Source organism: Panicum hallii, chromosome 8, assembly GCF_002211085.1.
Source record: "Panicum hallii strain FIL2 chromosome 8, PHallii_v3.1, whole genome shotgun sequence".
Lineage (NCBI taxonomy): Eukaryota > Viridiplantae > Streptophyta > Magnoliopsida > Poales > Poaceae > Panicum > Panicum hallii.
In genome coordinates, this window is record NC_038049.1 from 3,151,501 (window position 1) to 3,221,228 (window position 69,728).

A 69,728-nucleotide genomic window follows, 5' to 3' on the forward strand; every position below is an offset into this window, starting at 1 on the left:
GTTGGTCTACTTATCTTTTTTTGTGTGTGTCTCTCCATGTACATGTAGAATCTTATATTCAAACTTCGCGAGCGGGAGACAGCATGGTACCTTGTGTTACAAAATATTTAAAATCTTTTATAGTTATTTTCACAGGTTAGGCACATTTAGTATAGAATATAAATTCTAGAAATAGAAAATCAGCATGAAAAGTATTCTTACGTATTTTTCTAATTAGAATCACTTTATAAAATTTGAATTTAAAACTCGACATGTATATATAGAAGTAAAAAAAATCGGAGCTACTAGCGCCTGGACGTCTGATGAGAAGTTTTCCATCGGACGCTCCGTCGCAATATTAGAAATTAACTATTGCAACGTTCAAAATTATTACTTGCAACATCAAAAAATATACATGAAAATGCTTCTATCATCCGATTCTTGGATAGAAAATTTCCGCTACAACATGACACTATGTTTCATGCAACATGCAATGAGAATAATAATATGTAGAAATAGAGTTTTGTTACATCAACACTTACCTATCGCAACATTTAAAAATTGTAATTGCAATATTTTTGAACTACAGTTGCAACATCTAAAAGATTTATTTATTTTTAAAAAAAGTAGAATAACTAGAATTAGTCGATTAGATTAAAAAGGCGTAACATGACAAGTCAACTATTGAAACACCTATAATAAAATTATGCAACATCACCTTACATCTCAAACACACTGAAAATAACCACCGAAACATCATAGATCGATCTATAAAACAATCTTAAAACAATTATTGAAACATCAATAATCAACTAAAACTCCCACTACACCACCAGTAATCAACTTAAACTCCCTCTACAACATCATCGTATGTTTATTGCAATAAAAAATTATATAAAAAAGTTCACCGTAACATCCTTTGTTGAGGTTGGAGGAACTTTCCCACTGCAACATCAGCTTATAACTGTAAAATTATATGCAAAAGATTCACGCGGCAGCATCAGCGCGCTCGATAGGCGCGTCCGATTTTTTACTGGTGTCGGACCTAGCGTTACCGAAAAAAAAAAATCCTCGATTCATTCCCAGCGAGATCCGAGGAGCGAAAGCGGTTTCAGCCTCAGCCCGTCTCCCCTGTTCGATCACGATTCGCAGCCGCCCTGCGCCCGTCTCCGCCGTCCGCCGGCCGCGCCGCCTCTCGCCGGCCCGCGCCCCCTCCTCTACGTCGCTCGCGCGCCCTCTCCTCTCCGTCGCAGGATACGGCGCCGCTCGTCTCCCAGGCCCGCGCCGCTCCTCTGCGGCGTCCGCGCGTCTCCTCGCGCTCGCGCAGCTGGCCTTGCGCCGCCCGTCTCCCCGGCTGGTAAGAGGGCTACCAAACACGGCCTCCTCAGTGTGGATTATGAACACCGCATCAAGCGTGGCCTAGTATTCGAACCGCATCCAAGCATGGGGATGGGGTTGCTTCTAGATCGCCTTTTATTTCTTAGGGTTTGGTGATATTTTTGTGGAGAAATTAAGCCCCACGACTTTAATTCTAGCGCCATTTTAATTTTCATTAGATGTCTTATGATCAGAACAAGAAGGGATCTGTGTTGAGTCAAGAGGTAAGATCAATGTTTGTTTTTGGGCTTCTACAGCCGTACAGGCTTTGCTATACCTTTTTCTGACAGGATGATTAAGTAGCTATTGTCTAGAGAGGGAATTGGAGCATGTCTTATAGCAACAGTGTTAAATTACACTGGAATATTCTATGTGATAGTGCCTGTGAATATGCTGACCCTTTTCCTGAGCATCCAGCATTGTTATTTAAAATCTACATAACAAAATTGAGATGTAATTGAACTGAAAGAAAGATGCATTTTTGTAGCGTAAGCTGTGAATTTCTTCTTTTGTGTTTCCTCCTGTGATCATTACTTGAAAACTAGTGGTTGTGCTTCTTCATTATTGGATTGAATTCTAAATTTTTCAACAATGTTATGATTTGTTTATAAACAGAAGTGCGGGTATGACTGCTTATTTGAAAGATGAAAATGAAACAGAGAATGCTCTCATGATATTTGGCAAACAAGCTACTTATCCACATACAACTTGATGTGTAAGTTCTAACCGCATTCTAGGAGTTGCAAACAGAATTAACAAATTTAAAAAATTAGTTCTTTGCCCATTTCAATGCGAGGAAAGAATTCCTGAACTTTAAGCTCATAATATGTGCAAGTAATGCAAACAGAAACTTTTAAACATGCTATCAGCCAGGGGAGGACCTCCTGCAGTTCAGCTGAGATGAATTGCATATGGTATCACCCAATTTTACGCATATAGTCCTACTTTTAAGCAAGTAGAACAAATTACCATGTTAATGTCCTGCTGTCCATATTTAATAACAAAATACAACTAAGGGCTTTCTTTGTTTGAGTAGCCAAGCCAATTTGTGCTTAGGGCTTCATGTGCGTGCCAATTTGTGTGTAAGTCGTGCTCATAAACAATTTTTGTAAATCAGTATAGGCAACTGAGCAATTACCAGTACAGACAATTTGCTTAACTATTTGTAGAGAATGATGTTGGGCATCTTCAATAGGGAGCATAGTAAACTGTAGAAATGTGTACCAAAATAGTGTGTCTTTGATTAATTAAAGTTTGATTTCCTTTCTTCAAAATACTGATATCCTAACTCTAGTCATTCAACTTTTATTGGATGTCCTTCCTTATGTTATTTGAGAATTTATGCTATTTACCGGAAATTACATTATCATACTATGCGAGTTTCTAATATGGGATTTTCTAACATGTGAGTTTTTTTTCGTGATGTACCAGAATTTATGCTTGTATTTTCTAGTAGCTATGTTTCCTGCAACTTCATAATGAAATGCTATACCTGTTGTGTTTGATGTTTGCAGTTGTATCAATATGGTAGTGCTATTGCAATCTCAGATCATATTTATGCTTAACATCACTTTGTATAGATATGTAGCAACAGCAGCATATCCAGATGTGCAATGCCTAAATTCGGGATAATGCACACTATGACAAGTCACAGTGTTACTAAGCTAGTGCTGCTCTGTTTCAGTTGTTTTTTTTCTTATTTGTTCCTCTTGCCTTCATTTGGATGTATTGCTAAGAAAGGCTTAGCACTGGAGTGGCTGCTCATCTCCCTCCCTTGATGCGGTAGTAGCCGTCTAGTCTATTTTCCCATATTGGATTGTTTTCGTGCAACAACATTTGTGCTGTCCAGATCATGAACCCATCATAAAACATATTTGACATTTGCTTTGAATTATCATTTGCTATCATCTGCCAAACTGATAGCCCTGACAAGGTTGTCAATTTCTTTTTTTTTTCCAGAGAAATGGAACTGGGTGATAAGGCAGTTGGTTTTCTGCTAACGCTAACGAGCTTATCCATCTTCACCTACTATACATTCTGGGTTATTATCTTGGTTAGTAACTTCTAAGTTTTTGTCAGTTTCAGTTGAAGTAGAACTGTTATGACTTTATTTCTGAATGATTGTTTTGTTTCTCTTATTCCCACCTAGCCGTTCGTTGACAGCGACCACTTTGTGCACAAGTACTTCCTGCCTCAAGAGTATGCGATTTTGATACCAGTGATTGCCGGCGTGGTTCTCCTTTCGTTCTTGAGCATCTTTGTGGGTCTCGTGATGCTCAAGTCAAAGAAAAAGAAGAAGACCACTTGATTGGGTCTGGCATGTACATTTTAGTACTCTTCACTTACTATGATGATTAAATCCATGAGTTCAGAGTCTATGTAATTGCTAGAAGCTCGGTAAACAGTTCCATCGTATTGAAGGCACTCACTTTGTAACTCAGATATCTATTGTCATTTTTGATTCTCAGGTCAAGTTAATTAAGAAATATATGTTTCTATGTTGTCCTTTTGACCTGTCGGGTTGTCATTAGAGCCCAGGTTCACGCTCTTCCGATTGGAGAGCATGTTGCTGTCGATTGACAAGCAGATCATGGCCAAAAGAGAAGAAAAGAGAGCACCAGCTGCTAGGATAAAAAGGGTAGGGATTGAAGGACGTAGGAACTCTTGATCTATTTCTTGCTTAATCAACGAGATACAATCCCATCCTTTTTATGCTAATGGAAGACGGCAGCTAAGCAGATAAGCAGTAGGCCGACTCTAGGGAGGCCTGGTTCTGCTGCTCCCTTGCATGGGCGCTCATGGGCTGAGAAAATTAGCTCTAAGAGGTTAGTTTTTTGGTTGGTTTCGTCAGAATGTTTCACACACACAGAAAAAGTAGTAATAAGATCAAAACACTAATGTTCCAGCAGTGTAGTCGTGCACATTTGGCCGTGATTTTCATCTGCCGGTCGTGTTTCTGGTTCGACTTTTCTTTTTTTTTTTTTTGGCCAAGTTCTGGTTGGACATGATGACCGCCTGGCTGGTCACTACGTGCCCGGCGTCCGACGTCCAACATCAACGCCAGTTCATTTAATAACGCGTGTTGCACCTACGGATGGAATAGAAGGCCGTTTGTGTCCAGACCGTGGTCCAGCATGTACTGCAACCCGATCATGCATCCCACCCGATTAATTCCATCGTTGCACGTCAATTTCAATAATTAATGCACGCTGAAACTTCCGTACCGTAAAGATGTTAGCCAGCTACTTACTCCGTTCCACCGTTCTAAATTATAGATTGTTTTTACATTTTAGATGTGTATAGTAAAAATTATGTATCTAGAAATGCTAAAACGATCATCGGAGGGAGTAGCTCCTAAAGTCATGGCTAGCTCGTAGCACAAGTCGTCGCGTTCCTAGCCACGCCCGGCCTGTTGGGTGAGTGATCAGATCCATCGACCTTTTTTAATTTGTCTTGTGTTAATTACTACCTGCACATGTACAATTATGAAGCTTGCTGAACTCTGATTGTGGATGAGCAGGCAAATTGTTTAGGTTAGTTTATGATGAACGACAAGTGATGTATAGAGACGATATTTTGCAAAGGCCGGATTTGTGTGCTGCTAATTTTCAAAGTGTTTCCATGTAATTTATTTCGTGATAGTTATAGCCTGCTGATTACCCTTAGCAAGAATTTTGGCGACAACTAACGGGCAGCTTTGGCAACTTCTCTGTAACTTAGTGTACGTGTTCTCATTTGCTCAGATTTTTTATATAGGTGCCGCTCTGATTGATGTCTTTATTTATTCTCTTATTTTTCAATGTACAAACTGTATATTTTTTTAGCAGTTGACCCAAACGAATATTATATTTTTGGAATAAATCCGGTTTACATCCTCGAACTATCGCAAAAATTCCTTTTTCAACCATCAATTGCAAAACCAAATAACAAGGCCCATCCAACTGTCAAAACTAGACAAGTATGGTCCTTTGAGTGGTTTCGAAGGTGGTTTTATATATTTTAAAAAAATAAAATAAAATCTAATTAGATTAAAAAAAATCAAAACTAATTCACTTTAAATCATAAAAATATGAAACTAGTACCAAAATTTTTTGTAAAAATGTAACCTATCTATTATTGCTCTATTTGAATCAATTGTTCAAAAATAATAGGCATAGACGCGTGTAGTTGACGCACGTCTCTTAATAACACATTACAGACATGTATTAATAATGCATTAGAGACACATCTTCTAAAGATATGGGCGAACACCGGATGCAGCACGAACAAAGTTTCCAGCCAGACGGCCAGAGGCGGCTAACATCTGAGCATGACGAGTTGACGACGACGACGACCCCCAAATGCCACTCACCAGCCTGGTTTGCAGCCGCTCAGCCTGCTACTGTTCCAGGGAGGAAGAAGAGCTTCGAAGCTTGCGACATGAAGCCAGTCAGGTTGAAGGAACTGCCTATCGGGTCGCGCCGCCGTTGGCGCGGCGCTGCCTCCGATGCTTGCCACAAGGAGCCCTCGCCTCGCTCTGCTGCGCCGGTGCCGGTGGAGCACTGCGCATCCGCGCCACGGCCCGCGGTGTCCGGCTCTGTCTCCGACGAGAGACAACTAACAAGGCAGAGTGCACCTGCAAACTCCTTCCACGATTCAGTCAATTTCAGCTGCCAAATTCGGATCGGACGGTTGGCATGCACCCAGCTGAAATACCGTCCACACGGACGGTATCTGAAACAACGTCCACGCCCGGGACCCCGAGGAACGCCGCTGAGTTCCGGCCGTCTCTCCCTTCCCTCGGTCTCCTCTCAGCCGCCATGCATCTGCATCCGTGTGCTGGCCGGCGGCGGCTCGGAGCACAATCTTGCTCAATCTCGTACGACACGAGGCGATGTCTTGCTCTGTGCTCCAGCTGGAGGAGAACGAAAGGCTGCAGCAAGGAAGCAGGGCACTGCAGAATACCGTCCACCCCCGGGGCCGCCATCCACCCCCTGCGGTCGCGACGAATGCTGCCTCCGCCTCACGCCGACGAGCTCCCCTGAGCGCCGACGAGCTCCGGTGCCGTTCTGAAACTGCCCAGTGCCGACGAGCTCTGTCCCTTCCCTCGCCTTCCTCCCAGCCGCCCAAGCTGGCACCACGCACGCCATTCTGCCTCTGCTTTCCACGATCGGCTGCGACTCTTCTGAAACTGCAGCTCCTGTCCTCAATGCAAATGCAAATGGAACTGCAACTCTTCTGCACAACCGATGGAGGAGGAACGGTTGCTTGCAGGGAGGAAGGGCATGATGGCAGAAAAAATGCCCAGTGCAAGCACAACTCTTCTTTTTTTTTTGAAGGAACTTGCAGGAGCACTGCTTTGTCATTTAAGAAGGAAGAAGCAGAAACAAAGTCTGAAGAAGCAGAAACAAAGTCTTACATAAGGGACATTACATAAATAAAGAAATCCTCGGGGTCATAAATAAAAGGACGACACATAGAAAACTAAAGGAGCACTGGCCCCCCACAAGCCAACTTCCTGGTGTTCGATCACTTCGGCCTTGATCTCCTGCATCACCTCTGCTGGTGTCTTTGAAACCTGATCAAACACTCTGCGGTTCCGCTCCTTCCAAATGTTCCAAGCACAGTACATCAACAATGCAGCCTTGTTCCGTCTTGTTTTAGGTGGTAATTGAGCAAGCTCCTTTTGCCACCAGTCAATGATCTCTAGACTGTCAGTTGGTGGCCGTACTAGCTGTTGAGTCCATGAGGCCATCTTCTCCCAAACCTGCTTTGCATAAGAATAATGCAGCACCAAGTGTGCTGCTGTTTCCTGTTCTTGGTTGCACAAAGAACACAATGGGTTACATGGCCACTGCCTAGCCATCAGTTTGTCTGCTGTGAGTATCTTGCACTGCACTAGTAGCCATGCAAAAAATTTATGCTTGCCTTCAGCTTCCGCTTTCCAAATTGAGTTACCATTGAACTGGCTGTATGATCCCATGAATTGTGCATTGTAAGCTGATTTTTGCTGTGTATACTCCATCAGCTGTCCATCTCCATGCAATCTGGTCTGGTTCACTGGTTAGCTGTACCTCCTGAACCAAATCCCAAAGCTTGACAAAGTCTGCCATTTCCTCAATGGTCTGCATTCTCGAAAGGCCTCTTACCCAGTTCTGGTTCAGCAGCTCTTCCTTTACTGTTCTATTCTTCCTCCAAGCGTACTTGAAAAGTTCAGGAAAGAGATCCATCGTTTCCTGACCCTGCAACCATGTAGATTGCCAGAAACTGGCTTTCCCTCCATCTCCAAGTGTTACCACAGTGCTAGCTCTAAATAGTTGTCTGTCAATAGTAGTCACCGGTGGTTCAGTACCCACCCACGGTCTATCAGCAAGCACAACTCTTCTGAAACTTTGCTGCTTGCTCAAGCCAAGCTCCAACAACGCGTCAGCGGTGAAAAGGAACAAGCACTTACAAATTATTCTTTTATTTGTACAGGCACCTATGGCGTAGGACCATAATTGGTGCCCTCTCGTACTAGTAGTTTTGTAAAATTCAGTTGGGCATTGTTACACTATCAAAAGCATGGTTTTCCATCGGTTGCTGGTGCTTGGTAAAATCAGAGCTAACTCTCAGGTTTTTTTTTGGTCCAAGTTGTTTGATCGGTGTGATGTTCGCACCCAAAGTTTGCATTTTTCTTTCGTGAGGATCACAAGGGTCCAGTATCTCTTAATATGGCTGCAATCCTTCAGATTCCTAATTAAACAAGACGCTTTGTTACTGAAAAGCTATCTCATTGTCTAACGACACAGCTTGTTTCGAACTGCTGGTCTGGAACTGTCTCGTCTTGTCATTAGTTCAAACCGTCAATTTCTATATATTCAGATTTAACGTTCCAGTGTAGCAAGACGAGAATCCAACAATTTTCAGGGCTTTTGACGACGCTCGGTGCTCAAGGAGCCCATACTCGTGGTTTCTCTTTTCACAAATCAGTGCTTTTTACAGAGCTTGTGCGTGATTAGCACGCTCGGACAGAACAGGACTTTCAGGCATTGACAAGCATGGACTTGAAGTTGACAGATACGGGCTAGCTTGTTCGCACCATTTGTTTCAAAATCAGAGGTACCACTTGACCAGCCCTCAAGTTTTTTTTTCTCGTTTTATTCGTTGGATGTGCTATTTTATTTCACAAGGATCATAAAGTTCCAGCAATCCTTAACACGCTACAGTCCTTCATATTCCTAATTAAACAAGACTATCACTAATTTTTTTTAAATAGAGGCCAGAGGTAGCCTCCTAGGAACATGGCATGGGGACCAAGATTTAAATCCCGATCGGTCCGTCCCGCACTCTACCGGAGACGTGATCCGTAGGATTCAAACTCAAACTCTGGTTGCCAGCCTCGCACCCACACGGGTTGACCAACCGAGCTGAGCCCCGCTCCCAGACTCACCGATGACATGTGAACAGAGAAAGGGGCGAGGTTTGAGATGTGGAGCCTGCATGTGATCTGGTAACCAATGCATCCGCATCTGTGTGCGTGCCAGGCTTTTTATTTCTCTATTTTACATGCAAGTTCATATAGAATATTACTTAGTTTTATATTATTTTAGTTTCAAACAAATTTAGCTATTTATTAACCGTACCATCAAAATACTATTTTTTATCATTTAATTTTAAAATTATTTATATATATCGGTAAGCATTGAACCGGTATTAATGTATTATTAGTACCGGATCCAATGCGGTCTATCGATATATTTAAGATGGGTGTATGTGTTGTTTCTCGTAGTGGTCGCGCGACCGGGACGATGTCCACCGATCGGTTTTCTGGTTCTATGTGCTCATACCGTACGTGGCCCAGCATGTACGTACTGTGCAACTCATGCATCCAACCCGATTCATTCTACCATTACACGTAGCTGGCTAGCTTGCTTAGTGCGTGGCACGCACGTACGTCCACGTCATCTCCAATAATGCACGCCAAGACGTCCGGTAGCCACTCGTGTTCCTCGTCGTATATATACGTACGCTAGCTCCTAAAGCGATCGCTTGTCGTAAGTACTTGTCGTGTTCTGTATTCAGATCCATCGAGACATTGTCCTATGCTAACTTGTCGGTAGCCACTCGTGTTCCTCGTTATATATATACGTATAGTCATCGCTCCCCGTAAGTACACTACCATTAAAAAACTATTTTTTATCTTTTAATTCCAAAATTACTTAGGTATATCGGTAGGCATTAAACCCGGTATTAGTGTATATTATTAATTAGTACCAGGTCCAATATCTACCAATATATTTATGATAAATATATGTATTGTTTTGTAGTGCACATTTGGCCGGGACATGGAACCCGAACAACGATCGATGGATGACAAGTACTACAAAACAATGTCAACGTACTGTGCAACTGATGCATGCATCCGACCCGATTCATCATTCTGCCCTTGCACGTACGCAACTGACTTGCTCAGTGCGTCGGCACGTCCTGCAGGTTAGCTTCAATAATGGACGCTAAAACGTCCGGTAGCCACTCGCCATATAACACGTACGCTAGCTTCTAAGCCATCGCTCGTCTTACTGGTACTTGCATTGTCGTGTCCCTTCAGATCCATCCACATTTGTCCTACGTTAACTAGCAATGAGGTCCGCACAAACAGCTAGATTATTTCACGCTAACATGCATGTGAGCTGCTTTTTCTTCAAAATAAATCTATTTAGTTGATTTTGTTTCATTGTTTCAAAACTATTCATTGTTTTGTCTAAATATCCCAGATACAATCTATTGGACATTTTAGCAAGCTTTATAATTATCAATGCATTGTTGACCACTTTATGACTGATCGATGTGGCTATCTCAAGCATACCCGTGGTCCCAATGACTAAAATATGAAAGCAGATAGTGCGTAAGACGGCAAGAGATATCATATTTTCACCTGTTTATTAGCTGCTGTTCAAACAAAGGGCAAACTTTCAAAGTAACTAATGGCCAGCAGAGAAACTTTATTTTTCTTGTTCATATCTCTCACTCGTCTTGGGTTGGCCTGACCACTTCGATCGAGATCATATCCTTGGTGTTTCGTAGCTGACTGGCCGGTCAAGCTCTCTACATCAGCTGTCCCACAGCTCACCACGTCGAAAAATTCCGAACTGCCTCACATGTGAGTTCGCTTGTGTCCACATCAGCCTTATCATATTTGAGGCCACACTACCGGAAAAAAGATCTTTGCCGAGTGTTAAGTATTTTGCCGAGTATTTTTTTCGGGCGCTCGGCAAAGAATGAAATCTTTGCCGAGTGCCCTTTGCCGGGGTTTTGCCGAGTGTCCCAGACACTCGGCAAAGCCCCTGAATCCGGTAGTGCCAGGTCGTGCATGCAAGCTATTTTCCTCTTATCTTCATCAGAACGTTTGGTCCCTACCAAATGACAAAACAACAGGATTAATTAGCTTGAGGTAATAGCACATAATAAAGCTTTTTTATGCTCATCAGAACATCAGAGCATTTGATTCCTACCGAACGTTGCTGCCATCCCTAGCTATTAGCACTGTGGCATGCATGCATGCATGCATGTATGTATTCCGTCGATCAGGTCACCAGTAAGTTCAGGAGGAGCTTGCACGTACCCCAATGTTTTGTTTTTTTTTCTGGTTGGGCAACGGTTTACCCAAACTGCATCTTCACTACCGGAAAAAAGATCTTTGCCGAGTGTTAATGCCGAGTGTTAAGTATTTTGCCGAGTGTTTTTTTCGGGCACTCGGCAAAGAGCGTCTTTGCCGAGTGTCGTTTTCGGCGCTCGGCAAAGACGTCTTTGCCGAGTGCCTTTTTCAGACACTCGGCAAAGATAATTTTCAAATCATATTTTAAAGTAGTAAATTAATTCAAATAAAAATATTTTCAACTACAAAGTTGTATAACTCATCAAGATGCACAATTCTTATTTCGGACATTTCTTCATTTGACAAAATAAATGTAAATTTGTTCACAAAACATATATATCTCTCTCGTAGTTTATGAAACTATAAGAGAGATATATAAGATTTGTGAACAATATTAGAATTATCATGTTAGATGAAGAAATGACAAAATAACCAAAATAAACTTTGTAGATCTTAAAAAGTTATAAGATTTTACAGTTGGCAATATTTTAATTTAAAGTCATCTTATCAAAAAAAACTACATCTGAATATAGAAAATTTAAAATTTGAATTTTGCAAATGACCTTGAATGGAAAAACCATCAAAATTAAAGTTGTAGATCTCAAAAGGTTATGAAAGTTTGTAGTTGACAACTTTTTGATTTGAAATCATTGTGTCATATTAAAATATGTTTGAAGTTTTCAAATTTGAAATTCAAATTTAGTAAACGATCTCGGATGAAGAAACTACCAAAATAAAAGTTGTAGATCTCAAAAAGTTATGCCACTTTGTAGTTAATAACTTTTTCATTTGAATTTAGTTACTATCTCAAACAAATAATTTACACTCAATTAATTATAATATATGGAGAATAAAAACGTAACGTTGACACACGTGGTTCAATCGTGCAGTGGTAGAGGGAGTTGTTTGTGTGTAGGAGGTCGTGAGTTCGAATCCTACCATCGACAACTTATGGAAAATTGCTGAAAAAAATATGCAACCCATTAGATGGGTCACTAGCTGGCTGTGCATGCCTTCCCTAATAAATTTTTTTCCTGTTTCATCTTTTGGTTTTTTTCCAATTTATATTTTGCCGAGTGCTTCTCTTTGCCGAGTGCCAAGCACTCGGCAAAACCTTTGCCGAGTGCCCGACAAAAGGTACTCGGCAAAGACGTCTTTGCCGATGAACTCTTTGCCGAGCGCCCTTTGCCGAGTGTTATACTCGGCAGCCTTTGCCGAGTGTAATCGAGGCTTTGCCGAGTGTCCCAGACACTCGGCAAAGCTCCTGAATCCGGTAGCGCTCGCTCCTTCCTAGCTAAATCCACAACCAATATAATGGTGGCCTATTATTTCGGTATCGACGGCCAAAAATGGTCCACTTTTTGTTGCTTCCTCTCTTTTTTTTTGTGTCCATCCAATTCCTATCTGTACACACTGTTTGATGAGGATCGTTACGCACGGGCCGGGTGGTGACAATAATCGACATTATTAGCAGCTACCAGTGGTGAGTTCCATCTAACGTTTGCTTGCCATACTTATTAAACTCATCTGGCTCCTTCCATAGCTGTTTAGTTGAGAGTTGTACTCATGAATCCTGCAAACAATATCGATTTGTTCTGGTATTGAATAGTGTCCAAGGTTCCTTATGTGAATACCAGATATGGTATTGAATTGTAAATAAGACAATGTAATGGTCTAGATGAAAATCGAAATACCATATTTTTAAATTTCAATTCCGAATATTTATTTGTTTATTACTGTGTTTGGCATGAATTCTTTATTTAGCTATATTTATTCTCAATGCGAATAGGAATCCGCAACTAATTTTCTTTTTTTGCATAAATTTAATAGCTGTTGATATGGACCCTTTGGGTTAATTTTGACCGTTAGTTCTTCATAAAATTCAACAGTGTATGTTCTTCTCTTTTTCTGATTAACGTGGTAATTTCTAGACTTTCTTAATGAATATGGTGGTTTTTTTAACACTATTGTATTAATATTACAGACTACCTGCACATGTTGATCTCCGTACAGTCCAAACCAATATCTTTCGATGCCATAGCCTCACTTCCATCCTAGCACTCCTTATACAGGCCCCGTCTATAAATAGACGCATCAGCCTATCATAAAGGGCAACCATACTCAAGCAGCTCAAAACCTCTAGCCAGCTACCAAGAAATGGCTCTGCTTGCTTCTGCCCTGATAAGTCACACTGCCCATCGTCCTGGCCTAAGAAGCCACATAGGATCCAATGGTGGCAATTTGTCATGGCACGAGAAGGGTAAAAAAAGGTGTGACCTTACTAGGGTTAGATCACGAGCCTGGAGCTCCGATCTTGGACAACATCTGATGCCCTCGGAAATCCCAAGGAGGGACTGGTTCAGCCACGAGTTCGTCTTTGGCAGCGCCACTTCAGCGTACCAAGTATTGTTTCTAGCATGGATAATGTATATGATGTCTTTGTTGCTAACCATAAGTAAAATTTCCTTAAGTTTTACAACGATAACTAATATCGAAGAGATACATATTGATGTCTGAATGCATGATAAGTAGTAATGGTTTGTTTGATGTGCACAAAAAAATATTTTATATGTGTCATCTATGTAGATTGAAGGTGCTTGGAATGAGCATGGCAAGGGGCCAAGCACTTGGGACCACTTCTGCCACAATCATCCTGGTAAAGTTAATTTTGTTTTGTTTATGTAAGCTGTATATGTACCGACAATAACATGTACGTTTTCTGTATTACCAACATGATGTCATTCTTTATGTGTACAAATGTACAGAGAGGATATTTGATAGGAGCAATGGGGATGTTGCAGTGAACTCCTACCATCTGTATGAAGTAAGTATCACACGACTTCCAGGATTTTTAGGATGACTTAAGCAGGCAGGAATGTATGTGAAATTTTTGTAGGACAAAAACTTGGGAATGTAGACTTCTAACTAAGCATGCATGCTTTTAGTTTATACTGGTATCATTATTTACGTTGTCAGCGTTTTGTGTGGACGACAGGAGGATGTCAAGTTGCTGAAGGAAATGGGCATGGACGCCTATAGGTTCTCCATCTCTTGGTCGAGAATACTGCCAAGTAAGTACAAACATAACCCAGTATGTTTTGTACGATGAATAAGTTGACAACAATGACGTTGTGCTCCAGGATCAGAGTACGTATGCTAGATTGTTCTGGTGCTAATTTCAACACATGCTTATGGTTTTCAGAGGGGACGCTCGAAGGTGGGATAAACTATCAAGGCCTCCAGTACTACAAAAACCTGATCAACACGTTGAAAGAGAATGGTGACAACATTATTTGACTATAAGAGCTAACGATTTTTTTCTAGATCCTTCAATTAACTATTTGAGGAAGAATGTATTAGTGCAATGCACAAAAGTTTACGCAACTCAATAGTTATCTGTTGCAACTCAGGCATTGAGCCATACGTAACAATTTTCCACTGGGACACTCCTCAACAACTGGAAGAAAACTATGGCAGCTTCTTAAGTCGGATGATTGTGTAAGTATGCAATTGGAATAATATAAACTATATCATATACTATTATTTAGTTTAGGGGCTCTCACCCCAACAAGCAAAAGTATATCAATTTAAAGTCTGCACTTTATAATATTTGACACCACTGGAAAACATGTAGTACCGGTTGGTAACTTTCAATAGTACCGGATTCGCAACCAATTTTGGTTTTTAGTACTAAAGGACCCTTTATTTAGTGCCGGTTGATATTACCAACCGGTATTAAAAGGGCCAGACATCCAAAAAATTGTAAAAAAATATTCCAAGGATGGGAAGAGGTGTGTGAAATATGTGCATGTGTGGTGCATAGACTTCGAACTCAAAACCTTTCACCTCGCACGTAACTTCCTTACCATCTCACCTACATAGAAGATTTAACTTGGAAGAGAGATGCTTTTCCTTTTGAATTCACCCATGGAGTACTCTATTAGTATCAATTGATGTGACTAATGTACAAATATTAGTACCAGTCGGTGTCATGAACCAGTATTATTAGTAGCCTCAAGGGCTTTGCATCCACCACAAAATTACCCACTGTTATTTTTATGGTGGGTGGAATGTCCTTTTTCAGTAGTGTGATCACTAGCTTCATTTTCAATATGTATAACACTAAAAAATAAAATATTATTAAATACGTTCTTGGACTATGGTTAAAATTTAAAAAGTTTGTTGCTGAAGATCCCAAACCATATCATGTTCTTTTATCATTCAGTGAAGTCTTAATTAACTAACATGACTATTTCTTACTGTTGAACATCATTCATGGTTATTTGCAATTTTGCAGAAAAGATTACACAGACTTTGCCAGGTTGTGCTTCGAGCATTTTGGTGACAAGGTGAAAAACTGGTTCACCTTTAATGAGCCTCACACATTTTGTACATATGCCTATGGAACCGGGGAGCATGCTCCCGGGAGGTGCTCACCGGGGCGCAATTGTGCCATCCCATATGGTGACTCGCTCAGCGAGCCATACCTTGTTGGCCACAACATCCTCCTAGCTCATGCTGAGGTTGCTCATCTGTACAAGAAGTATTACAAGGTACATACACCAGGACTCTCTCCCTCCCTCCCTCCCTCTCTCTTTCTCTCTCTCTCTCCCTAATTGATAGGTACTGGTAGTGTGCTACTAACTATATAGACGGATGAACTGTAGGGTGAAGACGGACAGATAGGGATGGCGCTCGATTCATTGTTCTTTGAGCCGTATGGAAAGACATTCCTCGATGAACAAGCCAAAGCAAGATCCATTGACTTCAACCTAGGATGGTTCATGGAACCAGTGTCTCGTGGTGACTACCCCTTCTCCATGAGATCACTGTTGAGGGATCGACTACCGTACTTCAAAGATGACGAGCAAGAAAAATTAAAGGGTTCCTCCAACATGATGGGGCTCAACTACTACACATCCTTGTTCTGTGAGCATGTCGACATTTCTCCAAAATTCTCGCCAGCGGTGAACACCGAAGATGCCTATGCGATACCCAAAAGTAAGAATATAGTTGCGGACAAACCCTACTGTTTCAGATTTCCATGAAAACATGCTCGCTAATCATGCACTATTATTCTTCTGTTCAAGCAGTATATGATCACGAAGGGAATGCTATCGGTCCTGATGTATGTATCTTCAACTATATATTTTTTTTTGTTTACAAAATTTATTCTTAGAAAGTCAAAATTATCACCAAAACTCTAACTACATGAACATTACACACCGAAACATGGCTAAACTTTTACAAACACAACATGAGGTGGCACGTACAGACCGGCAAATGTTTGTCTTCTACAATAAAACCAAACAAATCTGTTGCTTTTTCTTCTAATAGCGCCTGTGTTGACAATTAATTAAACATTTTGAATTCAATTTGCAGACTCGAACACAATGGATTAAATCATACCCAAAAGGCCTAAAGGAACTTCTTATGATCATCAGGGACAAATACGGAAACCCACCCATCTACATCACTGAGAACGGTAAGTGTTAATGTATATCCATACCGCATGATGGTGCTATATTTTTTTTTGCATTTTGGTAATAGTCACTCAATCATTGGTCCATACCGAATTTCAGTTAACTCCCAACCACTATATCTTTGCATTTCTTCCTCAAGAGCCTTTGTCACACTAGTGATGGATCGGATCTAACTTGATCGTGCAGGGACCGCGGACGATGACTTCGGCGATCTATCCATGAAAGATGCGTTGGATGACGGTATCAGGCTAGAGTACTTGCAGCGCCACATCTCAGCCGTCAAAGAGTCAATAGAGTAATGATCAACGCTAAAACCTACCTTTCGTACAGACATTTTTCCATGCATACACACAATGCTTTTTTCTTAAAAAAGTGTACACACAATGATAATAGATAATAAACTCTATCCTCTGCACTGCAGCTTGGGTGCGGACGTGCGCGGGCACTTCACCTGGTCTCTGCTGGACAACTTCGAGTGGAGTAGAGGCTACACCTGTCGTTTTGGCCTCATCTACGTCGACCGCAACAACGGCTTCAAGCGGCACATGAAGAAGTCAGCCGAGTGGTTTAAAGAGTTTAACGGCGCCTCAAGGAAGTTCATCAATGACAAACGTGGTGGCATCGTCGTCCTCAATCCAGCTTTGGTCGGCAATAACTGAGATGCGTGCAGCGTGGTTGGCACACGGGCTGCACGGAGAATAACTTCGGTGTGAGTTTTGAAACCGGCAAGTAATAAAATAGAAAATAATTTGGTGTCCCTGCTTTTGGATGCATGCTGCAGATGCAAATGAACGAACTGATGTGTCCATTTCACTACTGGCTGAATCTGAAACAGTGCATGTTATGAGCAAACATCATTGGAAAAACATGTTCAATCAATTTTCATGTTCAAAAAAATGATAACCATCAATCAAGTAGAGGACCCACTCCTTATCTTCATGTGACCAGAAACCAGAATAAAATAAAGCTATTTACTGAAACTAGATGCAATAAGTATCACAAAGAAATTTAATCAATGAGTGACGACTTAAACTCAGAAGCTTCCAAATGTACCTTACTTGTTGGCATTCTTGCGAAAGCATTTGACAAAAGTTTCTTTCAGAGGACCTAGTTTTTTCATTGCAAAACTCTGCGCTTCAATTCCTTAATTGCGCGGGGTATTTCAAACATCTTGTTGCCAACACTCTTGTAGTGTAGCGGTAAGCTTTCCAGTTGAGAAAGATACCAAACCAGGTTTCAAATCCTGGTGGTAGCAAAAAAATAGTGGCAGGGCGCGGGCCTGTGGCACCTATAGTTGGTTTGGGCCCTCCTACCATGAGATAGTTGCAGTGGTCGCTAACCCAGTAGGTCGTGGTCGGCCCAGGTTACGGTGCGGCCCTATAGGGTGAAGCCGGGGTTCGGGAGTTTTCTCGGCTGGCTTGGCTAAGATTTTTTCTTAGTTCAATGCCGTGGGGGCGGTCTTTTCCCCACCAGTTGAGTTTTTTTTTATTTCAAACATCTTGTTTGGTGTGTGTTTCAGTAGAATCTTGAACTAGGGGCAGTTTGCTACCAAATGCTTGTAATGGGCCATGCCAATCATGCCGAGGGAGTAGTAGACCAACGTTCCTATCGCCTTGTCGAAGAAGTAGGAGACTGAGATTTCCCGCAGGCAAAGCGATGGAGGTCCAATCAAATAGGATGCGCGTCCTTAACGAAGACACCGTGCAGGATTTGCAGTGTCAGGATGCACGTCCAGCAGAAGATCGAGAGGTCGACAAGGAATGACATCTCCATGATGAGCCAGTAAGTGTCGATCGGCGGCGGCGGCGATGGACAAATAACTCTTGTTTCGTTCGACCGTGCGGGTACAAGCAAGGAAAACTCAATCGCATGTCTCATGTGGCTCTGCCGTCTGTTTGCCAACGTTTTGCACCTGACCACTCCGCAAGTGGTGGCGAGAGGGGCGGCGGATCAGGAGGCAGGAGTCCGTCCTCTGGCGCTTCTGCCAGAGGACCCGTTCCCAAATGGTGCGACCCGCATGGCCGCAATGCATTGACGGTCTGCCGGTGGCGCCTGCGGCCGCTGCGCTCGTCTGTGGACTATCATTGTCATCAATGAAAATTTTAAATTTTGTTTAACGGCTGTCATTTTTCTGGCCGTTGGATGGGGTCCAAAGGAGTAGCCGTCCTCTTCAACCTCTAGCTATGGACGATGTTGCTTCTTCGTGCTAGCTCTGCTGCATTATGGCCCCACATGCCCCCTCCTTCCAGTAGCGGCGTATATATATGGAAAAAAAAGGGGACCAAACCATTGGTTCAATCATCGAAAAAACCGGCAGCTCCACTGGTTCCATGTCCCTAAAGCTAACCAATCAAAGGTAGATGTGCTTGCTTTAAATTTCATAGCAAATGAAAATAGCTCATTCTATGCCATTCGTGGCTTTTCTTGAGCATGGCGGGCGGTTCAATCTTTATTTCACTGCTTAGCCTTACTCTCCTATCGAAGACGCTGCAGGTGCCGCGGACCGCAGGACCAAATTTTTGCTAGCCTTATCTTTTATCCATCACCCGCGACACGAAGAGATTGGCAAGGAAATCACATGTTACCCAAGTCCTATCTCGATCATTCTTTCCAAAATTTATGAAGAACAAACAAAATGTACATTGGATTTTGTTTCAAATGATGTAGGCAAAATATATTTGTCATTCAAAATCCTGAAACACAAATGTACCCACTGTTGTAATGCGAATCCACTAAATCATAGCACACAAATCAACTACTAATTTCCTTTATTTTTTAGTTCTGGATTTAGCTACTTATTGTTCTTCAAAAAAACTAATTTAGCTACTTATTAATCGTAATCGGCACGGACTATTTGCTTAGTCAAGTACTATCAATTTCCCTTATTTTTAAATAATTCGTATTTAACATGGACTCTTCGAGTTAGTTTGGACCGATAAGTCTTCATAAAATTCAACGTTGTATATTTTTCCTTTTTCGATTAATGTGATTAATTTCTGGGCTCTCTTGGTGAACGTGATATGATAATTTCTTTTAACACTGTTGTATTGTATTAGGATAAAATAGATAACATTATTCTCATTGAACGTGGAGCTCGGGTCGGAGGTGAAATCGCGATAAGATTAGCGATGGCGGCGGTGGAGGCGCCGGAGCGCCGCCGGAGCCGGGGGAGGCGGTGGATGGCGGGGGAGCAGCTGCGGGGCTGCCTTGTGCGACGGCATCGTGGCCAGCTGCGCATGCTAGAAATAGACCCCCCCCCCCCCCCCCCCCCCATTTGCTCCAGTTAATAAGTTGCATTGTGCAGTATGTGTATCATCGATATTAACAAGCATGCAATCAGAGATCACTTGATGCATAAGTTTAGCATTGGACTTTACCATCCGTTTTTCCACAAGATAAGAAAGAACAAACAGAGATCACTTGATGCAATCAGAACTGTAGGCAATATAATTAGCGGCCTCTCCGTGCTGATGTTTGGTCTAATTTATTACAGCAAAACCCAAAGCTAGCTTGCTGCCACTAATGGCGGGCGTCCTTGATGCTTTGGCATCCTACGTCCAAAACATGCTGGTGGAGATGGCCAAAGAAGAGGTGTCTATGCTGCTGGGTGTCTCCGGGGAGATCGACAAGATGGGTGTCAAGCTTGCAGACCTCAAGAACTTCCTCGCCGATGCTGACAGGAGCAATATTACTGACCAAAGTGTGCAGGCATGGGTAAGAGAGCTTCGGGACACCATGCACGAGGCCACAAACATCCTTGATCTATGCCAGCTAAAGGTCATGGATCAGGGTCCAAGCCGGGACATGGGGTGCTTCAACCCCCTTGCTCTTCTGCATGCGCAATCCCCTCCATGCCCACGACATCGGCAACCGCATCAAGAACCTTAACAGGAGGCTAGATGACATCAAGGCCCGTAGCACATCATTCAATTTTGTCAACCTCAGTCCCTATGACGATTGTAGAAGAAAGGAAGTATCAGCTTATCCTAGTACCATTGAAACTACAGGGGGCCTCGACGAGTCAGGTTTGGTCGGTGAAATGATCGAGGAGGACACAAGAAATCTAGTGGATATGCTAACAGAGGATGAGCAAACCCATAATACAAAAAAGTTATGGTTTTCGCCATTGTCGGAGTTGGTGGGATTGGTAAAACCACCCTTGCCAAGAAGATCTTCAACAATGACATCATCCAACAAGAGTTCACTAAGAAAATATGGTTAAGTGTCAACATGGACTCTAATGACATTGAGATATTGAGAAGAGCTATTACCGAAGCTGGTGGGGACCACCATATAGCCGGAAATACAAAAGCCACACTAGAGCGAACCCTCATAGAAGCCTTGAAGGGACATAAGACCTTACTGATATTGGATGATGTTTGGGACAACCGTGCATGGGATGGTGTGCTCCGAACTCCCCTGGTCAATGCTACCCTAGCTCATGATATCCGAATCCTCATCACCACAAGGCATGATAGAATCGCACGAGGAATGATGGCGGAAAAGCCCTATCACCATGCAAATAAACTTGAGCCCGAAGATGCATGGTTGTTGCTCAAAAAGCAGGTTGGTAAAAGTTGACCCATGAGTAGAAAATTGCCTTTTGTTTCAGTTTTTTTATTATATGTTAAGAAAACAACAGGCAAATAACGAAGACGATCAACCAATAATGCAGAACACAACACGCAAATTTTACGTGGAAAACCCTTCAAGGCGAAGGGAAAAACCACGGGCACCATCCAGTCACGACTTCACTATTTCTAGAGTGTTTTTACAGGAACATCGCACTGATGGTGGCGGTTTACAAGATAATAATATATCCAAAACCCTAATCATAGTATTTATATCATATACCGTACCGTGCCCCCCCCCCAGGCGTCCCTAGATGGGCCCAACAGGCTCAAGCTTCCGGCGACGGGCCTCCGCTACACTCCCAACCTAGCCACCTTGAACAGGATTTGGATCACAATTCAACATTATACATCACACATGATAGCTGCATCTCTTAGCTTCACTGCTTGTCTTCATTGTTCACGGGAGGATATGGATTCTATACCACAGGTAACCTCAAAACTATAAAGGGACAAAATTTCTACTTGTAATGTTATATAAACCAGACACGATCTTAGTGTGGTAGTTCATCACAATTTTCTAAAGCATATTTAAGGATTCATCAAAACTTTGGACTATATTTTATAATTTTTTTGGTACTGCTGGCAGGATCGAAATTTCTGTTCAAACAAAAATTTTGAATCCCAATAGACAATAATGGTTAATACGACAATGAAGATTGTACAAATGATGCTAGGTTCTTATGAAACTAATTAGCAAACCTAGGAACATAGTAATCCTAAATCCCATCTGGGAAAACAGCCGATAGTACAAGTGGTCGCTAGATTCTTATCAAACTAATTGCAAACTTAGGAACATAGTCATTCCTCCATGTTGTGGTCACGGGTGACACGACTAGCCGACCCTCCCACTGGCGGCACCACGAAGCTGCAGCTACCAGGCCACTCCATGCACCCTCGTGAAGCACCGGCCAAAATTTTAATTTGTTACTTACTCATGGTAATCATTTTTTTACTTATCTTACATCTGTACTCGCAGTTGAGTTGTAGACTCTAAAAACATAAGCTACATCTAGATCTGTACTCTGGCGCTAGCGACAGTAGCATTATAAATTATTAATAGGCATGAGCTTCTGCAGGTAGTCGGAAATGAAATTATTAATGGAACTGCTCAAAGATATTGGGATGGAAATTATAGAAAAATGTGATTTTCTACCTCTTGCGGTAAAAGTTATGGGCGGTCTCCTGCGCCAGAAACGGACCAGCAGACGAGACTGGAAAAATATCCGAAATGACTCGATTTGGTCAGTATCCCAAATGCCTGAAGAGCTAAACTATGCAATATATCTTAGCTACGAAGATTTGAGTTCCAGTTTGAAGCCTTGCTTTCTTCACTACTCCCTCCTTCCCAAGAGCGGAGTGTTCTCCACCAATGAGATTATTGGCATGTGGATTAGCGAAGGATTTGTCCATGGAACCTCACGTGAGGAACCTTGTTGAGCCAAACATGAGGTACATTGATCAGCGTGTTTGCGACATGCATGATTTACTCCGCTCATTTGCTCACTACGTTGCTAGACATAACAAGGAAATTGATATTGCGGACAAGGCCAACTCACAAAAGTTTTTACGCTTATCTCTGGAACCAAGAGGATCAGAATCAGATGAGTTAGAGTGGTATTCATTACAAGCACAATCTTCACTGAGAACACTATTAGTTCGGCATATAAAAATCAAGCCAGGTGAGTCATTCCTAGCTTTTTCAAATTTACGGATACTGCATGTCGAAGATGCAAATTTTGATGCATTAGTTGAATCTTTGAATCAACTCAAACGCTTGAGGTATTTATCCATAATAGGAACTAAAACATCTAGACTGCCAGAAAACATTGGTAAGATGAAACTCCTGCAATATATTAACGTCTATGGTTGTAAGAGATTGGTGAAGCTTCCATGTAGCACTTGAGGTTTCTGTCTTGGTGGGACAGGAATAAGTAGCATACCTAAGGGTTTTCATGGTCTATCAAATCTGAGGATTTTGTATGGGTTTCCAGTGCACATGAATGGTGATCGGTGTAGCCTTGAAGAACTGGGACCTCTCTCCCAGCTCGCTGCCCTTAGTATAAGTGGCCTGGAGAATGTACCTTCTTCCTCATTTGCAACAAAGGCCAGGATTGGTGAAAAGGTGCGGCTGAGCTATCTGGTCTTAGAATGCACAAGTAGAATCGGACATGATGGCCAGTTGGTAAAAGATGAAGAAGGCATTCCTGAGGAGCAGCAGCGACAAATTGAGGAGGTATTTAATGAGCTCCGCCCTCCGTCTGGTTTAGAAAGCCTCACAATCGAAGGGTACTTTTGTCAGCGGCTCCCAAGTTGGATGATGTCGACAGCAGTTGTGCCCCTTGGGAGCTTGAGGATTCTAGGAATGCATGACCTGGCCTGCTGCACAGAGCTGCCAAATGGCTTGTGCCAGCTCCACTATTTGGAACTCCTGCAGGTCGTTCGTGCCCCAGCGATCAAGCGTGTTGGGCCTGAATTCCTGGAACCAAACCATCATTGCCTCAACCGTTCTCAGGCAAGGGTCCCATTTCGTAGATTATATGAGCTGAATTTGATTGGAATGGTCAAATGGGAGGCATGGGAGTGGGAGGCACAAGTGAAAGCCATGCCTGCCTTGGAGGAGCTTAAACTCCAGAAGTGCAAGTTGAGGCGCATGCCTCCTGGCCTTGCCTTCCACGCAAGGGCTTTGAAGAAACTATGCATATTAGGTGTGAAGCACCTAAGCTCTTTGGAGAACTTTGCTTCTGTTGTTCATCTCGACGTGTTTAGAAACATTGACCTGGAGATGATCAGTAATCTAGCAAAACTGCAGAAGCTCGTCATCAGCGAGTGCCCAAAGATGAAGATATTGGAGGGCCTGCCTGCGCTACAGAGACTCGAACTGCATGATTATGACATGGAAACAGTCCCCAAATACCTTCAGGATGTAAAGCCAAGGAATTTGCTGCTTGACTGCAGCTTATCGCTGCTCACTTCCATAGCAGCAAGAAAAACTAGTCCTGAGAGGGACAAGTTCAGCCATATCCAACAAGTCAAGGCATATGCAAACGATTAAGGTGTTCCGAGGAAATGGTACGTGTTGTACACAAGACGTCCTTTCCGTTTTGAGACAAACATCAGCTACTCTGCCATTGCCCGAGGTAAATTAACACTGCAGTTGCTTCATCTAATATATTTTATTTTCAGATACTCTGTTTTGGTTGGTCTGTTTTGTTAATTTCCTCTTGCCAACTCAATTTATCGACCACAGGCTGGATGGCACGCGCGTGGTTTCCTTACTCTGAAACATGTCCCATTGAAGACGATTGGGCGGTAGGACGACGTGCGTCTGGGGGCAAACGTGAGCCCCTCTGCCTCCGCTTCAGGTAAATTTGCTCACCTCTATCCTGAGTCCATTAATTTCAGTTGACTGCAAGTGCAGTTTCAAATGATTCCTATCATCCTGTGGATCAAACACTCAAGCATGCCTCATCCTTGACACTTAATTACTCGTACAGTATTAACACATATGGGCAATGCATGTAGGTGGCAGGCCTATGCTCATTTGGTTCTCTGGCTGCGTCGAGCGTGCTTGCACTGCAATGAAGCCCGCCACATCGCCTCCTCGTCAGAGCAATGGACCGAAGTAGCAGTGTATTCGGCGTGTACACAAATTATTAGGAGGCGGCAGCAACAAAACAGAACATCAAGAGTGTAGTGTAAAAGTGCATTCGGCCTTTGGGGTGATCTTTATTTGTGCTTGCATTAAGATGATGCAGTTTCATTCTGGTCCTTTCACGTCAGAGAATGGAGATGATCGTTTAAGTTGTGGCAGATCCGGTCATTAGATATGGAGGCGAGGAGCCCAGACTTGGGACGTTTGCCAACTGCCCGTACAGAACAAGACTTGCTCTGTTTTCAGTTAATCTATTTGTGCACTCTGCTTTCATTCCATCCCTCGAGTTGATTACTGTTCTTGCGCCTGTGCACACTAGCACCATAATTTTGTTTGGAACATAAGGTTTATTTCATGACTATTCTAACGCATCTGCAGCGCTTTCCCTGACCGAAACTGCAGCTCTTTCGAATCTTTTGTATATACACTGAATAATGAACGGTTCCGCTTTTCATATGTGGTGAAGATCATCATGGCCTGGCTGGGCCAAGATTTTAACTCCTGATGTTCCCAGTCTAGTTCTTGCATCAAGATGCTGGCATTAGTAGAGCGTTGCCACCTGCTGTTTCTTTTAGAAAAAAAAATAAGTTTGGATTAGTCACATGGGACCGGCCTGACCTTCTGTTTCTAGTTCATTTTGCAGCGCTTTCCCTGATAGAAATTGCAGCTTTTTCGAAACTTTTGTATATACTACACTGAATAATGAATGGTTCCGCTTTTCATAGGTGGTGAAGATCATCATGGCCTGGGTAAAGATTTTCACTCCTCGTGTTCGCAGCCTAGTTCTTGCATCAAGATGCTGGCATTAGCAGAGCGTTGCCACCTGCTCCTGCTGTTTGTTTTAGAAAAGAAAAAAAAAGGTGCACCTTGATTCTACTACCATTAGATGTATTTTCTCTTTTTTCTATTTTTCATATAATGGGAATTGTCCATTTTACCCTTCGCTTCCATGGATGTTAAACAGGCGTGGCGTGCCTTCTTCTGCCTTGCCGCCGCCGGGCAGGCAGGCAGGATGCAAGCTGCCGCCGCCGCCTGGGCACGCAGGCAGGCTGCCGGCGCCCTCGGCAGGGAGGCTGCAAGCAGCCGCCGCATGGGCAGGCAGGCAGGCTGCCGGCGTCCTCGGCAGGCAGGCTGCAAACCGCCGCCTGGGCGGGCAGGCAGGCCGCCGCCGCCTGCGGCCTGAGCGTAAAAAAAAAATTGTGCATTCTTTTGGTGTTCTCGGCCGGCCGGCATTGGGGAATGAATAATGCAGAAGTGGAAGGGATCGAGCAGCTCGCAGCCGCAGATCTCGCAGTTGTAGGGGAAGGCGGCTGCCTTGCCACCGGCGGCGCCAGCGCCGCGCGGTTAGGCGCGCTCATCAAGGAAGAGCACCCTTGCGCTGTTGATGACGTAGATCTGAACGCCGGTGATGTCGACGACGTCCTCCACCTCGGAGCACGTCATGGTACGAGGGCCACCGTATCTGCAGCAGAGAGGGAGAGAGTAGAATAAAGATTGGATTTTTGCAGCCACATTGCAATTGCAGAGACGAAGGAGAGAGAGAGAGAGAGAGAGAGAGAGAGAGAGAGAGAGAGAGAGAGAGAGAGAGAGAGAGAGAGCTGCAGGCCAGGAAGAAGCGCGTGGTGATGAGTGCCACCAGCCACTCGGGCACCGGCGTCGACGAGGCCACGCGCCGCAGCATCATGCTCTCCTATCCTCCTATCTACCCGCGGCGGCGCGCAGGTTGGGTGCGCAATCTGGAGGCAATGGCGGCCGCGGCCGGCCTTCCTTCCCCTGCCGGCCGGCGAAGAGAGAGATGGATAGAGAGAGAGAGGAGACGGTGGTGGGGTGGTGAAAAAAATTGAGGAAGGGAAAAATGGACAATTCACATGCCAAAAATAGGAAAAGAAAATTAGAAAAGATGGAAATACACCTAATGGCAGGCAGTAGATTCAAGTTACACATATTTAAAGTTCTAATTTTGCGAAGTCATGTTAGAAATGGTAAAACTGCGGAGCGCGGAGTTCCAAATATGCAATTTTCTCACCGTGGGAGGACCAGGGAGCTCAATCTAACCGGCGACAATGACAAAACCTACAATGCTCGATTAATTTTAGGAAAACCGGGCTAAAATATGAACCTAGCTAAACTAGATCTCATACAATATACCCTAGCTCAAGAGCATATTGTGGCATAACCACGGATAACAACGCCATGTCCTAGCACAAAGACGAAAATGCAGCCTAACCGCGAATAACACAACCACGCTAAGAAAAAGCTCCAAATTGTAGCAGGAACCACAGCTTCGCACCATGCCCGTCTCCGAAACAATGCCTCCAACAAGAACTTGACGTCAAGACACCAACATTGCTCGATCCGGCAAGCCGGATCTTAATTTTCACCTAGAGAAAGAGGTTCTTCAACGACGCCTCCAGCGAGAGGTGTGATGTCTGAGGATGTCACCGTCACCGGCCTAAGCATGAGCTAGACAAAGCTTTCGTCCAGAACCGCCGCAGCGTACAGCTACGGCCATGGTTGTCACCGAGCTTGAACGAGAAAGACCAGAGCCACGAGGAGCAGCGGGACAGGATGAGGAGCGCAGATCCATGGCCGATTCAGTCCCACGAGGGCCCATGAAGAGAGGCATCGATGCACCGACTGCACACGGCAACTGCACAGCTGAAGTCGGCCGCCACCTCCTCACACCAGACTCCACCACGCCTCCTCAAACCAGGCTCCACCACGCGAGCCACTACCGCCGACGCAGCCTCAGCCGAGCCCGCGCGGATGCGCCAGCGCGCGGAAGCTGCCAAGCCCCGCACACCGTTAGGCCGACGAGCGGTGCGTGCACGCACGGAGCCATGACCGGCGGTGTGCCCCAACGCGCATCCGGCGGAGGCCGCGCGCCGCCCGGGCATCCGGCGCCACTCTGCTTCTTCGCACCGCAGCCGAGCCGAGCACCACCTCTGCCGCACCGGTGCCACCACCAGACGCCGCTCTGCAGGCGCACGCCGCAGCTGAGACACGCGCCGTGCCCAAAGGTGCCGGATCCAGCCGCCATATGGTTCCGGATCTGGCCATCTGGCCAACCAGCAGGACCGGGACAGCATGCCGATCACCAGCAACGGCGAGACAACTGCGCTACCCTAGAACTTGCCAGCGTGAGTGGGGAGGGGGCAGATCCGGCCTGGCATGAGGTGGATCTAGCCACCACCGAGCCGTAGTGCCGGCTGCCGGAGCCAGAGCCACCCGCCATGCGCGCCGTCGAGAGGGAAGCTAGAGGGACAGTGGGAGGGAGGGAGAAGCTCGTGAGGAAGAGGCCCCCGCCACCGTTCTTGAGCCCCAGCAGGCTTCCGTGACCTCCTCTAATGGCGGCGAGGTGGAGGGAGGGAGGCGGAAGGTCTAGGGGCGGCGGCGGTGGCGATCCGCTCGGGTCGCCCCTCGGGGGCGACGCGAGCGGGGTGTGGAACTTCCATCCTCCGATGTAGTAAATGATTTTTGCTTGCTTGCACAGTTGCCGCAAGTTGATTTCCCCTGGCTCTCTTAATAGGTGGAATTTTGGTTGTTAGCCAAGAACACAAGTATCAAAAATATCTAGGTGGGTCAAGTTTAGCCATATCCAGCACGTCAAGGTGACCACATGGGATTATTTTTACCGATGGGCCAATTTTTTAGCCATATCCATATCGGCAGAAGCAGCAGAGAAGCTAGAGTCTACAGCTTTGTCAAGGTGGCTGATCCGATTGGACGCTGCAAGAACAAAAGAATGCAATTTTTACCGTTGGGATTATTAATTTCAACGTCTAAGAAGACATACAAGTGAGTGTTTGTGAAAGATCACCTCATTTCTTTTATTTCAGGTTCACGGTTGTCGATTTTATTAGATCGAGAGCATCGATCGAGTAGTCTTCATAATTAGGAGCTTGTTTAGGATATGATTGAGATATAAAGTGAATATAGTGCTCGAAAAGAATCATAAAAAAACCCACTTTCCACAATGGTCGTTTCTATCAGAATCTGTAAAAGCGATGATGCGCTGAGGGGGCATTGATGCTGGTTAAGTGCAGAATCAGGTTCTTGTCGACAGGACTAATCCGCTGGTTGCTTCTTCATCAAGATCGAATGTGTTATTTTCGTGTCATGACAAAGGCTCCAGAGAAAAGGCAAAAAAATAAAGTACTGTACATCAGTGGTGTCTAGCAGGAAAACTATGGCAAACGTGTAAAACGACTCCATTTTGCTAGTACAGTACACATAGATAGAGCTCCTTAGAAATCCTGAACTCCACGCATCTTTAGCTCCTCGCCGTAGAAATCCTGAACCCTAACAGCTCTATGATGATCTTAAACTAATTGTTAGTGCTATTATTCACACTTGCCACCGGCCTCCCACGGTCCCCAACTCAAGCAGCCAAACAAAGCCACCGCAAACCCCAGGTTCATGGCCAGCTATGGCAGTCATGGCCATAACGACGACCTCACGTTGCAACCGAAAGCCCTCCTGGTGATCCTCTCTTCTTCATCACCTTAGTCGACTTCATCTCGTCCCCCAACCCCAGCCTGCCGTGATCCTCGCCGTCGGCCCTCACCACCACCGCCTCCATCGAGCAGTAGTCGTGTCAGGCCGACGCTACCGTGTCGAGGCCAGATCAGATCTGTCGAACTCCAACCCAGCGCACCGACAAATTCAGTTCCACAAACAGCACCCGCATCAGTGATCCGGTGGTCGCTCGACTCGCCGGCCTCAGGTCAGTTTGAGCAATTTGTCATGCTTAGTTTTGCCTCTTGGTTCGTGCCAGGATGAATCAGAGACCTCCGATTTTGATCCAATTTGTCAGTTTTAAATCATGCAGTATCGTCAGTATCATCGGTATAAACAAGCAAAGAAAAACCAAAACTTCATAATTGGACTTTAGCATCTGCCTTGTTCGTATGAAGGGAGATCACTTTTGTAACTGCGAAAAAGGATTCATATTCTGCTAACGGCAGATCACTACCAAAGAGCTCAAGATCCTGGACTGCCCCCCCCCCCCCCCTCCCTGCATCATTACCGATATTCAAAAACAAGCATGCATACAACTTCTTTCTGGGTTCAAATTCAGTTATTCAGCTGTAAGGTTAATTTGAAGATATGGTGAAGCTCGGTAGTGACTAAATTAGACATATTTTCTTGCATCAAACAAGTATACGATTTGGCTCTGTCGTCCCGTGTGCCTACATTACGTTCCATGGCACATGTTCCGATGCAGACCCTTGATGGCTTGATTCTTGCTAACTAGGAATTGTTGATATCAAGTAATTTCCCTATGTCAAATTGCTAGCTTGTTGTAGGTATAGTGATTATTAATTATACTCCTTCCTTTGATATTTCCATTTCTTAGTACATACAGGATAAGAATTAAAAATTTCAAAGTAGTTTCGACCATCCTTTTGAAATAAATTGCATATCAGATGTGATATTTGTTCTAATTTTTGTACTGCATACAGAAACCAAACTCTGTTATTCATGGCGGGCGTCTTGGATGCTTTGGTATCCTACGTCCAGAACATGCTTACGGAGATGGCAAGAGATGAGGTGCAAATGCTGCTCGGGGTCTCGGGGGAGATCCAAAAATTGGACATCAAGCTCAAGGACCTCAAGAACTTTCTCCTGGATGCTGACAAGAGGAGCATCACCGACCAGAGTGTGCAGGCATGGGTACTAGAGCTTAGAGAGGCCATGTATGATGCCACCAACATCCTCGACATCTGTCAGATCCAGGCCATGGAGCGGGGTCCAAGCCATGATGCAGGTTGCTTCAACCCCCTGTTGTTCTGCATGCGGAATCCCATCCACGCCCACAAGATTGGCAGCCGCATCAAGAACCTTAACCAGAGGCTAGAAGATATCAAGAAACGTAGCTTGGACTTCAACTTCATCAACCTCAATTCATATGAGGACCGTAGCAGGAGGGTGGCATCCTCTCGTCCTGGTAGCCGTGAGACATCTGGTGAGCTTGATGAGTCAAGTTTGGTTGGTGAGAATATTGAGGAGGACACAAGAAATTTGGTGGAGATGCTGACAACAGCGGCGCTACCAAAATGTGAGAACAACAAAATTTTGGTTTTTGCTATGGTGGGCGTTGGCGGGATTGGTAAAACCACCCTGGCCAAGAAGATCTTCAATCATGACATTATCCAACAAGAATTCGCAAAGAAAATATGGTTGAGCGTGAACCAGGACTTCAGTGAGATTGAGCTGCTGAGAAGAGCTGTCATCGAAGCTGGAGGTGAGCACCAATCTAATGGAAATACAAGGGGCGCGCTTGAGCGAGCTCTTAAGGAAGTCTTGAACAGGCAAAAGATTTTATTGGTGATGGATGATGTCTGGAACCATCGAGCATGGGAGGATGTGCTCCAAACTCCCTTGATCACTGCTGCCCTAGCTCCAGGTAGCTGTGTCCTCGTCACCACAAGGCATGACACGGTCGCAAGAGGGATGATGGCAACAAGGCCCTACCACCATGTCAATAAACTTGATCCTGAAGATGCATGGTTGTTGCTCAAGAAGAAGGTTCGTATGAGTTTAACTCATAAATTAAAAAATCTTTGTTTCTTTGGTGCACCCATCATGCAACTGCATCACAGTTATGCACGTTGCTTTTTAGTTGCACTCTTAAGAGCAGGAGCTTGATCCCTTTCCGCAGTATTAGTTTTTTCTGTTGCACATATCGATTTTGACACCAGTAGTACGATCCAAAAATATAAAGAGAAAAATGTTGTGGTTTCATATGTTAGTAATGGTATAAAGCAGACACGACTTATATATAGGAGGCAGTTAATTAGTCACAATTTCCTAAAGCATATTAAAATTTCAGACTTCATTTTATAAATATTTTGGTTCCGCTGGCAGGATTGAAATTTCCACATGTACGTTGGATATTTGTTTTGTGACGAAGGGATATCATGACACTCCGACATAAGCAATATTTTATAAATTACTAATTGGCCTGGGCTACCCTGCAGGTAGTTGGAAATGGAAATGATGAAGCCCAGATTGAACTGCTCAAGGATATTGGAATGGAAATTATAACAAAATGCGATTGTTTACCGCTTGCTGTCAAAGTAATAGGCGGTCTCCTGCGTCAAAAAACAGCAAGGCGACGGGAGTGGGAAAATGTCCTAAATGACTCGATATGGTCAGTATCCCAAATGCCTGAAGAGCTAAACTATGCAATATATCTTAGTTATGAAGATTTGAGTCCTAGTTTGAAGCCTTGCTTTCTTCACTACTCCCTCCTCCCCAAGAGCCGAGTGTTCTTCACCGATGAGATTATCGGCATGTGGATTAGCGAAGGATTTGTTTATGGAACCTCTTGTGACTTAGAGAAAATAGGAAAAGAGTACTATGATGAGTTGATACAGAGGAACCTTATTGAGCCTAATTTAGAGTACGTTGATCAAGTAGTCTGCAACATGCATGATGTTGTCCGCTCATTTGCTCAATACGTGGCTAGACATGAAGCATTTGTAGTACACAACAAGGAAATTCACATTGCTGACAAAATCAATTCACAGAAGTTTTTACGCTTATCTCTGGAAACGAGAGGATCAGAATCAGATGAGTTAGAGTGGTATTCATTACAAGCACAAACATCACTGAGAACAATAATATCAGTCGGGAATATAAAAATGAAACCTGGCGATTCGTTGCTTGCTTTTTCAAATTTACGGACACTACATATGCAAGATGCAAATTTTGATGCATTATCCGAATCTTTGAATCAACTGAAACACTTGAGGTATTTATCCATAAAAGGAACTAACACATCTAGGCTGCCAGAAAACATTGGAAAGATGAAACTTCTGCAATATATTATCCTTTATGGTTGTAACAGTTTGGTGAAGCTTCCAAATTCCATTGTAACGCTGAAACACTTGAGGTTTCTTAACATTCATATAAAAGGAATAAGCAGCATACCTAAGGGTTTTCATAGGTTAACCAATCTGAGGAGTTTATATGGGTTTCCAGCACATATGGATGGTGATTGGTGTAGCCTTGAAGAACTGGGACCTCTCTCCCAGCTCACTAGGCTTCGTATAAGTGGCCTGGAAAATGTGTCTTCTTCCTCATTTGCAACAAAAGCCAGGATTGGTGAAAAGGTGCGGCTGAGCTATCTGTTCTTAGAATGCACAAGTAGAATCGGACATGATGGTCAGTTGGTAAAAGATGAAGAAGGCATTCCTGAGGAGCAGCAGCGACAAATCGAGGAGGTATTTAATGAGCTCCACCCTCCGTCTAGCTTAGAAAACCTCGTAATCAGATGGTACTTTGGTCAGCGGCTCCCAAGGTGGATGATGTCAACAGCAATTGTGCCCCTTGGGAGCTTGAGGGTTCTAATGATGGATGACCTGGTCAGCTGCTCGGAGCTTCCTAATGGCTTGTGTCAGCTCCCCTGCTTGGAACTCCTACAGATCGTTTGTGCCCCAGCGATCAAGCGTATTGGGCCTGAATTCCTGCAACCAAACCATCATTGCCACCACCATTCCCAGGTAGGGGTTCCATTCCCCAGATTGAGTAAGCTGAAGTTTAATGATCTGGTCGATTGGGAGGAATGGGAGTGGGAGGAGCAAGTGAAAGCCATGCCTATCTTGGAGGAGCTTATACTCAAGAAGTGCAAGTTGAGGCACGTGCCTCCTGGCCTTGCATTCCATGCTATGGCCTTGCATTCCATGCCTATCTTGCATTCCATGCTATGGCTTTGAGGAGATTATGAGAACTTTACTTTTGTTGTTCACCTCGACGTGTTTAGAAACACTGACCTGGAGAGGATTAGTAATCTACCAAAACTGCAGAAGCTCATCATAATCGAGTGCCCAAAGATGAAGGTATTGGAGGGCATGCCTGCGCTACATAAACTCGATCTGGAGGATTATGACATGCAAACACTCCCCAGATATCTGCAGGATATAAAGCCAGGGCACTTGCTGCTGGACTGCAGCTTATGGTTGCTCACTTCTATAGCTGCTGGGAAGCATGGTCCTGAGTGGGACAAGTTCAGCCATGTCCAACAAGTCAAGGCATATGCAGATGATGAAGGCATTCCGAGGAAATGGTACATGCTGTACACAAGAGACCCTTTCCGCTTCAAGACAAATATCAGCCGCTCTGACATTGCCCAAGGTAATCTAATATGTTTTGTTTGCAGCTACTCCGTTTTGGTTGGTGTATTTTGTTAGTTTCCTCTTGTCATCTCAATTTAACAACCACAGGCGGCACGCGTGGTCTCCTTACTCTAAAACATGCCCCACTGAAGATGAGTGGCCCGTAGGACGATCTGCTTCGACAGACAAAGGTCTGCCCTTCCGCTTATGGTTCAGGTAAATTTGCCTGAGCATCTCGTGATGTTCCATTAATTTAAGTATTCTGCCCTTCTCGACGATGCAAGTATATTTCTGTGGACGTTAAATTATACATACGTTTCAATTCAAGTAGCCTGCTGTGCTGTTTCATCTAATACAACATATTTGGGAAATGCGTGCAGGTGCAATGCCTATCGTCGTCTGGCTGGCTTGTTGCGTCGAGCGTGCCTGCACTGCAGTGAAGCGAACCGCATCGCCACCTCATCAGATCAATGGATCGAAGGAGCAGTATTGGACCAGATATGGGAGGCTGCAGGAACAAAAGGAAAGCTCAAGAGTGTGACGTGAAATTGTGAACATGCCTCTATGTTTTCTGCATTTGCATTAGCAGTTGATGCATTTACGCTGCTTGCCCTGCATCGTCAGAGAACAGCGATAATTGTACAGGTGGTGACAGACCTTTCTGTCCATCGGCTGCACGAAATTATACTTGCTCAGCTTGCCCTACTTCGTCAGGCAATAGCGATGATTCTATGATTCGTGACGGACCTATTTGTCAACCGACTGTACAAAACAAGGCCTGCTCTGTTTTCAGTTAACCCTTGCTCTGTTTGCTTTCTTTAGTTTCCTCCGGTTGATCTAATCTATCACTGTACAGCAGAGGTAAAGAACACATTTCGTCTGTTTTCACCATAGTGTGGTTATCGGTATCTAGTTCATTCCCTAGTTTTACAGTTGTGATGTGTCGGTCGTTGATCAATTATGTTATGACCAGCTCCCAGCTCCTGGTCGCCATGGAGATTGTACGCTGCTGTTAATTTCTGCTATTGCCGTCTCGACCGCTGCACATGCCAATAGGCGCTGGCACATGCACTTTGCACGGATGCACCCACCTCCCTTGCTGAGTGGGAGCGGCGCCGGTCAGATTCTGAGACCACCGTGCCGTCCTCCCCTGCAGGTCCCGGGCCTTCTTGGTCGGCTCCATTATTGCCCTTCTGCCGACGCCTGACGTGCAAGCCCTTGCTTGATGGCTTGGAGCCTTGGACCGGCAGCAATGGTGGTCTCAGCTACAGCGGTGTACCAGGCATCAATTCAATGGTGGACAGTCCATGGTTGTTGGGGATCCATACTAGGCGCTGATGCTGAAGCCATTTGTTACTGCACTTATTGGTGAAAGCAAGAGGAATATAATTTGGGGTCAGTTGGACAACGAGGACGCACGCTGTAATCAACCTAAGCTCGCTGCTTAATTAGTACGAGCAATTGCATGCCATAGGTGGGTAACTCACGCCTCTCCTCTGCTGATCTCCGTAACTAAAGCTCGGCAGTGAATGGTTCCCAATTTGAATGGTTCCCAATTTGTTTGATTCAATTGAGTGGAATTTGAATTTGAATGGGCCATTCAAATTCAAATTCAAAGGCTAATCACTTAAACACCCCGTGGGCCGACAGCCCAAGCCGGCCCAACCTCCTTCTCTCTTTTCCCACGTGAGGCAGCCCACTAGCGCACGGCCCAGCCCACCTCCCTCTCTCCTTTTCTCCCCACGTAACACAGCCCGCAGGCCGCGGCCCAGCCCAGCCGGCCGGCCTCACCGCGACAAGCCCCTTCACCTTCCGCACGGGGCAGCTGACAAGCGGGGCCTGCTTGTCAGCTTTCCCCTTCCTCCCCTCGCCGCTCGCCCTTAACGCTCCCCGCTCCGCCCCTGGCTCCGCTCGCTCCGCCCCGCGACAAGGCGCTCCAACCGCCGTTCCATTTCGCCCGCGCCTTTTCCCCTTTCCCTTCCGCCGCGGCCCCGCTCGCTCGCGTCACCGGCCTGCGCCGCGCCCCGCTTGTCCCCGCTCCGTGACACGGGAGCGAAGCCGCGCTGCACCACCACGATACCGCCACGCGTCCCGGCCCGGACGCCGAGATCCCCCGGTCGCAGCCGCTTCCCAAACCCTAGCGTCGAGTATAAGAGCCCCAGCCGCTCCCCTAACCCTAGCAGCCCCCTGTTTCCCTTTCCGCCATCACCGCACCAACAGAGGAGAAGAAGAGGGAGAGGAGGAGGAGGAGCAGCGCAAGGAGGAGACGCCGCCGCCGCGCCGGAGCTCCGCCAGGCCTGCGCCCATACGATGACCACGACGAAGCCGCACACCCTGCACGGCCCCGACCCGCCTGCACCGGCCCGTCACTGCGCCAAGGACCTCGCCAGCGAGCCCACCGGTGAGCTTCACCGCCGCCTCCCCTATCCCCTCTGCTGCCGGCGTGAGCCACGGGCTGCCGATGATCCCTCCGTAGCTAGCCCTAGGGTCTATTCCCCCATCCGGCTGTCGTGCCGCTTTTGTACAGGGACCCTTTGCGTCGCTCGCCGAGACCGCCGCCGCCGTCCCCCCTCCGCCGCCGCATCGTGTCGCGGGCCCGGGATGCCGGTGCCCCGCGCACGGCACGGCCACACCGCGGCCCTGGGGAGCCAGGAGCTGCACGCGTGTGTGTGCACCGGCGCCGCAAGGCCGAGCCATGCCCCGCCTCGCCGTGCCGACGTCAGGCCCAGCCGCGCCCTAGCCTCGACGTGCCGCGCCACGACCCCACCCCAGCATTGCCGTGCGCGGCGACCACGAGACGCGGCCGCGACGTCGCGTTCGTGTCGCGGCCAAGCCCCTTGGGCATTTCCTCGAGCACCCACCGGACGCACGCCACACACACTAGCACTCACACACACGCACGGCCACCCTGAGCCGAGCCGCACCGAATCTAGCAGCCACACCATATCGGTGGGAGACCGACAGGCGGGCCCCGCCTATCAGGGGAAACGCGGGGCGCTGCCCCCTAGGCCCGTGTCGTGAGAGAGAGGGAGGGAGGGAGGGGGTGAGCCGTGGGCCGGCCTACACGCCCAGCCAGCCCAGGACCCGAGCCGGCCTGCTGAGCCGCAGGCCGAGGTGACCCATGGAGCCAAGCCGAGCCTGGTTGGGCCTTGAGTCGGCCCAGCACTCTTTTGGCCCAGAACCGAGCCGGGCCCTTTTCTTTTTCTTTTACCCGGCCTGACCAAGGGCCCCACCTGTCAGCCTCAAGGTGAGGCTGACCCGTGGGACCCACCGACCCCTTGACCATGGACCATTGACCGGTCAGCGTTGACCGGTCAACGCTGACGTCAGCAGGGCCCACTGCTGACATTAGCAGGTACTGACCCCACCAGTGACATCATGCTGATGTCATGCATGCCACGTGGCACGCTCTGGTGCTGCCACATGTCACTGCTGAGTGATTTTCTTTTCCGAAATTCATTTATTAATTTCAGAAATAGGTTAGAAAATTCATAATAAATAAACCGGACCTCCGAAAATTATGAAACCAGTTCCATAACTCCTCTAAAATCATGAACTACCCATTAGAGTAGGTTTTGTGGTGAATTGGATCTTATTTGAAGAATTTTGTGCATTTTTGCACTTTGGTCCTCGCCCTTACTTGTATTTGCGAATAGGACCCGACCACGAGGAGTTGACAGACTGCCAGGACTACTCGGAAGCCTAAGAGGACTTCAAAGAGATGCCAGGTTCACGCCCATCTACGATCTGAATACCCATTAGGCATTGCTTGTTAGATATGCTATCGCTACTTGTGTAATTTTGTCGAGATGAGCCTGCATAGCCTATCTTATTTACCCGTACTCCTTACAACCCTATCACACTTGTTTACTATATGAAATGCCTTGCCATATCATGAATGTATATGTGTGGGAATGGATGGATAGTCTTGGCGTGTGTGGAGATACACTATTCAGGAGTTGGTGTTTAGGGCTTTAGCCAGGAGTGGGCGAACTTAACTCGATTGTGGATCGAGGGCTTGGGGTGTGTATCTTGGCACACCCTACGGAGTACCTATGGCGGGTACAACTTGTTGGATACATGGTTGAGGTGTTGGGGGCACCCGTCAAGGGTGCAATTGCGGACCACCGTGGTGGAGACGCGTTTGACGAAGATGCCCGCTTCGGCAGTTAAGAATCGGGTGAGAGTAACTATGACTTGTGGGAATTTGTTAAGCGTGCACATCACTTACCTATTATGAGGGTGGGTCCGGTCCGGGGCTAGCAAGTGCGGTACCAAGCCGGTAGGAGGATCGAGTATCGGTGCAGGGGAAAGAGGTGCTAACCTCACGTTCCCCGAGACGCATGGGAGGCTTCACAGTCCCGGGGCAACCTCCTGTGGGAGGATGCGCCCAAGACCCGGGAAAGCCGGATGGTGCCCTGGCTCCTAGTTCTGTTTCGGTAGACCGATGTTTTGTCTATTAGTCGGCTGATCTCTGACTGGTGTCGATTCGAGTGGGACGAGGTGTACAACCCCTGCAGGGTGAAAATTATACGTATAGCCGCGTCCTTGGTCATGGATATTCCTACTCCTCTGTTGCTCTTATTAGATAGTGTCAATCAAGACTTCTACCTCCCTCTAGAATGATTTCCTGCCAGGGGCAGCTGAGATGCAAGGAGAGGGAGTTCTCGCATCGACTTGGTGGTTTTTGGAGGGTGTGCATTGACCGGGAGTCCGGAGTGCCGGAAGGACCCAAGTTGGGGATGGAAGAAGATATGTATACTTATATATGTTGTCGCATGCATAGAAAACCCCAGCTTTATTCCCTTGAACTTTCATATACGTTTAGTTTAGACCACTATAAAGCTTGCATTCGGATGGTGGCGTGAACCTATCCCATACCTTGGGGATAGCCTGGTACGATGCAGGATCCAATCTGAAGTTCGACTCCAACGAAGACGGTTGGTACGACTGAAGCCCGTGCTACGCTCGAGTTGCCTGTGGAGGAGAATCCCGAAGATGGAGGACGGCCAGAGGCCTGGTCACCGCTTTACGTTTTCTGCTTGAATCGCTCTAGCTAAGAGGCTTGTAATAAATTTCGTACTACGAATCCTATGGATTTATGTAATAATTAAACTCATGTTTGACTTTATGCGGAGTGTGGCAGTGATTTTATGCCTAAAATGAGTTCTGTATGTGATAGCGTTTGATCCAGGGACTATCACAATGATTCACGGAGTCAAATTTCTCGATTTGGAAATCCGGTTTATTTCAGTTGGTATCAGAGCCATACTTGACCTTAGCACGAACCTTAGACATGGTCGGTAGATCTAGGAAAATCCATACGCTTCTATCTATTTACTATATTACCTTGAACTATTTTCGTCGCTACCTTGACTTAGTTTCCTCCCTCCACTCTTGATTTATTCTCTTACCTACGCTGACTCAGTTCTTACATTCCTACCCAGGGTAGAAGCCGCGATGACGACCATGACTCCAAGCTTTACGCGCAGTACCACCAGAGGGGTGTCCTCAAGTGGCTCGAGCGCGTAGTGGAGCACATCGGCATCAACCTGACCTGCGTCAAGCTCTCCCTGAAGACAACCTCCGCCCACCCATACCACTCCAAGACCGCCACACTCGTCGTCATGCCAGACCCCGTAGTACCCGACTTCAAGGGTAAGATGATCTGCAGTTACGGCCTACTCACCGAGACAACCGTCCAGTTAGCGGCTCGGAAGATGATGATGGAACTACTCGCCCAGTACTGGTAGGTCAAGTTTGCGGGTTCCTCTTTCCGCTTGTTACCTCGGGCGGTCCTGCCCAACGAGGATCCCGAGGTCGTATACTTGGAGATGTTCGCTGCCCTAGTCTAGGAGACCGAAGGGGACCAGCCCCTGGTGCACACCATCGAGTCCTACCTCTATGACCTGGACCACCTGATGGTGAACCTCTGCCTAGAGAGCGAGCGACTCCATGAGGGATTCTACGAGAGCGTGAGGCACATTGACGTTCTGGAGCACGAGATTCAGGGATGGAACCGGATCTACACTGTGGCTCAGGCGGAGGCCCGCAACAACCGGGTGAACAGAGACGAACATGAGGCGAGAGGCAGAAGTCCAGCTGAGGATGGCTGCGGAAGCGAAGCTACTCCAGTCCGAGATCGAGCTGCAGAAGCTCCGGGCCGAAAATGTCGAATGGGAGCGCAAGGGGAAGGACTACCTCACCTCTATCAGCAAACTCAAGGATAGGGTGACTGACAGCAAGGCTGAGTGCCGCCAGCTACTGGCCCAGGTGGAGGATCAGCAGGACTTCATGACCCTTCACGGCTACCTTGAAGCCAAGGTGGAGGACAGGGTATGAAGGAGCTCGAGACCATATTGGAGAGAAACTAAGGGAAACATCGACATGCTGACCCGCACTGCTGTGTACCTTCGCGACAAGGCCGCACGCGCCATGCAGACGTGGGAGATTTCTGACTTGATCCGTGTCGACGAGATCCACGAGCTGAGGAACCAGCTACCCGAGGAGAGCCAGCCCATGGTGAGGAAGGAGGACTTCAAGCTCATCCCCACCGAGCTCCGTCTACACCTGTGCCCTCATGAGGAGATGCCACCTGCCGTCGAGACTGAGGAGGTGGTGGAGGCTGTTGCAGCCATCAACGCCATCTTTCCAGAAGACTACCCGGAGCACTACAAGCGCGTGCTGACCTACAAGAAGCCGCGCATCACCTTCTATTAGGAAGTGAGTCAGAGTCGTAGAATAATAGTAGGTGTAGGGTAGGTAGCCGCCGATGACCCCTTTCCGGCGTGAGTCTTCGTGAGTCTTATACTAAGCCGATGTCATGTTTCTAGCTAGTGTCCTAACTTTTCACGAGACATTTAGGTATACACGTTAGGAGTCACCCCTTTTTGTAAACTTTCACGATGTATTCTTAGCGTGTGCGTTGGGGGTGTTATCTTGAAGGTGTAGGAGTGACCTCGAGATAACACCGGTGTTTCCTTATATTACCTGAATGGTGCATGAATTGATGGATTTTGTGGATGTTATTGCTTTTTATTCTTGCATCTTTCTGGATGATTGAAATGCTTTGTTTTTGTGTGTATTCTTTTACCTTGGGTGGTTAGTGATGAAGATGACTTGAAAGAGTTCCCCCTTCACCTTACACAGGAAATGTCGATCCGGAGATCAGATCGCTTGATGGCCCGCTTCGAGCAAGCCGCTCAGGAGGAAGCCGCAGCGGAGGCACGCCGATAAGGCCGCCAGTTTGGCCGTGGATGCGGGCGTGCTACCCTAGCACATGCCCCGACAGCGGGACGTGGAAGAGGTAGGGGACCTGCCGCAGGTGCCGCACCCCGCACCTTTGCATTGGCACACAGTGAAGAAGAAGTCGATGAGGAGGATGTCGATGAGGAACTTGACGCTGAACCTGCGCAGCAGCCACCGCCGCCACCGCCGACCCTCGCTGAGGTCATGGACAGGCAGACTCAGCTACTTCACTGCCTGACCAAGGCAGTGGAGCAAAGGAACAACAGGGCCCACCATCAAGGCCCGCCTAAGGAGGACCTCCAGCGCAAGATCGAGAGGGTTCATCCGCCTGAAGGCCCCGACCTTCAGCTACGCCGATGACCCCATGGAGGCCAATGACTGGCTGAGAGTGATCGAGACCAAGCTGGACCTCACCTACTGCACCGATGAGGAGTGCGTCGTACTCGCCGTACACCAGCTCGAGGGTACCGCCAAATCATGGTGGGATAGCTACTGTGACTCCCACCAGGATCTGGCACACATCACCTGGGAGGAGTTCGCTAGGGCATTTCGTGAGCAGCACGTGCCCCGGCAGGTGATGATCCAGAAGGCCCAGGAATTCCGTACCATGACTCAGGGTACGATGAGGGTAGAGGAGTATGAGCGCCACTTCACCAAGATGATGAGGTACGCTGCAGACGACACCAACACCGAGGAGAAGAAACAGTTATGGCTTCTCCGCGGACTGCACCATGGCATCCGTCAGATTGTGATGGGATGTGAGTACCCATCGCTCTGCAGCTTGGTCAACCGTGCCATTGCTGTGGAGAGAGAGAGGATGGGATGGGAAGACAGGCAGCACAACAAGAAGCACAAGGCTGACCACCAGGTACGTGACAGGCCCTTCTAGAAGGCAAGGAACGTGCCACCCCTTCCACCAAGAAGCGGTTTCCGTTCCGGCCCCAGTCAGCCGAACAGGAACTACGGTGGGGGAGGCAACCACTACTCCGGCAACAAGACCTACGGAGGGCAGAACCAGGGAGGAGGCAGCTACCACCGCCAACAGCCGGCACAGAGGACCAACAGCGGCTCGACGCCGTGTGTTTGCTTCACTTGCAACAAACCGGGACACAAGTCCTATGAGTGCCCTGAGAAGAAGACCCCGACTCTGGCTCGAGCACCTGGCTCCGCCGGCAGGCCCGCTTAGGCTCCGCGCTCCGCAGACCGTGGCCGCCTCACCCACCTGACTGAGGAGGAGGCCCGGGATGCTCCCGACGTCGTGACAGGTGAGTACCTTATCAATGGCTCTAAGGCCTTGGTGCTATTTGACTCAGGAGCCACTTGCTCCTACATCTCTTCGAAGTGTGTTGCACAAAAATCCCTTCCGATGACCCTGAGGAGCCACCCCATCATCACTAGCTCTCCGCTGGGAGATCATAGGTGCACACTAGCTTGTAAGGGAGTGAGGATCATGATACAGGGGTTGTTGTTCACAGCTGACTTGACAGTGTTGCCTTCAGAGGGGATAGATGTCATTTTGGGGATGGATTGGTTGACCGCACACAAGGGCGTTATATCTTGCTTGCCCAGGTTAGTGACACTGGAGCACCCTAGTGGGAAAAAGGTCGAGGTGGAACCATTGAAATCCCGGGATGTACCTCAGGTGTACAACCCCTGCAGGGTGAAAACCAGACGTATAGCCGCGTCCTCGGTTATGGACATCCCTACTCCTCTGTTGCTCTTATTAGATAGTGTTACTCAAGACTTCTACCTCCCTCTAGAATGATTTCCTACCGGGGGCAGCTGAGATGCAAGGAGAGGGAGTCCTCGCATCGACTTGGTGGTTTTTGGAGGGTGTGCATTGACTGGGAGTCCGGAGTGCTGGAAGGGCCCGAGTCGGGGATGGAAGAAGATATGTATACTTATATATGTTGTTGCATGCATAGGAAACCCCAGCTTTATTCCCTTGAACTTTCATATACGTTTAGTTTAGACCACTATAAAGCTTGCATTCGGATGGTGATGTGAACCTATCCCATACCTCGGGGGTAGCCTGGTACGATGCAGGATCCAATCCGGAGTTCGACCCCAACGAAGACGGTTGGTACGACTGAAGCCCGTGCTACGCTCGAGTTGCTTATGGAGGAGAACCCCGAAGATGGAGGACGGCCAAAGGCCTAGTCACCGCTTTACGTTTTCTGCTTGAATCGCTCTAGCCGAGAGGCTTGTAATAAATTTCGTACTATGAATTTTATGGATTTATGTAATAATTAAACACATGTTTGATCTTATACGGAGTGTGACTGTGATATTATGCCTGAAATGAGTTTTGTATGTGATAGCGCTTGATCCAGGGACTATCACAATGATACAGGGAGTCGGATTTCTCGATTTGGAAATCCGGTTCGTTTCAATTATGACATGCAAACACTCCCCAGATATCTGCAGGATATAAAGCCAGGGCACTTACTGCTGGACTGCAGCTTATGGTTGCTCACTTCTATAGCTGCTGGGAAGCATGGTCCTGAATGGGACAAGTTCAGCCATGTCCAACAAGTCAAGGCATATGCAGATGATGAAGGCATTCCGAGGAACTGCATGCATATCTCGGATGGTCTGGTAGTGCATATATATAATAGTTGTTTCAATCATATACCTTGGTTGTGGAGATAATATATACAACTGTTCTGACAGTGAATCTTGATTTCTTATAAATAATTTTGATTTGACATGTCAATTTTTGGCCTTGGGAGTGGGGGCACATTTTTAATTCAAAATTGCACTTTACTAATTGTATTTTACATGAACTCTTTATTTAGGCATGACATTTTGCTTTCCCAATTCATATGATGGTTAAATTATTATTTTCTATAATTATTAATTAAGCATTTATACTATTTATTACTCGCTATATCAAAGGTGATGTGTCTTTGGTTTAAGGTAGACTGTTAGATCATCATAAATTCTAATGGTGTAAGTTCTTTTCTCTTTTTTTTATTAATATGGTAAGTTATAGCTTCGGCAAACATGGTGCTTTTTTCATACTCCCTTATAAAGATATTAGATAGCTATATATTGTTGGCTTCCATTCATCCTCTAGTCACGATCTCGATCTTTAAATTTGGAATGTAAAATAAACAACATGCGAAAACAGAATTATGGTGTGAAGAGGCTCTCTCTAACTTGGACCACTCCGGTCTCCTATATATGCATCGTCTTGACTAGCTAGCTCCTCGCAAGTCGATCGCAACTCTAGTTTGCCTGGCCATGTCACAGAGACGGGGCGAGGAGTCCGGCTGCTCTAGTAGGGTATCCACTCCACTTTCTGCAGCACACGACGAATCTCGTCCGAAAGCTTCATGTCCGCCGCCTCCACCTTCATCTCGTCGCCCGTCTTGGCCTCCACCTCCACCTAAACTTGAACCTCCACTTCCATGTGCTGAAGTAGCCTTCCGTTACCCGTATCACATGCCAGTCGGAAGGAGAAGTGCCACGATCCAGAGGGTGGAGGCAAGCCTGCCGGGCATTACAGGCAAGGCCCGCCCTGCCGGCCTCGACGACGTCCGCGCTCCGTTGGTCGTCACCATAGGTCCCTACTATCGTGGTGCATATGGCCCGGACTGGTCCCGGCTCCATTTGATGGAGGAGGCCAAGCACGCCGCGCTGGAGGAGTTTGGCCGGGTGTCGAACCAACCGCGTGAGGCGCTTCAAGAAAAGATCCTTTCAGTGGCCGCATCTGCCCGCAAGTGCTACCGCGGCGACAGAATGGTCAATTCCTACTACGCCAATTCTGTGGACGAGGGTGACCGTAACTTCGCAGAAATGTTGTTGTTGGACGGCTGCTTCCTGCTGCAGTTCATGGTGTCCATGTGCCCCGACGACCCCAAGGCCCCGGCGGAGCTAGACCCGCTCATGTCCAGGGCCGAGGTGCACAGCTGCATCGACGCCATCGCCAGGGACGTGATGCTGTTCGAGAACCAGATCCCCTGGCTGGTGCTCGAGGCTCTCATGGAGTTGAGGCCGGGTGTGCCCGTCGACAGGTTCCTCACTCTCATGGCCTCAGCCTTCCAGGCCGGCAACGATGACTCAACTGATCCGAAGGCCCAGCATGATCACGATGATCACCACCACAACAAGCCGCCGCATCTCCTTGGCCTCTTCCATCGCCGTCAGATAGGCACGGCGCGTACCCAGAGCCTACTCGTCCCCAAGCTGTCTTCCCTCTCCACCACCGCCGTGGAGCTCGCGGAGATGGGCGTCAAGCTGACCGCCGGCAAGACCAAGAAATTCGGGGACATGAGCATGGCAAACCGGCAGTGGCGGGGCCTCGGCCTCTTCGGCGAGCTCTCCCTGGCGCCGGTGGTCCTCAACGACCTGACCGCGTGCTGGCTCATCAACATGGCGGCGTACGAGGCGTGCGTGAGCGCGACGCAGGCCGACAACTTCGCCGTCAGCTCCTACATCTCCGTCGTCGCGCTTCTGGTGAACCGGGAGGAGGACGTGCAGGAGCTGCGCGGCAAGGGCATCATCAACAGCGCCATGAGCGACATGGGGACGCTGGAGTTCTTCAAGTGGGCCGCTCCGCACCTGCGCGTCGGCCACCGCTACTACGAGGTCTTCCGAGGCCTCCAGGAGTATAGGCAGAGGTGGGCGTGGATGGCTGTCCACAGATTCTTGTACAAAAACTACAAGACCATCGGCGCCGTGCTCTCCATCATCGGGGTGCTTGCTGGCCTCTTCAAAACCATCCTCTCGCTGAAGCAGTAGCACTAGCTAGCGGTAAAGGGATCCCCGTGCATGCCAGTAATTTATTATTACACAAAGAAAAAATGCTGAATGTGTCACTCTATATACATATATACATATATATATATATATATCTTTTTTCGTTGCCTCGATATATAGACAGTCTTATGTATACAAAGAACTAGCAACTTTGCAACCGTTCCTTCTCTTGGTGGCGTGAGTGGAGTGCAGTATTAAAGAGAGAAGGGATATGATGGACAAAAGTGAAAGATCTAATAATTTTTTTAGTAGTCGGGGAACTAGCGTTGACAACTTGCTCAAAGGGAGTAGCTATTGCACGCACTAAACATGTAGGTAATTGGGTGGATTAAAAGATGCATTGATTCGGCGACTGTTTAATTTAATCAAGATCCGGTCGAAGGTCAAAAAATTTGACTGATACAAAAACCGCGAGAAGCAAATATGATTCGAATGCACTTTGTTACAATTTGCTACTCCGATCCCTCTATCTAGAAATACATGCACTTTTGGAAATTTTAGAACAGAGTAAGGAGGAAATAAGGAAAATACCTTATACTTTTGGACAGGTTTCAAATGCAACAAGTCCTTATATATATTCGTCGACGGAGGGATCGAGCTAGTACATGGTAAATAAGTGGTAAGTTATGATGGAACATTTCAAAATTATATGTTGACAAATATAATTGCTACAAATGTTCTTGCTTACTAGTATTCATTCGTGGAATCAGGTAGCTAGGTTACGTGATTGAATGGCTCGCGGCGTCCTCCTCACACTTGCTGATTATTATTTTTGTGCTTCCGACCTCCGGCCTCCTTATCTTCATCTTGGCTTTTGAAGATTACGGAAGTACTAGTACAACTCGCGGCATCTGCATCACCTTGCTCTCTACTCTGCTCTAGATGACCTGATGCCATGGCCGCTAGTGTTTCCTCCTTGTTCTTGCTCCAGAGCACGCAGTAGAGGCCCGTAGGACGATGTGCTTCGACAGACAAAGGTCTGCCCTTCCGCTTATGGTTCAGGTAAATTTGCCTGAGCATCTCGTGATGTTCCATTAATTTAAGTATTCTGCCCTTCTCGACGATGCAAGTATATTCCTGTGGACGTTAAATTATACATACGTTTCAATTCAAGTAGCCTGCTGCGCTGTTTCATCTAATACAACATATTTGGGAAATGCGTGCAGGTGCAATGCCTATCGTCGTCTAGCTATGGATCAATGGATCAATGGATCGAAGGAGCAGTATTGGACCAGATATGGGAGGCTGCAGGAACAAAAGGAAAGCTCAAGAGTGTGACGTGAAATTGTGAACATGCCTCTATGTTTTCTGCATTTGCATTAGCAGTTGATGCATTTACGCTGCTTGCCCTGCATCGTCAGAGAACAGCGATAATTGTACAGGTGGTGACAGACCTTTCTGTCCATCGGCTGCACGAAATTATACTTGCTCAGCTTGCCCTAGCTACTTCGTCAGGTCGTTGATCAATAATGTTATGACCAGCTCCCAGCTCCTGGTCGCCATGGAGATTGTACGCTGCTGTTAATTTCTGCTATTGCCGTCTCGACCGCTGCACATGCCAATAGGCGCTGGCACATGCACTTTGCACGGATGCACCCACCTCCCTTGCTGAGTGGGAGCGGCGCCGGTCAGATTCTGAGACCACCGTGCCGTCCTCCCCTGCAGGTCCCAGGCCTTCTTGGTCGGCTCCATTATTGCCCTTCTGCCGACGCCTGACGTGCAAGCCCTTGCTTGATGGCTTGGAGCCTTGGACCGGCAGCAATGGTGGTCTCAGCTACAGCGGTGGACCAGGCATCAATTCAATGGTGGACAGTCCACGGTTGTTGGGGATCCATACTAGGCGCTGATGCTGAAGCCATTTGTTACTGCACTTATTGGTGAAAGCAAGAGGAATATAATTTGGGGTCAGTTGGACAACGAGGACGCACGCTGTAATCAATCTAAGCTTGCTGCTTAATAATTGCATGCCATAGGTGGGTAACTCACGCCTCTCCTCTGCTGATCTCCGTAACTAAAGCTCGGCAGTGAATGGTTCCCAATTTGAATGGTTCCCAATTTATTTGATTCAATTGAGTGGAATTTAAATTTGAATGGACCATTCAAATTCAAATTCAAAGGCTAATCACTTAAACACCCCGTGGGCTGACAGCCCAAGCCGGCCCAACCTCCTTCTCTCTTTTCCCACGTGAGGCAGCCCACTAGCGCACGGCCTAGCCTACCTCCCTCTCTCCTTTTCTCCCCACGTAACACAGCCCGCAGGCCGCGACCCAGCCCAGCCGGCCGGCCTCACCGCGACGAGCCCCTTCACCTTCCGCACGGGGCAGCTGACAAGCGGGGGCCCGTTTGTCAGCTTTCCCCTCCTCCCCTCGCCGCTCGCCCGTAGCGCTCCCCGCTCCGCCCCCGGCTCACTCGCTCCACCCCGCGACAAGGCGCTCCAATTGCAGTTCCCTTTCGCCCGCGCCTTTTCCCCTTTCCCTTCCGTCACGGCCCCGCTCGCTCGCGTCACCGGCCTGCGCCGCGCCCTGCTTGTCCCCGCTCTGCGACACGGGAGCGAAGCCGCGCCGCACCGCCGCGATGCCGCCACGCGTCCCGGCCCGGACGCCGAGATCCCCCGGCTGCAGCCGCTTCCCAAACCCTAGCGCCGAGTATAAGAGCCCCAGCCGCTCCCCTAACCCTAGCAGCCCCCTGTTTCCCTTTCCGCCATCGCCGCACCAATAGAAGAGAAGAAGAGGGAGAGGAGGAGGAGGAGCAGCGCAAGGAGGAGACGACGCCGCCGCGCCGAAGCTCCGCTAGGCCTACGCCTTTACGACGAAGCCGCACGCCCTGCACCGCCCCGACCCGCCTGCACCGGCCCGTCACCGCGCCAAGGACCTCGCCAGCGAGCCCACCGGTGAGCTTCACCGCCGCCTCCCCTATCCCCTCTGCTGCCGGCGTGAGCCACAGGCCGCCGACGATCCCTCCATAGCCAGCCCTAGGACCCCTTCCCCCATCCGGCTGTCGTGCCGCTTTTGTGCAGGGACCCTTCGTGCCGCTCGCCGAGACTGCCGCCACCGTCCCCCCTCTTCCACCACGTTGTGTCGCGGGCCTGGGATGCCGGTGCCCCGCACACGGCACGGCCACACCGCGGCCCTGGGAAGCCAGGACCCGCGCGCGTGCGTGCGCACCTGCGCCGCGAGGCCGAGCCATGCCCAGCCTCGCCGCGCCGCCGTCAGGCCCAGCCGCGCCCCAGCCTTGATGTGCTGCGCCATGACCCCGCCCCGGCCTTGCCGTGCGCGGCGACCACGCGACATGGCCGTGACGTCGCGTTCGCGTCGCGGCCAATCCCCTTGGGTATTTCCTCGAGCACCCACCGGACGCACGCCACACACACTAGCACTCACACACACGCACGGCCACCCTGAGCCGAACCGCACCGAATCTGGCAGCCACACCAGATCCGGTGGGAGACCGACAGGCGGGCCCCGCGTGTCGGGGGAAACGCGGGGCGCTGCCCCTGGGCCCGTGTCATCAGACAGAGAGAGAGAGAGGGAGGGGGTGAGCCGTGGGCCGGCCTGCTAGACCGAGCCGGCCTCCACGCCCAGCCAGCCCAGGACCCGAGCCGGCCTGTTGAGCCGCAGGCCGAGCTGACCCATGGAGCCAAGCCGAGACTAGTTGGGCCTTGAGCCGGCCCAGCACTCTTTTGGCCCAGAACCGAGCCGGGCCCTTTTCTTTTTCTTTTACCCGGCCTAACCGAGGGCCCCACCTATCAGCTTCGGGGTGAGGCTGACTAGTGGGACGCATTGACCCCTTGACCGTGGACCGTTGACCGGTCAGCGTTGACCGGTCAACGTTGATGTCAGCAGGGCCCACTGCTGACGTCAACAGGTACTGACCCCACCCGTGATGTTATGCTGACATCATGCATGCCACGTGGCACGCTCTGGTGCTGCCACGTGTCATTGCTGAGTGATTTTCTTTTCCAAAATTCTTTTATTAATTTTAGAAATAGGTTTTTCCTTAGAAAATTCATAATAAATCAACCAGACCTCTGAAAATTATAAAACCAGTTACATAACACCTCTAAAATCATGAACTACCCGTTAGAGTAGATTTTGTGGTGAATTGGATCTTATTTGGAGAATTTTGTGCATTTTTGCACTTTGGTCCTCGCCCTTACTCGTATTTGCGAATAGGACTCGACCACGAGGAGTTGACCGACAACCAGGACTACTCGGAAGCCCAGGAGGACTTCAAAGAGATGCCAGGTTCACGCCCATCTACGATCTGAATACCCATTAGGCATTGCTTGTTAGATATGCTATCGCTACTTGTGTAATTTTGTCGAGATGAGCGTGCAGAGCGTATCTTATTTACCCGTACTCCTTGCAACCCTATCACACTTGTTTACTATAAGAAATGCCTTGCCGTATCTTGAATGTGTATGTGTGGGAATGGATGGATAGTCTTGGCGTGTGTGGAGATACACTATTCAGGAGTTGGTGTTTAGGGCTTTAGCCGGGAGTGGGCAAACTTAACTCGATCGTGGATCGAGGGCTTGGGGTGTGTATCTTGGCACACCCTACGGAGTACCTATGGCGGGTACAACTTGTTGGATACATGGTTGAGGTGTTGGGGGCACCCGTCAAGGGTGCAATTGCGGACCACCATGGTGGAGACGCGTTTGACGAAGATGCCCGCTTCGGCAATTAAGGACCAGGTGAGAGTAACTATGACTTGTGGGAATTTGTTAAGCGTACACACCATTTACCCATTATGAGGGTGGGTCCGGTCCGGGGCTAGCAAGTGCGGTACCAAGCTGGTAGGAGGATCGAGTATCAGTGCAGGGGAAGGAGGTGCTGACCTCACGTTCCCCGAGATGCATGGGAGGCTTCATAGTCCCGGGGCAACCTCCTGTGGGAGGATGCGCCCAAGACCCGGGAAAGCCGGATGGTGCCGTGGCTCCTAGTCCTGTTTCAGTAGACCGGTGTTTTGTCTATTAGTCGGCTGATCTCCGACTGGTGTCGATTCGAGTGGGACCAGGTGTACAACCCCTGCAGGGTGAAAACTATACGTATAGCCGCGTCCTTGGTCATGGACATCCCTACTCCTCTGTTGCTCTTATTAGATAGTGTTAATCAAGACTTCTACCTCCCTCTAGAATGATTTCCTGCTAGGGGGCAGCTGAGATGCAAGAAGAGGGAGTCCTCGCATCGATTTGGTGGTTTTTGGAGGGTGTGTGTTGACCGGGAGTCCGGAGTGCCGGAAGGGCCTGAGTTGGGGCTGGAAGAAGATATGTATACTTATATATGTTGTTGCATGCATAGGAAACCCCAGCTTTATTCCCTTGAACTTTCATATACGTTTAGTTTAGACCACTATAAAGCTTGCATTCAGATGGTGACGTGAACCTATCCCATACCTTGGGGATAGCCTGGTACGATGCAGGATCCAATCCGAAGTTCGACCCCAACGAAGACGGTTGGTACGACTGAAGCCCGTGCTATGCTCGAGTTGCCTGTGGAGGAGAACCCCGAAGATGGAGGACGGCCAGAGGCCTGGTCACCGCTTCACATTTTCTGCTTGAATCGCTCTAGCCAAGAGGCTTGTAATAAATTTCGTACTACGAATTCTATGGATTTATGTAATAATTAAACCCATGTTTGGCTTTATGCAGAGTGTGACTGTGATATTATGCTTGAAATGAGTTCTGTATGTGATAGCGCTTGATCCAGGGACTATCACAATGATACAGGGAGTCGGATTTCTCGATTTGGAAATCCGGTTCGTTTCAGTTGGTATCAGAGCCATACATGACCGTAGCACGAGCCTTAGACATGGTCGGTAGACCTAGGAAAATCCATACGCTTCTATCTATTTACTATATTACCTTGAACTATTTTCATCGCTACCTTGACTTAGCTTCCTCCCTCCACTCTTGATTTATTCTTTTACCTACGTTGACTTAGTTCTTACATTCGTACGTAGGGTAGAAGCCGTGACGATGATCACAATGGAGAGCGTGAGCCATGACTCCGAGCTTTACGTGCAGTACCACCAGAGGGGTGTCCTCAAGTGGCTCGAGCGCGTAGTGGAGCACATCGGCATCAACCTGACCTGCGTCAAGCTCTCCCTGAAGACGACCTCCACCCACCCATACCACTCCAAGACCGCCACACTCGTCGTCATGCCAGACCCCGCAGTACCCGACTTCAAGGGTAAGATGATCTGCAGTTTCGGCCTACTCACCGAGACAGCCGTCCAGTCAGCGGCTCGGAAGATGACGATGGAACTACTCACCTAGTACTGGTAGGCCGAGTTTGCAGGTTTCTCTTTCCGCTTGTTACCTCGGGCGGTCCTGCCCAACAAGGATCCCGAGGTCACCAGCCCCTGGTGCACACCACCGGGTCCTACCTCTACGACTTGGACCACCTGATGGTGAACCTCTCCCTGGAGAGCGAGCAACTCCACGAGGGATTCTACGAGAGCGTGAGGCACATTGACGTTTTGGAGCACAAGATTTAGGGATGGAACCGGATCTACACCGTGGCTCAGGCGGACGCCCGCAACAACCAGGTGAACTACATGGAGACAAACATGAGGTGAGAGGCAGAAGTCCAGCTGAGGATGGCCGCGGAAGCGATGCTACTCCAGTCCGAGACCGAGCTGCAGAAGCTTCAGGCCGAAAAGGCCGAATGGGAGTGCAAGGAGAAGGACTACTGTCAGACCCGGGGCCACGGGGCTGTGTACATTAAGGAGTCCGTATTGGGCTAGGGGATAGGACGTGTCCTGTACCTTATTTATATTGTATTCTACCCGCATGCGGAGTAGAACTAGTCGATACAGAAGGAAACTACTCGAGTTGTACTTGAGTACGATTCCTGAGCTAGTATCAGGCTAGGATTCATGTAACCCTGTCCCCCCGGATATATAAGGGCGGGCAGGGACCCTTCTCAAAACAGAAGATCACCAGATCAACATCAAGGCAATACAAACCTCTATCAGCAAACTCAAGGATAGGGTGACTGACAGCGAGGCCGAGTGCCGCCAGCTACTGACCCAGGTGGAGGATCAGCAGGACTTCATGACCCTTCACGGCTACCTTGAAGCCAAGGTGGAGGACAGGGTGAAGGAGCTCGAGACCATGTTGGAGAGAAACTAAGGGAAACATCGCCATGCTAACCCGCACTGCCGTGTACCTTCGCGACAAGGCCACACGCGCCATGCAGACGTGGGAGATTTCTGACTTGATCCGTGTCGATGAGATCCACGAGCTGAGGAACCAGCTACCCGAGGAGAGCCAGCCCATGGTGAGGAAGGAGGACTTCAAGCTCATCCCCACTGAGCTCCGTCTGCACCTGTGCCAACATGAGGAGATGCCACCTGCCGTCGAGACTGAGGAGGTGGTGGAGGCCGTTGCAGCCATCGACGCCATCTTTCCAGAAGACTACCCGGAGCACTACAAGCGTGTGCTGACCTACAAGAAGCCGCGCATCACCTTCTATTAGGAAGTGAGTCAGAGTCGTAGAATAATAGTAGGTGTAGGGTAGGTAGCCGCCGATGACCCCTTTCTAGCGTGAGTCTTCGTGAGTCTTGTACTAAGCCGATGTCATGTTTCTAACTAGTGTCCTAACTTTTCACAAGACGTTTAGGTATACACGTTAGGAGTCACCCCTTTTTGTAAACTTTCATGATGTATTCTTAGCGTGTGCGTTGGGGGTGTTATCTTGAAGGTGTAGGAGTGACCTCGAGATAACACCGGTGTTTCCTTGTATTACCTGCATGGTGCATGAATGGATGGATTTTGTGGATGTTATTGCTTTTTATTCTTGCATCTTTCTGGATGATTGAAATGCTTTATTTTTGTGTGTATTCTTTTACCTTGGGTGGTGAGTGACGAAGATGACTTGAGAGAGTTCCCCCTTCACCTTACACAGGAAATGTCAATCCGGAGATCCGACCGCTTGATGGCCCACTTCGAGCAAGCCGCTCAGGAGGAAGCCGCAGCCGAGGCACGCGGACGAGGCCGCCAGTTTGGCCATGGACGCGGGCGTGCTGCCCCAGCACGTGCCCCGGCAGCGGGATGTGGAAGAGGTAGGGGACCTGCCGCAGGTGCCGCACCCCTGAAGCGTCCCCCCATCAGGGAAGACTTAAAAGTGTTGCTTTATCAGTCCCAGGAGGCTGATAACACTTTTATTACATCAGATGGTACATCACCGTAAAACTCTACGCGGTAATGGGCAGTGAAGCGCCACTATCGCGAGGATTACAACAAAAACCCACACTACTACATTAGCTACGAAAAGAGGATCATCAGAGTCTTGCGCCATGCGGAGTCCTAGGGGTGGCCTCGCCCACAGGCAAGACTGGGTGCAGGACGGAACACTACTCGACGTCTTCGGGGATGTAGTCTGGGTCTTCCACTGTAAAAATAAGAATGGGGTGAGTACGAACGTACTCAGCAAGTCCAATCACACCCACGGAGGGGGGGGTATAACAGATTTAGATGCACAGGATAATCCAAGGATAAGGTTAGAGTTCATTTGCGGAAAACTCGGGGGTATGCAAGTGTTTGTTTAAAACATTTTTAAAACAAGTTTTCTGGTATCAAAGAGCACACGATGTTGATCCCCACAGGATCCAAATTTTAAACCGCTACCGGACTCCCCGTCCGCCGTAGCACACGGCACAACTGCCGGATACTTTTTCAAACAACTCACACCAGCCCAACCGTTCCCCGAGGGAAATACTAGTTATGTGACCACACCGTAACTTGCCCAATACCGTGGGCACGGCTATTCGAATAGATTTTAACTCTGCAGAGGTGTGCAACTTTACCCACAGGTGGGGTACCACAGCACGAACACCTTAGTGCCGGTGTAGATCCCATCATAGCCATTACCCACCTTAGCTAGACCTGACTAGCCACCACGGGATCCATCAAGGGGTCATTCGACCTATCTCCGAGGTTTAACCGGGGCATAAGTCACACAGGGCTTATCCCTTCTCCTTGATCATCCGTTGCTCTCAGCTCTCCTGATGGCTATCAGACTAACCAGTGGGGTTTCAGCTAAGCCGTTGCCCACACAACGGTCAAGTGGTTTGCACGACAGGAAGCTAGGTGAGATGACACATCAACTCGGTCCTTAGGGGTGACAAGATGGATATCTCCCTTCCTCGCTCAACCACACAGGTACGAGCACACCAACGGCAATTCACACAGAAATGCCATCCATCCCGTCTGACTCATCTTTCAAAACCACCTTTTATCCCTTCCCACACACACATTTTCTTTATAAAATCAGGTAATCAAGGTATGGTTTTCACAAACAAGGGTGGCTATCCTACCATGTTTTCAGCAAGCAAAACCATACAATTTTATAAAACAGGACACTGGGTTGTGTTTATAAAAACTAGGACAGAAACATGCATCAAAGGGCGGGATTGAACTTGCCATCATCAAACCCTTGCGGGAGGTCCTGGTCGAAGCACTGTCCCTCGGGTTCGGGGTCGCAGAACTGGTCCTCGTTCGCTTGATCACACTCGGGAACTTCCTCGTTCACTCCGTGTCCTACGACGCAAACAAACAGACATACAATCAAGCGAAAGAACTAAAAGCTTTTATCGTTGAGCTTGAATCGGAAATAATTTAGTTACGGAGGTAGGGGTAATATTTTTGGGTGGTTTCTTAATGGCATGGCTAGAACTATACTAGAAAGGGCGTGGTAAAGTTTCAGGTCAATCGGAGGTTGTTTGGCGCATAAAATGACGAGGTAAAGGGGGGTTCGGGGTTAAACAGGGGCCCAAGGGCTTATTCGTAAATGGTTTGAAACGACAAGGACTTGGTTATAAATTTCAGAAACATTTGGGGCATAATAGAAAGGTGCAAGGGTTTATCTGATATTAGATTTGTATGATAAGGGGTCTATTTCGGATTAATAGAACAGACAAGGTCTCTTTTGAAAAAGGATGTAAAGGGTGGAAGGGTTCCTGAGGGAATAGAGGGAAAGGGGAGGGCCTGGGGGCAAATTTCCCCCTTCCTTCTTCCTCCCTCGGTGGAGAACAGAGGAGGGGGGGGGTGGAGGTCCGGCGCCCGGCCGATTCCGGCGGCCCGGGGCATGGCGGCGGCCGGGGTTAGGGCAGAAGAGGGAGGGGGGCAAGGGGAACCGGTCCCCGGCCTCACCTCGGGCCGGGACGGCGTGTGGAGGCGGGGCGACGGAGGCCGGCGGCGGCGGGCGCGGGGGCTCGTCGTGGCGGTGCTGGGCTTGGGAAGGCGGAGGGCTGGGTGTGGGGTGGCGGTCGTGGGGATGCCGGGGCGCTCCTCGGCCCCTTTTATAGGCGGCTAAAGGCGGTGGGCGGTGGTGGCCGGTGAGGAGGCCGGCGAGCGGTGCGGAGGACCTTAATGGCGCCCGTGTCGCGGGGCGGTGGCACGGACGGCAAGGCCGAGGTGATGTGACGGCTCGGGCACGTGGGGCGGGCGCTGTGCGGGCACAGGGCGGGTGCGGCAGGGGAGCAGCGGCGAGCAGCGCGGCTAGCGATGGGCAGCGCGGCGTCGCGGCTCGGCGTGCAGCGCGGCCGCGCGTGGGGAAAGGCGTGCGCGTGCGCGCACGGCACGGCGTGGTGCTGGCCCGGGGCAAGGGCGCGGGCGGCGAGGCCGGGGCGGCAGTGGCGGGCGGCGCGGCGGCCGTGCGGTTGCGCGTGCGCGTGGATCGCGTGCGCGCGCGGTCCGGCGGTGCGCGCGCGTACGGCGGCGTGCGCGCGAGGGCGGGGCGGCGTGGCCGGGGCCAGAGGCCGGGCGGCAGTGGCGGGCGGCGCGGTGGAGCAGTGCTCGGGAGCAGGGGAGGCGAAAAGAGAAGAGAGGAGGGAAGAGAAAAAGAGAGAACAGAAAGAGAGGAAAAAGGAAAGAAAGAGGAGAGAAGACATGGGAGGGAGAGAAAAAGGGAAAAGAAAAAGGAGAGCAAGAGAGAAAATAAAGGGAGGGGGGGTCGCGTCGGCGCCGATCGCGGCGGCGACCGCGGTCGGTCGGCCACGCGCGTGCGTAATCCGCGCACTGTGCGAGCAAGGAATCGCGCCGGCGTTGATTGCGGAAAAGCAGTCGCGCGTGAGCGATGCGGAATGGGATGGCGATCCGGTTAGGGTTAGGGTTTTGAGGTCGAACAGTTTTTACACGAATTACTCTAGCGCGTGATTTAATTTAGTGAATTTTCAGGGCGTTACAAACCTACCCCACTTAAAATGAATATCGTCCTCGAGATTCGGCTGGCTCCTAAACAGATGGGGAAACTCCTTCTTTAGGGCCTCTTCTCGTTCCCAAGTTGCTTCTTCCACTCCGTGTCTGCTCCATTGAACTCTACATATCCGTACTTCGGAGTTTCTTGTTCTCCTAGTGACAGTGTCCAGAATTTTGATCGGTACTTCCTGGTATCGCAGATCTGGCTGTAGATCTATTGTTTCCACCGGCACGTGTTCTTCCTCGGGTACTCTCAAACACCTTCTTAACTACGAGACATGAAACACGGGGTGTATATCTGACATTTCCTCTGGTAACTCCAGTCGGTATGCTACTGCTCCGACTCTCTTCAAAACTCGATATGGTCCAATGTATCGAAGGGCTAACTTTCCTTGCACCTGAAACCTTCGCGTTCCTCGGATAGGTGAGACCTTGAGGTAAACAAAATCTCCCGGGTTGTAACTTATTTCCCACCTCTTCTTGTCTGCGTAGCTCTTTTGTCGGGACTGAGCCGCTTTCAATTTCTCGCGGATTTCCGCTACTTTTTCCTCTGCTTCTTTTATAAGTGCGGGTCCTACTAGTGCACATTCTCCAACTTCTAACCACATCAGGGGAGTTTTGCACTTCCTTCCATAGAGAGCTTCGAATGGCGACATGCCCAAGCTGGCTTGGTAACTATTATTGTACGAAAATTCTGCATAGGGCAGACTTTGCTCCCAGTCCTTTCCGTAAGTTGGGACACATGCTCTCAGCATATCCTCCATAATCTGATTTACCCTCTCGGTTTGACCGTCCGTCTGTGGGTGATATGCGGAGCTGAAATCTAACTTGGTGCCTAAGGCTTGATGTAAGCTTTTCCAAAACCTAGAGGTGAATTGAGTTCCTCTATCTGATACAATCCTGCTAGGCACTCCGTGTAACTTTACTATGCTTTCAATATAAAGCTTTGCCAGCTTTTCTCCACCGTAATTAGTTCGTACAGATATGAAATGTGCCGATTTAGTGAGTCGATCCACTATTACCCATATGGAATCGTGTCCCTTCTGTGTTCGGGGTAGACCCACTACAAAGTCCATTCCTATCTCGTCCTATTTCCAAACCGGAATGGGTAAGGGTTGCAATAATCCTGCCGGCTTTTGATGTTCGGCCTTGATCCTTTGGCAGGTATCACAATGAGCCACAAATCGTGCTATATCCGCCTTCATTCCATTCCACCAATATTTTTGCTTTATGTCCATATACATTTTGGTGGATCCTGGGTGGATGGAGTAGGCTGAGTTATGGGCTTCGTCCATGATTATCTGCCGGAAATCTCCATCCTGGGGTACACAAATCCTATTCTCGTACCACAACGTTCCCTTATCGTCCACTCTAAAACCCGGTGCTTTGTTTTCTCTAGTTTGCTTGCAGATCTTTACTAGCTCCTGATCCGAGTTTTGAGCCTCTCTAATCCTATCCTCTAGAGTTGATCGGACGTTCAGCACATGGCTCGAACCTCGAGGAACAATGTGCACATTTAATCGTGCCATTTCCTCGCGCAGATGGTCATCTTTGGGCCCATAGGATTTTCGACTTAAGGCATCAGCTACTACGTTTGCTTTCCCGGGGTGATACTGAATTTCCAAATTGTAGTCCTTGACCAACTCCAACCATCTTCTTTGCCTTAGGTTTAAATCCGGCTGGGTGAAGATATACTTCAGACTCTTGTGGTCGGTGTAAACCTCACACTTATTTCCAATCAGGTAGTGTCTCCAAATCTTAAGGGCATGCACTACGGCTGCCAATTTCAAATCATGGGTCGGATAATTCTGCTCATGAGTCCTGAGTTGGCGGGAAGCATATGCAACGACTTTCCCGTCTTGCATCAGCACACACCCTAATCCTTGTCGGGATGCGTTTCACAATAAATGACAAATTCCCGATGAATGTCTGGTAGGGTCAGTACTGGGGCGGTTGTCAACCTTTGCTTCAATTCTTGAAAACTTCTTTCACAAGATTCTGTCCAGGCGAACTTCTTCTCCTTCTTAAGAAGTTCCATCATGGGTCAGGCTATCTTAGAGAATCCCTCAATAAATCTCCGATAGTACCCAGCTAATCCAAGAAAACTTCTGATTTCACTAACATTAGTCGGTCGCTGCCAGTTGGAAACTGCTTCAACCTTCTCTGGGTCCACTGCTACGCCTTCCGCGGTCAGAATGTGACCAAGGAAAGCTACTCTCTCCAGCCAGAATTCACACTTGCTAAACTTGGCATATAGCCTATGTGTCCTCAGCTTTTCCAATACTACCCGCAGATGTTGCTCATGTTCCTGAATACTCTTGGAGTAGATGAGTATGTCATCGATAAAGACTACGACAAACTTATCCAGCTCGTCCATAAATACTTTGTTCATGAGATTCATAAAATAGGCAGGGGCATTGGTTAGTCCGAAGGACATTACGGTGAACTCAAACTGCCCGTAGCGGGTGACAAAAGCTACCTTAGGGATGTCACTTTCCCTAATCTTGAGCTGAAAATATCCTGACCTTAGATCGATCTTTGAAAAGTACTTGGCTCCTTTTAGCTAATCGAAAAGGTCATCAATCCTGGGGAGGGGGTACTTAATCTTAATGGTAACCTCGTTCAGTGCCCGGTAATCTACACACAACCTCATACTCCCATCTTTCTTCTTGACAAACAGAACTGGGAGGCTTCATAGTCCCGGGGCAACCTCCTGTGGGAGGATGCGCCCAAGACCCGGGAAAGCCGGATGGTGCCGTGGCTCCTAGTCCTGTTTCAGTAGACCGGTGTTTTGTCTATTAGTCGGCTGATCTCCGACTGGTGTCGATTCGAGTGGGACCAGGTGTACAACCCCTGCAGGGTGAAAACTATATGTATAGCCGCGTCCTTGGTCATGGACATCCCTACTTATATATGTTGTTGCATGTATAGGAAACCCCAGCTTTATTCCCTTGAACTTTCATATACCTTTAGTTTAGACCACTGTAAAGCTTGCATTCGGATAGTGACGTGAACCTATCCCATACCTTGGGGATAGCCTGGTACGATGCAGGATCCAATCCGAAGTTCGACCCCAACGAAGACGGTTGGTACAACTGAAGCCCGTGCTATGCTCGAGTTGCCTGTGGAGGAGAACCCCGAAGATGGAGGACGGCCAGAGGCCTGGTCACCGCTTCACGTTTTCTGCTTGAATCGCTCTAGCCAAGAGGCTTGCAATAAATTTCGTACTACGAATTCTATGGATTTATGTAATAATTAAACCCATGTTTGGCTTTATGCGGAGTGTGACTGTGATATTATGCTTGAAATGAGTTCTGTATATGATAGCGCTTGATCCAGGGACTATCACAATGATACAGGGAGTCGGATTTCTCGATTTGGAAATCCGGTTCGTTTCAGTTGGTATCAGAGCCATACATGACCGTAGCACGAGCCTTAGATATGGTCGGTAGACCTAGGAAAATCCATACGCTTCTATCTATTTACTATATTACCTTGAACTATTTTCATCGCTACCTTGACTTAGCTTCCTCCCTCCACTCTTGATTTATTCTTTTACCTACGTTGACTCAGTTCTTACATTCGTACACAGGGTAGAAGCCGCGACGACGATCACAATGGAGAGCATGAGCCATGACTCCGAGCTTTACGTGCAGTACCACCAGAGGGGTGTCCTCAAGTGGCTCGAGCGCGTAGTGGAGCACATCGGCATCAACCTGACCTGCGTCAAGCTCTCCCTGAAGACGACCTCCGCCCACCCATACCACTCCAAGACCGCCACACTCGTCGTCATGCCAGACCCCGCAGTACCCGACTTCAAGGGTAAGATGATCTGCAGTTTCGGCCTACTCACCGAGACAGCCGTCCAGTCAGCGGCTCGGAAGATGACGATGGAACTACTCACCTAGTACTGGTAGGCCGAGTTTGCGGGTTTCTCTTTCCGCTTGTTACCTCGGGCGGTCCTGCCCAACAAGGATCCCGAGGTCGTATACATGGAGATGTTCGCTGCCCCAGTCCAGGAGACCGGAGGGGACCAGCCCCTGGTGCACACCACCGGGTCCTACCTCTACGACTTGGACCACCTGATGGTGAACCTCTCCCTGGAGAGCGAGCAACTCCACGAGGGATTCTACGAGAGCGTGAGGCACATTGACGTTTTGGAGCACAAGATTTAGGGATGGAACCGGATCTACACCGTGGCTCAGGCGGACGCCCGCAACAACCAGGTGAACTACATGGAGACAAACATGAGGTGAGAGGCAGAAGTCCAGCTGAGGATGGCCGCGGAAGCGATGCTACTCCAGTCCGAGACCGAGCTGCAGAAGCTTCAGGCCGAAAAGGCCGAATGGGAGTGCAAGGAGAAGGACTACTGTCAGACCCGGGGCCACGGGGCTGTGTACATTAAGGAGTCCGTATTGGGCTAGGGGATAGGACGTGTCCTGTACCTTATTTATATTGTATTCTACCCGCATGCGGAGTAGAACTAGTCGATACAGAAGGAAACTACTCGAGTTGTACTTGAGTACGATTCCTGAGCTAGTATCAGGCTAGGATTCATGTAACCCTGTCCCCCCGGATATATAAGGGCGGGCAGGGACCCTTCTCAAAACAGAAGATCACCAGATCAACATCAAGGCAATACAAACCTCTATCAGCAAACTCAAGGATAGGGTGACTGACAGCGAGGCCGAGTGCCGCCAGCTACTGACCCAGGTGGAGGATCAGCAGGACTTCATGACCCTTCACGGCTACCTTGAAGCCAAGGTGGAGGACAGGGTGAAGGAGCTCGAGACCATGTTGGAGAGAAACTAAGGGAAACATCGCCATGCTAACCCGCACTGCCGTGTACCTTCGCGACAAGGCCACACGCGCCATGCAGACGTGGGAGATTTCTGACTTGATCCGTGTCGATGAGATCCACGAGCTGAGGAACCAGCTACCCGAGGAGAGCCAGCCCATGGTGAGGAAGGAGGACTTCAAGCTCATCCCCACTGAGCTCCGTCTGCACCTGTGCCAACATGAGGAGATGCCACCTGCCGTCGAGACTGAGGAGGTGGTGGAGGCCGTTGCAGCCATCGACGCCATCTTTCCAGAAGACTACCCGGAGCACTACAAGCGTGTGCTGACCTACAAGAAGCCGCGCATCACCTTCTATTAGGAAGTGAGTCAGAGTCGTAGAATAATAGTAGGTGTAGGGTAGGTAGCCGCCGATGACCCCTTTCTAGCGTGAGTCTTCGTGAGTCTTGTACTAAGCCGATGTCATGTTTCTAACTAGTGTCCTAACTTTTCACAAGACGTTTAGGTATACACGTTAGGAGTCACCCCTTTTTGTAAACTTTCATGATGTATTCTTAGCGTGTGCGTTGGGGGTGTTATCTTGAAGGTGTAGGAGTGACCTCGAGATAACACCGGTGTTTCCTTGTATTACCTGCATGGTGCATGAATGGATGGATTTTGTGGATGTTATTGCTTTTTATTCTTGCATCTTTCTGGATGATTGAAATGCTTTATTTTTGTGTGTATTCTTTTACCTTGGGTGGTGAGTGACGAAGATGACTTGAGAGAGTTCCCCCTTCACCTTACACAGGAAATGTCAATCCGGAGATCCGACCGCTTGATGGCCCACTTCGAGCAAGCCGCTCAGGAGGAAGCCGCAGCCGAGGCACGCGGACGAGGCCGCCAGTTTGGCCATGGACGCGGGCGTGCTGCCCCAGCACGTGCCCCGGCAGTGGGACGTGGAAGAGGTAGGGGACCTGCCGCAGGTGCCGCACCCCGCACCTTTGGATTGGCACACAGTGAAGAAGAAGCCGATGAGGAGGATGTCGATGAGGAACTCGACGCTGAACCCGCGCAGCAGCCACCGCCGCCACCGCCGACCCTCATCAAGGTCATGGACAGGCAGACTCAGCTACTTCAGTGCCTGACCGAGGCAGTGGAGCAGAGGAACAACGGGGCCCACCGTCAAGGCCCGCCTGAGGAGGACCTCCAGCGCAAGATTGAGAGGTTCATCCGCCTGAAGGCCCCGACCTTCAGCTACGCCGATGACCCCATGGAGGCCGATGACTGGCTGAGAGTGATCGAGACCAAGCTGGACCTCACCAACTGCACCGATGAGGAGTGCGTCGCACTCGCCGTACATCAGCTCGAGGGTACCGTCAAGTCATGGTGGGACAGCTACTGTGACTCCCACCAGGACCCGGCACACATCACCTGGGAGGAGTTCGCCAGGGCATTTCGTGAGCAGCACGTGCCCCGGCAGGTGATGATCCAGAAGGCCCAGGAATTCCGTACCATGACTCAGGGTACAGTGAGGGTAGCGGAGTATGAGTGCCACTTCACCAAGATGATGAGATACGCTGCAGACGACAACAACACCGAGGAGAAGAAACAGTTCTGGTTTCTCCGCGGACTGCACCATGGCATCCGTCAGATTGTGACGGGATGCGAGTACCCATCGCTCCGCAGCTTGGTCAACCGTGCCATTGCTCTGGAGAGAGAGAGAGGATGGGATGGGAAGATAGGCAGCGCAACAAGAAGCGCAAGGCTGACCACCAGGTACGTGACAGGCCCTTCCAGAAGGCAAGGAACATGCCATCCCTTCCACCAAGAAGCGGCTTCCGTTCCGGCCCTAGTCAGTCGAACAGGAACTACGGTGGGGGAGGCAACCACTACTCCAGCAACAAGACCTACGGAGGGGAGAACCAGGGAGGAGAAAGCTACCACCGCCAGCAACCGGCACAGAGGACCAACAGTGGCTCGACGCCGTTTATTTACTTCACTTGCAACAAACCGGGACACAAGTCCTATGAGTGCCCTGAGAAGAAGACCCCGACTCCGGCTCGAGCACCAAGCTCAGCCGGCAGGCCCGCTTAGGCTCCGCACTCCATAGATCGTGGCCGCCTCACCCACCTGACTGAGGAGGAGGCCCGGGATGCTCCCGACGTCGTGACAGGTGAGTACCTTATCAATGGCTCTAAGGCCTTGGTGCTATTTGACTCAGGAGTCACTTGCTCCTACATCTCTTCGAAGTTTGTTGCACAAAAATCCCTTCCGATGACCCCGAGGAGCCACCCCATCATCACTAGCTCTCCGCTGGGAGATCATAGGTGCACACTAGCTTGTAAGGGAGTGAGGATCATGATACAGGGGTTGTCGTTCACAGCTGACTTGACAGTGTTGCCATTAGAGGGGATAGATGTCATTTTGGGGATGGATTGGTTGACCGCACACAAGGGCGTTATATCTTGCTCGCCCAGGTTAGTGACACTGGAGCACCCTAGTGGGAAAAAGGTCGAGGTGGAACCATTGAAATCCTGGGATGTACCTCATGTGTACAACCCCTGCAGGGTGAAAACTATATGTATAGCCGCGTCCTCGGTCATGGACATCCCTACTCCTCTGTTGCTCTTATTAGATAGTGTTACTCAAGACTTCTACCTCCCTCTAGAGTGATTTCCTGCCAGGGGGCAGTTGAGATGCAAGGAGAGGGAGTCCTCACATCGACTTGGTGGTTTTTGGAGGGTGTGCGTTAACCGGGAGTCCGGAGTGCTGGAAGGGCCCGAGTCGGGGATAGAAGAAGATATGTATACTTATATATGTTGTTGCATGTATAGGAAACCCTAGCTTTATTCCCTTGAACTTTCATATACCTTTAGTTTAGACCACTATAAAGCTTGCATTCGGATGGTGACGTGAACCTATCCCATACCTTGGGGATAGCCTGGTACGATGCAGGATCCAATCCGGAGTTCGACCCCAACGAAGACGGTTGGTACGACTGAAGCCCGTGCTACGCTCGAGTTGCTTATGGAGGAGAACCCCGAAGATGGAGGACGGCCAGAGGCCTAGTCACCACTTTACGTTTTCTGCTTGAATCGCTCTAGCTGAGAGGTTTGTAATAAATTTCGTACTACGAATCCTATGGATTTATGTAATAATTAAACCCATGTTTGATCTTATATGGAGTGTGAATGTGATACTATGCCTGAAATGAGTTTTGTATGTGATAGGCTTGATCCAGGGACTATCACAGTAATACAGGGAGTTGGATTTCTCGATTTGGAAATCCGGTTCGTTTCAATTATGACATGCAAACACTCCCCAGATATCTGCAGGATATAAAGCCAGGGCACTTGCTGCTGGACTGCAGCTTATGGTTGCTCACTTCTATAGCTGCTGGGAAGCATGGTCCCGAGTGGGACAAGTTCAGCCATGTCCAACAAGTCAAGGCATATGCAGATGATGAAGGCATTCCGAGGAACTGCATGCATATCTCGGATGGTCTGGAAGTGCATATATATAGTAGTTGTTTCAATCATGTATCTTGGTTGTGGAGATAATATATACAACTGTTCTGACAGTGAATCTTGATTTCTTATAAATAATTTTGATTTGACATGTCAATTTTTGGCCTTGGGAGTGGAGGCACATTTTTAATTCAAAATTGCACTTTACTAATTGTATTTTACATGAACTCTTTATTTAGGCATGACATTTTGCTTTCCCAATTCATATGATGGTTAAATTATTATTTTCTATAATTATTAATTAAGCATTTATACTATTTATTACTCGCTATATCAAAGGTGATGTGTCTTTGGTTTAAGATAGACTGTTAGATCATCATAAATTCTAATGGTGTAGGTTCTTTTCTCTTTTTTTATTAACATGGTAAGTTATAGCTTCGGCAAACATGGTGCTTTTTTCATACTCCCTTATAAAGATATTAGATAGCTATATATTGTTGGCTTCCATTCATCCTCTAGTCACGATCTCGATCTTTAAATTTGGAATGTAAAATAAACAACATGTGAAAACAGAATTATGGTGTGAAGGCTCTCTCTAACTTGGACCACTCCGGTCTCCTATATATGCATCGTCTTGACTAGCTAGCTCCTCGCAAGTCGATCGCAACTCTAGTTTGCCTGGCCATGTCACAGAGACGGGGCGAGGAGTCCGGCTGCTCTAGTAGGGTATCCACTACACTTTCTGCACACGACGAATCTCGTCCGAAAGCTTCATGTCCGCCGCCTCCACCTTCATGTCGTCGCCCGTCTTGGCCTCCACCTCTACCTAAACCTAAAGCAGCCTTCCGTTACCCGTATCACATGCCAGTCGGAAGGAGCAGTGCCACGATCCAGAGGGTGGAGGCAAGCCTGCTGGGCATTACAGGCAAGGACCGCCCTGCCGGCCTCAACGACGTCCGCGCTCCGTTGGTCGTCACCATAGGTCCCTACCATCGTTGTGCATATGGCCTGGCCTGGTCCCGGCTCCGTTTGATGGAGGAGGCCAAGGACGCCGCGCTGGAGGAGTTTGGCCGGGTGTCGAACCAACCGCGTGAGGCGCTTCAAGAAAAGATCCTTTCAGTGGCCGCATCTGCCCGCGAGTGCTACGGCGGCGACAGAATGGTCAATCCCTACGACGACAATTCTGACGACGACATTTCTGTGGACGAGGGTGACCGTAACTTCGCAGAAATGTTGTTGTTGGACGGCTGCTTCCTGCTGCAGTTCATGGTGTCCATGTGCCCCGACGACCCCAAGGCCCCGGCGGAGCTAGACCCGCTCATGTCCAGGGCCGAGGTGCACACCCGCATCGACGCCATCGTCAGGGACGTGATGCTGTTCGAGAACCAGATCCCCTGGCTGGTGCTCGAGGCTCTCATGGAGTTGAGGCCGGGTGTGCCCGTCGACAGGTTCCTCACTCTCATGGCCTCAGCCTTCCAGGCCGGCAACGACGACTCAACTAATCCGAAGGCCCAGCATGATCACGATGATCACCACCACAACAAGCCGCCGCATCTCCTTGGCCTCTTCCATCGCCGTCAGATAGGCACGGCGCGTACCCAGAGCCTACTCGTCCCCAAGCTGTCTTCCCTCTCCACCACCGCCGTGGAGCTCGCGGAGATGGGCGTCAAGCTGACCGCCGGCAAGACCAAGAAATTCGGGGACATGAGCATGGCAAACCGGCAGTGGCGGGGCCTCGGCCTCTTCGGCGAGCTCTCCCTGGCGCCGGTGGTCCTCAACGACCTGACCGCGTGCTGGCTCATCAACATGGCGGCGTACGAGGCGTGCGTGGGCGCGACGCAGGCCGACAACTTCGCCGTCAGCTCCTACATCTCCGTCGTCGCGCTTCTGGTGAACCGGGAGGAGGACGTGCAGGAGCTGCGCGGCAAGGGCATCATCAACAGCGCCATGAGCGACATGGGGACGCTGGAGTTCTTCAAGTGGGCCGCTCCGCACCTGCGCGTCGGCCACCGCTACTACGAGGTCTTCCGAGGCCTCCAGGAGTATAGGCAGAGGTGGGCGTGGATGGCTGTCCACAGATTCTTGTACAAAAACTACAAGACCATCGGCGCCGTGCTCTCCATCATCGGGGTGCTTGCTGGCCTCTTCAAAACCATCCTCTCGCTGAAGCAGTAGCACTAGCTAGCGGTAAAGGGATCCCCGTGCATGCCAGTAATTTATTATTACACAAAGAAAAAATGCTGAATGTGTCACTCTATATACATATATACATATATATATATATATATCTTTTTTCGTTGCCTCGATATATAGACAGTCTTATGTATACAAAGAACTAGCAACTTTGCAACCGTTCCTTCTCTTGGTGGCGTGAGTGGAGTGCAGTATTAAAGAGAGAAGGGATATGATGGACAAAAGTGAAAGATCTAATAATTTTTTTAGTAGTCGGGGAACTAGCGTTGACAACTTGCTCAAAGGGAGTAGCTATTGCACGCACTAAACATGTAGGTAATTGGGTGGATTAAAAGATGCATTGATTCGGCGACTGTTTAATTTAATCAAGATCCGGTCGAAGGTCAAAAAATTTGACTGATACAAAAACCGCGAGAAGCAAATATGATTCGAATGCACTTTGTTACAATTTGCTACTCCGATCCCTCTATCTAGAAATACATGCACTTTTGGAAATTTTAGAACAGAGTAAGGAGGAAATAAGGAAAATACCTTATACTTTTGGACAGGTTTCAAATGCAACAAGTCCTTATATATATTCGTCGACGGAGGGATCGAGCTAGTACATGGTAAATAAGTGGTAAGTTATGATGGAACATTTCAAAATTATATGTTGACAAATATAATTGCTACAAATGTTCTTGCTTACTAGTATTCATTCGTGGAATCAGGTAGCTAGGTTACGTGATTGAATGGCTCGCGGCGTCCTCCTCACACTTGCTGATTATTATTTTTGTGCTTCCGACCTCCGGCCTCCTTATCTTCATCTTGGCTTTTGAAGATTACGGAAGTACTAGTACAACTCGCGGCATCTGCATCACCTTGCTCTCTACTCTGCTCTAGATGACCTGATGCCATGGCCGCTAGTGTTTCCTCCTTGTTCTTGCTCCAGAGCACGCAGTAGAGGCCCGTAGGACGATGTGCTTCGACAGACAAAGGTCTGCCCTTCCGCTTATGGTTCAGGTAAATTTGCCTGAGCATCTCGTGATGTTCCATTAATTTAAGTATTCTGCCCTTCTCGACGATGCAAGTATATTCCTGTGGACGTTAAATTATACATACGTTTCAATTCAAGTAGCCTGCTGCGCTGTTTCATCTAATACAACATATTTGGGAAATGCGTGCAGGTGCAATGCCTATCGTCGTCTAGCTATGGATCAATGGATCAATGGATCGAAGGAGCAGTATTGGACCAGATATGGGAGGCTGCAGGAACAAAAGGAAAGCTCAAGAGTGTGACGTGAAATTGTGAACATGCCTCTATGTTTTCTGCATTTGCATTAGCAGTTGATGCATTTACGCTGCTTGCCCTGCATCGTCAGAGAACAGCGATAATTGTACAGGTGGTGACAGACCTTTCTGTCCATCGGCTGCACGAAATTATACTTGCTCAGCTTGCCCTAGCTACTTCGTCAGGTCGTTGATCAATAATGTTATGACCAGCTCCCAGCTCCTGGTCGCCATGGAGATTGTACGCTGCTGTTAATTTCTGCTATTGCCGTCTCGACCGCTGCACATGCCAATAGGCGCTGGCACATGCACTTTGCACGGATGCACCCACCTCCCTTGCTGAGTGGGAGCGGCGCCGGTCAGATTCTGAGACCACCGTGCCGTCCTCCCCTGCAGGTCCCAGGCCTTCTTGGTCGGCTCCATTATTGCCCTTCTGCCGACGCCTGACGTGCAAGCCCTTGCTTGATGGCTTGGAGCCTTGGACCGGCAGCAATGATGGTCTCAGCTACAGCGGTGGACCAGGCATCAATTCAATGGTGGACAGTCCATGGTTGTTGGGGATCCATACTAGGCGCTGATGCTGAAGCCATTTGTTACTGCACTTATTGGTGAAAGCAAGAGGAATATAATTTGGGGTCAGTTGGACAACGAGGACGCACGCTGTAATCAACCTAAACTCGCTGCTCAATTAGTACGAGCAATTGCATGCCATAGGTGGGTAACTCACGCCTCTCCTCTGCTGATCTCCGTAACTAAAGCTCAGCAGTGAACTCAGTTTTTACCCCGGACATTGTCGACCAGTGACCACTTAAAGTCTCGGTTGGATTGGAACATATAAACACGTCCGCACAACGCCTCGCATCACTCAATTGAACTTAACGTATGGCCAGTTGGGTAGAGCAATCAACACATGCCCCCAACATTGTCGCTCTGCCGCCA

General features: G+C 48.4%; 5 protein-coding genes, 2 long non-coding RNA genes and 2 pseudogenes across 8 annotated transcripts; all 9 read left to right on the forward strand.

The window, feature by feature from the left end:
• The first annotated feature begins 1,047 nt into the window (after positions 1-1,047).
• LOC112902768 (dolichol-phosphate mannose synthase subunit 2) lies at positions 1,048-3,862 on the forward strand. The gene is made up of 3 exons (XM_025971939.1): positions 1,048-1,336; positions 3,316-3,409; positions 3,506-3,862. Exons 2-3 carry the CDS (start codon positions 3,320-3,322, stop codon positions 3,662-3,664), a joined length of 249 nt encoding a protein of 82 aa, XP_025827724.1. The 5' UTR covers positions 1,048-1,336; positions 3,316-3,319; the 3' UTR covers positions 3,665-3,862.
• Positions 3,863-13,063: 9,201 nt separating this feature from the next.
• On the forward strand, positions 13,064-17,309 carry LOC112903207 (avenacosidase 2-like). The gene is made up of 12 exons (XM_025972439.1): positions 13,064-13,375; positions 13,559-13,628; positions 13,738-13,796; positions 13,968-14,043; positions 14,175-14,252; positions 14,383-14,470; positions 15,270-15,525; positions 15,640-15,973; positions 16,066-16,100; positions 16,355-16,457; positions 16,642-16,750; positions 16,877-17,309. Exons 1-12 carry the CDS (start codon positions 13,130-13,132, stop codon positions 17,112-17,114), a joined length of 1,692 nt encoding a protein of 563 aa, XP_025828224.1. The 5' UTR covers positions 13,064-13,129; the 3' UTR covers positions 17,115-17,309.
• A 2,274-nt stretch (positions 17,310-19,583) lies between these two features.
• LOC112902604 lies at positions 19,584-21,036 on the forward strand (annotated as a pseudogene).
• A 408-nt stretch (positions 21,037-21,444) lies between these two features.
• LOC112902605 lies at positions 21,445-24,303 on the forward strand (annotated as a pseudogene).
• A 4,627-nt stretch (positions 24,304-28,930) lies between these two features.
• Positions 28,931-34,751, forward strand: LOC112902387 (putative disease resistance protein RGA1). The gene is made up of 5 exons (XM_025971445.1): positions 28,931-29,467; positions 30,207-31,272; positions 31,725-33,882; positions 33,972-34,079; positions 34,244-34,751. The coding sequence occupies exons 2-3, from the start codon at positions 30,226-30,228 to the stop codon at positions 33,462-33,464; spliced, it is 2,787 nt and encodes a 928-aa protein (XP_025827230.1). The 5' UTR covers positions 28,931-29,467; positions 30,207-30,225; the 3' UTR covers positions 33,465-33,882; positions 33,972-34,079; positions 34,244-34,751.
• Positions 34,752-44,321: 9,570 nt separating this feature from the next.
• LOC112902388 (UPF0481 protein At3g47200-like) lies at positions 44,322-45,990 on the forward strand. Its single transcript, XM_025971446.1, has one exon. The coding sequence runs from the start codon at positions 44,358-44,360 to the stop codon at positions 45,855-45,857; it is 1,500 nt and encodes a 499-aa protein (XP_025827231.1). The 5' UTR covers positions 44,322-44,357; the 3' UTR covers positions 45,858-45,990.
• Positions 45,991-46,255: 265 nt separating this feature from the next.
• On the forward strand, positions 46,256-47,311 carry LOC112902389. Its single transcript, XR_003230572.1, has 3 exons — positions 46,256-46,494; positions 46,586-46,877; positions 47,042-47,311. It is a non-coding gene; the product is annotated as an uncharacterized LOC112902389 (long non-coding RNA).
• An 18,657-nt stretch (positions 47,312-65,968) lies between these two features.
• On the forward strand, positions 65,969-67,635 carry LOC112902085 (UPF0481 protein At3g47200-like). Of its 2 annotated transcripts, XM_025971000.1 has the most exons (2): positions 65,969-66,478; positions 66,518-67,635. In XM_025971000.1, exons 1-2 carry the CDS (start codon positions 66,012-66,014, stop codon positions 67,500-67,502), a joined length of 1,452 nt encoding a protein of 483 aa, XP_025826785.1. In that variant the 5' UTR covers positions 65,969-66,011; the 3' UTR covers positions 67,503-67,635. The 2 variants fall into 2 exon arrangements, with proteins under 2 accessions (XP_025826785.1, XP_025826783.1); XM_025970998.1 differs by having other exon boundaries at positions 65,969-67,635.
• A 265-nt stretch (positions 67,636-67,900) lies between these two features.
• On the forward strand, positions 67,901-68,956 carry LOC112903447. The gene is made up of 3 exons (XR_003230808.1): positions 67,901-68,139; positions 68,231-68,522; positions 68,687-68,956. It is a non-coding gene; the product is annotated as an uncharacterized LOC112903447 (long non-coding RNA).
• Positions 68,957-69,728: the final 772 nt, after the last annotated feature.

Excerpts from the sequence above, each read along its gene's own strand:
- LOC112902387 (XM_025971445.1), top strand. The coding sequence starts at position 30,226 with ATGGCGGGCGTCTTGGATGCTTTGGTATCCTACGTCCAGAACATGCTT. Across the intron at positions 31,273-31,724 it reads GGTTGTTGCTCAAGAAGAAG|GTAGTTGGAAATGGAAATGA; the intron begins GTTCGTATGAGT and ends GCTACCCTGCAG.
- LOC112902768 (XM_025971939.1), top strand. The coding sequence starts at position 3,320 with ATGGAACTGGGTGATAAGGCAGTTGGTTTTCTGCTAACGCTAACGAGC. Across the intron at positions 3,410-3,505 it reads CATTCTGGGTTATTATCTTG|CCGTTCGTTGACAGCGACCA; the intron begins GTTAGTAACTTC and ends ATTCCCACCTAG.
- LOC112902388 (XM_025971446.1), top strand. The coding sequence starts at position 44,358 with ATGTCACAGAGACGGGGCGAGGAGTCCGGCTGCTCTAGTAGGGTATCC.
- LOC112902085 (XM_025970998.1), top strand. The coding sequence starts at position 66,012 with ATGTCACAGAGACGGGGCGAGGAGTCCGGCTGCTCTAGTAGGGTATCC.
- LOC112903207 (XM_025972439.1), top strand. The coding sequence starts at position 13,130 with ATGGCTCTGCTTGCTTCTGCCCTGATAAGTCACACTGCCCATCGTCCT. Across the intron at positions 14,044-14,174 it reads TTGGTCGAGAATACTGCCAA|AGGGGACGCTCGAAGGTGGG; the intron begins GTAAGTACAAAC and ends TATGGTTTTCAG. Across the intron at positions 15,974-16,065 it reads TGCCTATGCGATACCCAAAA|TATATGATCACGAAGGGAAT; the intron begins GTAAGAATATAG and ends CTGTTCAAGCAG.